The sequence below is a fragment of the Gossypium hirsutum genome, chromosome A05 (genome assembly GCF_007990345.1).
Source record: "Gossypium hirsutum isolate 1008001.06 chromosome A05, Gossypium_hirsutum_v2.1, whole genome shotgun sequence".
NCBI lineage: Eukaryota > Viridiplantae > Streptophyta > Magnoliopsida > Malvales > Malvaceae > Gossypium > Gossypium hirsutum.
Window position 1 is genome coordinate 25766050 of NC_053428.1, and position 72089 is coordinate 25838138.

The window sequence follows — 72089 nt, forward strand, 5'->3', positions numbered from 1 at the left end:
GGCAGTTCGTACCAGTGACTCAGGGGTTAGCTCAAAGTGAGTTTGTATACAGATGAGCTGATTACAAGAGGAAGGTTAGTGAAGTTTCTAGTGCTTGGAACAAGACTTATCGATTGAAGGGAGTGGCCATTAATCCTGCTACGACACCGGAATATATCGAGTGGAGGAGTAGAAGGATTAACGATAATGTCCCTATGACAAAAATAGAGGAAGTTCGACTAATGGAGAAATATCTACAAGTGATACCCTCGGAGCTTGATATCATGAAGCAAGAATTTAAGAGAAAGAATTTGAAACTCGAAAAGAAGATAGAAAAACTTGAGGAGGAGAATATGTACCTAAGTCTAGATGTCGACCTGCAAAAGAAGGAGATTGAAAAGGTTAGGAAAGAAAAGAGGAAGGTTGAGGAAGACCACGATGATTTAAAAGAAAAGTATAAGAAGGCACAAGTATCTTTGAAGCGAGTGGGGTTAGGAAGGTCTTTAGAACAGTGGCAGAAAGAAGTTCAAGAGGAAAAAGTTAGAGCCGAATACTGAGAGAAGAAGTGCCAAGAAATGCGGTCGCAAAATTTGGCATTAGAGAGAGAGAATAAAGGGTTGAAGACTAAGGTAACTGAGCTTGGAAGATCTCTTCGTTGGCACAAAAACCATGATCCTACGGTCGAGTTAGAAAAGCTAAAAAGTAAGGTTGAAGATTTGGAAGCGGCATTGCATGGTAGTGAACTTTGGATTGAGTAGTTCGATGCGCAAGAAGATTGTCTCAAAGAAAAGCTCCATCAAGTTAAAGGTCAAGTCAGAGATAAGGATTACATTATTGGGAGGCTATAGCCCAGATCCGAGAGGTTGCTGAATATGTTTGAGACTTATCAGTACGGGCTGATGCTTTGAGTATGATGCACGAGTCAGCGTCTAATAAAGGTCGAAAGTTAGCCCTTTTATTAGATAAAGTTAGAACTTTGGGCATTAGGGCAAAGGCGTATATGTAATCTATTTATATGTAAAGATATTCTTTTTCTAAATAAAGTTTTCTAAATGAGATTGAATCGAGATCGATACCTTTTTGCATTGACGCATTTGCATTACATTACATCAAAGAAAAGAAGATGTTGATTCGAAATTCGATTCCTAAATAGAATAGTTTGTCATAAGGAAACGAATTTCTTGATAAAGTGGATTATAGTGCCGTCGTCTGAATATCGTTCAAGTAAACACGACGAAAGAAAGCTGATAATCCACAGAGGAATACATGATGTAATTGCCAGAAATTCAAGCCAAAAAAGGTTATCCAAGAGCATGACGAGAGAAAGCCGGAAGTCCTCGAAGTAATACATGACTTGATTGCCAACGAAGATTATCCAAGAGCCAGCACTTTTTGATGAGTATCATGAAGATAAGCGAGCAAGAGATCGAGGCTCAGATTAAGGAACAATGAGCTAGCAAAGGCATCTTTTAGAGAATTTACAGGATTCGACCATGAAGAAAATATCAGCGTTTACTTGGACTATGAAGAGCAAGACCGCATATTTAATCTATTTTCATGTAAAGAAATCTATTTTCTAGAAAAGTTATTCTAATGGAATTGAATTCAAGATCAACATCTCCTTTTCTTTTGCATTCATGCATTTGCATTGCATCACATCACATGCATTGAAATCCATAAAAAAACCCTAATTAAGGTTAAAAAGAGAAAGAAAGAGAGAAGAGGGTCACGATTGAGCGAAAAGAAGACGCTCCCTTACATATCCTAGACTTTTGTATCAGGAGGGATAGCTTACCTGGAGATGAGGAAGGGACGGAGCAAGGAAGTTTTGAGGACATTCGCCCTTACGAGCCAGTGAGCTCTCTGAATAATTGGACTACTGAAGACCTTCCTGTAGTCTTTTGGAATTTTTCAGAGTAATTCCCGAAACATATCTATTACTCTAGGGCCTACGAGTAGTAAGATTACATTTGTGAAAATAAGCCTATGTTTATCTATTATTATTTAAATAAAACATAACTTTTTATCAATTTTAAACAACTATTGTTTCATTCTATCAACCAATACTCCTTTAAATTTTGACAATTCTTATTCTTTTATTCATAGCACATAAACAATCATTCTTAGATTCATTCATTCTATGTATATTCTTTCATACCCCCACAGGTCTCTAGATATCAATGATATGAGCACTGATATTGCCGCTCCTGATTTCTCTTACGAGCAAGACATGTGTTTAGAGGTATCTCAAGATTTTGAAGATGTTCAAGATTGTGACGTATTTCTCGATCTGTTAAGGATGGTAAAGCAGGAGGAGAAACGAATCATGCCACATGAGAAAGAGGCAATAGAGAATATAGCCCTAGAAGAAGGGAAGGAGTTGAAAATTGGAACACTGATTACCGAGGGCACAAGGCATAGTCTGGTTAAGTTGCTTCGAGGGTTCAAGGATGTCTTCGCCTGGTCATATCAGGACATGCCCGGATTGAGTACTGACATTGTAGTACATCGTCTTCCGATAAGGTAGGATTGTAAGCCAGTCCAACAGAAGTTGCGGAGAATGTGGCCAGACATTGTTCTAAAAATAAAAGATGAGGTTAATAAGCAGTTCGATGTAGGATTCTTACAAGAAGTGAAATACTCCGAATGGGTAGCTAACATTGTACCAGTTCCTAAGAAAGACGGGAAGGTACGAATGTGTGATGATTGCAGGGATTTAAATAAAGCTAGCCCCAAAGATAATTTCCCTCTGCCACACATAGACACTTTGGTGGACAACACAGCAAGATATTCGTTGTTTTCCTTTATGGATGGTTTCTCAGGATACAATCAAATAAAGATGCATCCAGAGGACATGGATAAAACCACCTTCATAACCTTATGGGGCACCTTTTGCTACAAAGTAATGCCGTTTGGACTAAAGAACGCAGGGGCAATATACCAACGGGCCATGGTAAACTTATTCCGACATTATGTATAAGGATATTGAGGTATACGTTGATGATATGATTGCCAAGTCGCATACAAAAAAAGAGCACATTGAGGTCTTGAGAAGATTGTTCTTGAGGTTGAGAAAATTTCAGTTGAAGCTCAATCCAGTAAAGTGTACCTTTGGAGCCAGATCGGGAAAGTTATTAGGCTTCGTAGTCAGTGAAAAGGGAATTGAGGTTGACTCAGACAAGGTCAGAGCCATACGAGAGTTACCTCTACCACATACTCAGAAGGAAGTTCGAGGATTCCTAGGAAGGTTGAATTACATCGCTCGGTTCATTTCAGAACTAACCGAAAAATGTGACCCTATCTTTCGCCTCTTCAGAAAGCACAATCAAGGTACTTTGGATGAGGAATGCCAGAATACTTTTGAAAAGGTCAAGCAGTATTTATTGAATGCTCCGGTATTATCTCCACCTAGCCTAGATAAGCCGTTAATACTGTACTTGTCAGTGTTCAGTAATTCTATGGGATGTGTGCTTGGCCAGCATGACGAGTCAGGGAAAAAGGAGAAGGCAATCTATTATCTCAGTAAGAAGTTCACTGACTGTGAGATGAGATATCCACCAATTGAAAAGTTGTGTTGTGCTCTGATTTGGACAACTCGGAGATAAAGACAGTACATGTTATACCATACCACTTGGCTCATCTCAAAGCTTGATCCATTTAAATACATGATGGAGTCAACGGCTCTGAATGGAATAATGGCGAGATGACAAATTTTGCTTTCAGAATTTGATATAATCTACATAAGTCAGAAGGCCATCAAAGGAAGTGCGGTAGCAGATTTCTTGGCCAGTAGGGCTCTAGAGGATTATGAGCCATTCAACTTTGATTTTCCAAATGAAGAGTTGATGTGTATAGCAACAGCCGAAGATTCTTCTTGAAAGCTCAATTTTGATGAGGCTTCTAATGCAGTCGGAAATGGAATTGGGGTAGTCTTGGTATCCCCAAATGACAATCACTACCCTTTCACGTGCAAGTTGGACTTTGATTGCACGAACAATATGGCTGAGTATGAAGCGTGCATCATAGGACTACAAGCAGCTATAGAGCGAGGTATAAAAACCCTAAAAGTATATGGAGATTCTGCGTTGGTAATTTATCAACTCAGAGGTGAATGGGAAACAAGGGACCCTAAATTGATCAATTATCGGAAGGTAGTTTTGGGGTTACTTGAGAAGTTTGATGACATCACCTTCAATTATCTCCCACGAGACGAAAATCAGATGGCAGATGCTTTAGCAACCTTGGCCTCAATGATTAAGGCGAATAAAGAAGAAGAGATAAGACCAATTCAAATGAGTGTCTACGAGGCTCCAGCACATTGTTGCAACATTGAGAAGGAAGAAGAGGATGATAACCCTTGGTATCAGGATATATTACAATATGTGAGGGATCGTAAATACCCTGAACAAGCCAATGAAAATGACAAACGAATGTTGAGAAGGCTAGTTTGCGACTATGTCTTAGACGGGGATATCCTGTACAAGAGAAGGAAAGACCAAGTACTTTTAAGATGTGTTGATGCCGTGGAAGCTAAGCTAATTTTAGAAGAAGTTCATGAAGGCGTATGCGGGACACATGCAAATGGGTTTATGATGGCTAGACAAATTATGAGATTTGGATATTATTGGTCTACCATGGAAGGGGATTGTATCAACTACGCCAAGAAATGTCATAAATGTCAGATTTATGGAGACAAGATACATGTACCACCTTCACCTCTACATGTTATGACTTCTCCATGGCCCTTTTCCATATGGGGCATGAATGTCATTGGACCAATATCACCGAAGGCTTCAAATAGACATCGGTTTATCTTCGCGGTCATTGACTACTTCACAAAATGGGTAGAGGCCACTTCTTACGCAAATGTTACTAAGTCGGCTGTGAGTCGATTTTTGAAGAAAGAGATCATTTGTCGGTATGGGATACCTGAAAGGATCATATCAGACAATGCATTGAACTTGAACAATAAAATGACAGCAGAAGTTTGCGACCAGTTCAAGATTAAGCATCACAATTCTTCCCCTTATCGTCCAAAAATGAATGGGGTAGTAGAAGCTGCCAACAAAAACATTAAGAAAATAGTGGGGAAAATGACTGAGATCTATAGAGATTGGCATGAGAAGTTACCGTTTGCACTCCTGATCTATCGAACATCTGTCAGAACCTCTACCGAGGCAACCCCATTCTCGTTAGTTTATGGGATGAAAGCAGTGTTACCTATTGAAGTAGAAATGCCTTCTCTTCAAATTTTGATTGAAATAAGGTTAGATGAAGCTGAATGGGTTCAATCCCGATATGACCAGTTGAACTTGATTGAGGAAAAGAGGCTAAGAGCCATTCGGCATGGTCAGATGTATCAGAAGCGAATGATGCGAGCTTATGACAAGAAAGTTCGACCTAGAGAGTTCCACGAGGATACCTTGTACTGAAAAATATTCTTCCTATTCAAAAGGATTTTAGGGGAAATGGATGCCGAATTGGGAAGGGCCGTATGTCGTGAAGAAAGCTTTCTCCGGCGGTGCATTGATCTTAATGGAAATGGATGGGAAAATTTTACCCAACCCAGTGAACTCAGACTCAGTTAAAAAATACTTTGTCTAAAGGAGAAGAGAATCCAAGGTGAAAACCCGCAAAGGGCACCTTGTGACCAAAGGGGTTTTGAGTTGAAAACCAGAAAAGGCAGCTCAAAATTTGAAGAGTACACAGTGATCTTGCTATATTTGAATGGCGAAGCACGTTAAATATTGGGGCATTAACAAAGTACTTTGGATCTTTTTAAACACATGTTGAACTCAATAATGACTTCTTGGAGCTGGTGTATATGCACTCAAGCAGCAATATCTTAAGCATCTTGTAACACCCCTATCCCGTAACCGTCGCCGGAATAGGACGAGACGTTACCAGAAATTAGGAATCAGATCAGAACAGTAAAGTTTTGAACCTTTTCTTAAATAAAAGATCATTTATTTATATAACTAATAGATACAAACAAAGATCGAAGTTAAAACTTATAAAAGTAAACTTCCATAAGATGCTATATTCGTATGGCTTATATACAATAGTCGAAATATCATTCTATTTATAGTCTATCCTATACATGCCATAAGCTAAGTCCAAATCACATGATTACTACAATAGTAGATGGTGTGACGAAGTGCTGACGATCCCCGAGCTAATAGTAAGAGTCAATGATCTACAAAAATAAACAGAGAAACATCACATTCAAAGTAAGTTTTCATAAGCTTAGTAAGTCTTAAGCAATTTAAACAGTTGAACTTAAAAACAAACCAAATGTTCGAAATCACATAACACTTTCTGAGTACAATACTATTTGGCTGATTATGCACAAACACATATCATTTTACTCCGTTTATACTCAAACTCATATAAACATAGTATTTACAAGCTTCCGGATTAACTTTAATTCTTTCAAATTTCACTAGTGTATCATTTCTTACCCACACTTACTTTCAACATTCATAGTTAAATAGCATATCGAAAACTATCTTGTAACTTTGCATAATAACTGAATGCACACATATACAAATATACAAATGAATTTACAACATCTTTTCATATGCTTCTCATTACACATTCTTAATTCCCATCAGACAATCTCACATATAATATATATATCACATACCTGAATCACTTAATGCGTAATACGAGTTCAATTTATCATCTTAGCATAGGATCTCGTAGTCATATACTTTATCAATTTCACTAACACTTGGCCTGCGAGGTATAAAACCCAAACATAACACCAGCACGAAGCCTACGGGACTTTAAACTCAGATATAATACCAGCACTAGGTCTGCGGGATTTAACCCAGATATAATACCAGCACGAAGCCTGCGGGATTTAACCCGGATATATTACCAGCACAAAGCCTGCGGGATTTAACCCGGATATAATTCCAGCATATAGCCTGCGGGTCTTTAAGCCCGGATATATTACCAGCACAAAGCCTGCGGGATTTAACCCGGATATAATTCCAGCATATAGCCTACGGGTCTTTAAGCTCGGATACAATCTCAGCACAATTTATTTTATATACTTTTTACTATCTTTGGCCTCATCAAATATCTAATAATACCCACTTTTCACAATTGGTCATTCGGCCCCATTATATACACATAAACATATGTACATTTCGCACTTGCCCATTCGGTCGCACCACATACACAAGCACATATATAAGATAATGCTTTTATCATTACTTGTTAATACATCATATACTTTGCTTTCATTTAAATAACCACTCAGCCATATTACATTTCTAAGTAACCATTCAGCCTCACTATACAAATAAGATAGCACACATTTTCATAAAGGCCCTTCAGATAACTTGCACACATTTAATATTAGTCATTTCGGCCTCACCACATATACATATCTTGTACATCAATTTCATCATATCAAAATCACTTATATATCATTTCCTAACGTCACAATTCAAAATTCACATATGGTTTTAATCAATATCTTATAAGCAACTCAAACAGTTTTATCAATGTTTACAACATAATCACAAATTCACTACAAGTTGTCTTCCTGAGCAACAGTCATTAAATTATTTGTAACTGGAGCTACCAAACTCCAAATCAAGTGCCGTAAATTTTCCCTGAAAATAGACTCATATATCTTTCATCCATAAAATTTTCAGAATTTTTGGTTTGGCCAATCAATATCAGATTTTTCTTAAAGTTTCCCCTGTTTCACTGTTTGACTAATCTGACCACTCTTCACTTCGAATCAAATTTCTCATTGTAAAGAATTCAAAATATGTTCTCGTTGATTTCATTTGAAACTAGAGTCATTAAGATTTAATTAAATAATTTTTTTAGCCTCTAACTCAACTCCAACAATTTATGGTGATTTTCTAAAGTCACGCTATTGCTGTTGTCCCAAGCAGATCTATTACAATTTACTCTTAAATTTCCAAAAGTTCAAACACTTAAGAACTTACTAAGATCTCAATTTCCCTTCTTCAATTTCCTAATGACATTAGTAGTTTCACTTACTTGTTAACATTAATCCACAATTCATCTCAAAATTCATTCAGTAATTTCATCACATAATTTATTAAAATACAATTTTCTTATATTGATTTCAAATACATTCAAGAATTTGAAGCATAATTTCATAGCCAAATGTAATCACTATTCAGCATTTACAAGAAATTCATAGTAATTTATTCGAGTCTTAACTCATGATACTTTCAGTTATTCCATCTTATCTTATGTATTCAAAATACCGTTCACACATATTAGTTCATAAGACATTTGGCTATCACACAAAGTCCTCACTAAATTCATACTCATTCTATTTACCATTACTTAACCGAAACACAGAGATCATATATCATTCTCTAAAACTCTTTTAGCATATACCTCATTTCCATGCACAATTCAATCGAGTAAGTTAGCCATTTTCGGCTCATATTATGAACATTACTAAGCATTCGAAAATATATATATTTATATATCACATATACTAAAACTTTATTCTATATTCATTTAATCTTTACACACATAAATTCAACTTAATCGTTTAAGAGCTTACCTCAAAAGTTATCGTACGGCTATATCGACTACACGACTACCTTCGTTTTTTTTTCCTCAATCCGAGTTTGTCCCCATAATCTCTTGATGCTTAATCAACAATTTTTAACTTCAAATTTGCAAACAGCAATGTCATCACTTTACATAACAGAAATTAAATTTCATTACTTAAACTATCCACGATAATCACCTTCCGAGCACCTTAATTTTCTTTAAGCTAAACCACCTCATAGTATACATATACACATTCGGCTAATTATAAAACAAATAAGCACTCATAACAGAATCATTAACTAAAATCACATTCGGTAATATGCTTAAATAATTTCAATATTTATTAACATCTAGAACTAATTTGCTTGGGGTGCCATGAATTATTCAAATCAGCTGAATATCATTGAATTTCTAAAATTATGCTTGTAACCACTTGGCCGAATTTCACATATCAAAGCCACTTAAATATATTATTCAAAGTATTTAACAACACTTAAAAATCCAAAACCATAAAACTCAATTCATATAACACCAAACTCAATGCTAAATCACCCTAGGCACATTCGGCACTAGCACAAGCACACACACATTTAACTTTTCTAAAATTTAACTTTTAACAAGCTCCCTATGCTTCCATGATAAAAACCGAATGCTTATCTTACCACCAACATAAATATTTAATTATCTCAAGCCTCTTTTAATCAATTTTATTCATAATAGCATGAACTCAACAATCCATTACTCATACAAAACAACATAACCGAAAATCCCTTCATGAACTAATCACTCACATGTAACATACTTTTCAAAAACAAGCTCATAAACATGTGAATTTTGGTATCAAATTGTCCATTGAACATTCGTTTACTATCTTCTATCCTCAACTCAAATTTCTTCACTCATTTTCACTAAGGTCGAATCTAAAATGCCTCATAAAAATTAAATTTATCAAGTGGGTTTCGCTAGAAAAAAAAAAGAGAAACACAAATTCATCAACAATTTACAAAACCACATCAAATTACCTTCAAATTTGCCTCCAATTGACCGAATGGTCCCCAAAACCATCCTTCACTCTTCTTCTTTTTATGAAATTCGGCTAGGTGAAGAAACAAAGATGAGTTCTTGTTTTCTTCCCCCATTCTTATTTTATTTTTATCAATAACTATATAATAATAAATATATCAATAAACTACTTAAAAAAATGTCAATTCATTATTATACATATAAAATATGCTTATTTTGCTCACCAAAACCATCATGGCCGTCCACTAACATTAAAAGTGGCAATTTGACATGCAAACCCACTTATTTGCATCATTCAATAATTAATCACTTAAAATAAGCCACACATATATTCAAAGCTTCTCACATAAGTCCTTTTTATTTAGAAACACATTCAAATTAACAAAAATCAAAGCATTCAAATTTCACACATGCATGATCACATATTTTAGACATAAAATATTATATTCAAATTTTTTTTCCTGCGACTCGGTTTAGCGGTCTCGAAACCACTTCCCGACTAGGGTCAGAATGATGCCACACATCTAACTTTTATCCTGTTTTCTATCTTTAGATTTTGTTCCTTACTAAAGATAGGCTTTCAGATTAATTTCCTTTGTATCATTTCCTTTTAATTCATTCAAATCCAATTATTCTTAAAGAGTTATTCATCTTCCATGTTGCATTGAAATAATGATAGATGAACTAAATATATTTACAAATGAAGTTTTGCGCATTACTCTAGAATTTCTAGATAATACAAGAAATTAAAACAAGACAATTGTTCGAGAAATTCACACATCCTCAGTGGGCCGTAGCATTAGAGGAAGGGTACAGGCCTACAGGTTGAACAAGAATAATGCTTTGAAAAGACAGATGAAGGAATGAGTGGTGACGTCTAGGATAGGGGTCATATTCACAAAATTCTGCATCATAACATGTTTAATTAGGAACATCCGACTCATTTCGATCATGGCATCCTAATTATCAAGCATAATCATTCTACAGGTTATCAAAGATGACGCACCTTAACCCCTAAGCAGTAGGGTAATAAGCCGCAGCATAGCAGATCTGGCTAAAGCAGATCCAAGATGGTTTGGCATCCTTGTGCTTACAAGGAGCAAATCGAAGACATAGCTGATTTGGCTTTCGCGTGCTTAAGCTAAAGCAAGTCTAAGATGATTTGGCATCTCTGTATTGTTAGAGAACAAGTCGAAGTCTGGTATCTCCATTTCGACGGAGAGTAGATACATAGTAGATCTGGCCTTCAGATGTTTATACTGAAGCAAGATCCAAGATGATTTGGCATCCTTGTGCTTACAAGGAGCAAATCGAAGACATAGCTGATTTGCCTTTCGCGTGCTTACGCTAAAGCAAGTCTAAGATGATTTGGCATCTCTGTATTGTCAGAGAACAAGTCGAAGTCTGGCATCTCCATTTCAACGGAGAGCAGATACATAGCAGATCTGGCCTTCAGATGTTTATACTGAAGCAAGATCCAAGATGATTTGGCATCCTTGTGCTTACAAGGAGCAAATCGAAGACATAGCTGATTTGGCTTTCGTGTGCTTACGTTAAAGCAAGTCTAAGATGATTTGGCATCTCTGTATTGTCAGAGAACAAGTCGAAGTCTGGCATCTCCATTTCGACGGATAGTAGATACATAGCAGATCTGGCCTTCAGATGTTTATACTGAAGCAAGATCCAAGATGATTTGGCATCCTTGTGCTTACAAGGAGCAAATTGAAGATATAGCTGATTTGGCTTTCGCGTGCTTACGCTAAAGCAAGTCTAAGATGATTTGGCATTTCTGTATTGTTAGAGAACAAGTCGAAGTCTGGCATCTCCATTCCGACAGAGAGTATATACATAGCAGATCTGGCCTTCAGATGTTTATACCGAAGCAAGATCCAAGATGATTTGGCATCCTTGTGCTTACAATAAACAAATCGAAGAAGCAGATTTGGCGTCTCTATGTTCGACGGGGAGCAGATTGAAGATATCAACATGACAGTCATGAGTTTGCAAGGAGTAGATTGACGAAGCAAATTTGGCGTCTCTGTATTAGACGAGGAGCAAATCGAAGATGATAGATTTGGCGTCTTTGTATTAGACGGGGAGCAGATCAAAGATAGCAGATATCGCTTTCCTGAGTTGCAGTGAAACAGATTGAAGCCGTCAAGAGGCCATTTAAAGAAGATCAAGGATCAAGAACTCAAGACTCGGTGAGCCCGGGCAAAATTAGTCTTTTTATAGTCTTTGCTCTATTCACGTTACACGACAACAAGCAAAGAGGGGCAGCTGTACAGCCCAAATTTTGCCCGGGCTAAAAAGCCCAACATCTAAAAACCCAACAGCCCAATCACCTAAACCCTAATGGCTCATTTATGAAATAAATAAAAAATAAAAAAAATCCAAATATCTTTACTCCAACCACCCCACTAAACCACCCCACTAAACCATCCCAACCACTCCACTTGCCTACAAAAAAATTAGTTGTAAAATTTGGCTATAAAAGCCATTCAAGACTATGTTAGAAAGGGATTTTTTTTTGGAAGGGAGTTTTTGGAAAGGCTAGTTTTTGGAGATTAATCAAAGATCAAAGCAAAAGAGGTTTCTTTGTCTATTCTCATTTTAAGTTCTTTGTTTGTTTATTGTTTATTGTTTTCCTTTCAATTTTATTTTATTTTTTATACGAAAGTAAAAATAAAAGTAAGAAGCTTACCCATATTTTCATTACCGAAAAAGTTTTTTTTTGAGGTCGGGCCGCCGTGTACGGTGACGCTGACGGCGGCCAGTGGAGGTCCGGTGACCGGAGCAAAGCCGGACCGATGGCCAGATTTAGAAGGGAGGGGGAGAGTGTTATTTTTAATATTGTTATTATTTTCTATTATTATTACTAATACCACTATTATCATCATTATTACTATTATATTATAATACCTTTTCATTATTATTACTATTGTGTTTTTACTATTATTATTATATTTTCTTTTTTTGTATTTACTTATACGTTATTATTTTTTATATTAACTAATTTAATAAATATATATTTTTAGCATATTTATTTTATTTACATATCATTACTTTTTTTATTATTATTTCATCATCTATTCTACTTATAATTTTTTAAGTAATTTCAAATATTTAGCTTATTCATTATTTCCCTTTCTTATTATTTGTTCGACTCATTTATCTTACCTTCTTATTTATCGTTACTATTCATATTTGTGTTTATGTTTATCTTGTTATAGTTATTGATTTTTATTTGTTATGCGTTCTTTATTATCTCGTTTCATCACGAATTTAGGTTTTATCTAACCCAATAATAATTCTTTCATAAAAATAAATATTCCGTATTTGATAATTCGAGACAATCATGCCCTAACTTACTGGGTCTCGACTTTTCTCATTTAATCTAAATACGGAATACTCTTTTAAATCGCAATACGAGTTTTGAATAATACTTATTTTCGAAAGTACGAGGTGTTGTGCCCTAACTTACTTGGTATAACACTTCGTTACCTCGAAGTAAGAATTTGTTTTAAAATAAAGGCAGTATTCGGTATTAGGAAATTCGAGAAAACGTGCCCTAACTTACTGGGTTTCGACTTTTCTTGTTTATCCTAAATAACCGAACAACCTTTTAAAAAAAATTAGAATATATGAATTTTAAATAAAGGCAAGCTCATTCTCAAAGTTTGAGATGTCGTGTCTTAACTTACTGGGCGTGACATTTTATTACTTCGAGATGAGAAAGTCTTTAACGTTTGTTTTAATCTATTCGGTCATTTTCAAATTAGCGTTTTTACGAAGAGGGATCGTATTTCAATGTCTTTCAAGCTTTCAATTTTCGACACTAAGATATTAATTAATCAACTAGGTACCAATTTTTGGGCGCTACGAGGGTGCTAATCCTTCCTCGTGCGTAACCGACTCTCGAACCTGTTTTCTTGATTTACGTGGACCAAAATCGTTGTTTAAATAAATCAAACCATTTATTAAAAACAACCACTTTTACAAGGTGATCCAATCACACCTAAAAAGATTGGTGGCGACTCCCATTTTCGTTTTTCTCCAAGTCGATACCCGTTTTTTATAAAAAAATGGTTACGACAAACGCCAAGATTAGATACTTTAATGGTAAAATTAAGAATAATGATAGATATGTGTTTGGATTCAAACGTGATTGTAATGGTGAGATTAGAAATAAAAATGATTATTAATAATATTAGATAAAATAATTTTAAAATTATTTATATATTTGAGATAATTAAATACTTTAATATATAATGATGTATCTTTGTTAAATAATTATATTATTAAATTTTTTAAGAAAATATATTATTAAATATTTTTTATTAATAAATAAATAACTTTAATACTTTTATAAAACATAACAGAATAAAAATATAATTATTCCAAAAATATTTTGATAAAAATAAATGAATAAAATTTAAATTTAAATGTTAATAAGATTGAAAATGACTATTATTTAAAACAAGTTAATTAACAATAAATATTATAATGAAATTATTAAAAATTACGATGGAAAAAATTATTATCGGTAAAAAAAATAAATCATAACATAACAAGTGAAATAGACAAATAAAAGATAAAATAAATTCTTAGCATTAAAAGGCTAATTATTATAAAATATAAAAACAAGGTTATAATAGACCAAAATTAAAAACTCACTAGCTTTGTAAGTTTTCACTGGACCAAAAAGATACATTAAAAAATTAAGAGTTTTGATGAGTTGAAGGGTTTTTTACTAAAATATTATAATATATATATACATCAAAATAGTATGTTTAAAATATTATGTACTAAAATGGTATATTTAGGGTGGTCATGCCTGGTGCACAGGTGGCACCACCCTATCATCTGACAGAATCTGTTAATAAAAATAAATAAATATTAGTTTTAAAAAATAAAAATTGTTAAAAAAAACAAAAATTGATGTTACACTGGTGGAGAGCACGTCAGAGGCGTCATCCACACCCCCAAATCTCTTCCTACTCTATTTAAATTTAATAAAATTTAAAGAAATTGTGAATATAAACGAAAACTTTTCAAATACAAAAACTACTATAATAAATTCTATAAAAATAATAGATCAAAGTTAAAAGCTTTTGACTAAAATCAAAATGTGACTAAAATCAAAATAATAGTAGTTTCTGTATTTGAAAAGTTTTTGTTTATATTAATGATTTCTTTAAATTTTATTAAATTTAAATAGAGCAAGAAGGGGTTTGGGGTTGTGGGTGCCGCCTATGGCATAGACTTCACTGGTGTTGCTTTTGCCAGAGGCTTCACCAGTGCCGCCTCTAACGTGCCCTCCATCAATGTCACATCAAATTTTTTTTTAATAATTTTTATGTTTTTAAACTAATATTTATATTTTTATTAACAGATTCTGTCATATGGTAGGGTGGTACTGCCTATGCACCAGGTGTAACCACCCTAAATGTACCATTTTGGTACATAATGTTTTAAACATACTATTTTGGTATATATATATATTATAATATTTTAGTAAAAAATCCTAAATTCAACGCACTGCACTATTGGTTATCCAAACAGCAGCTGAAGTACGTTTGGCACCAGCTAGGCTTTTAAGTGCACCTCACTAGAAGTAAAAGCCAAACTATAAAGAGTTTTAGAGTAAGTTTAGATGGGTTGTGTGCTTACTTATGGTTAGTGTAAAAATAGTGGTGATGAGACAGAAGAGAATTTAGGGGAGCTTGCAAGGGCCCTAGCCACTCTAAAATGAAAAATTGTCTTTTAGACAATTTTAAACTTTATAAATTAGTAAAAGTAAAATTATACTTTGGCCCCCTAAAATTATAAAAATTTGATTTAATCCTTTAAGAATTATAAAGATATAGACTATAAAAAATTAAAATTTCATTCCTAACAAATTGTTCTGGCTTCGCCCCTGTGATGAGATTAAATATTATAGTGTGAGACAAAAAGTAAATTAAACGCAACCCATCGCCTATTCAGATTCACCCTTAATCACGGTTACCAGTGAAAGTGACAAAAATCTAATTAAATAAGTTATTTTTCACAACAAATTTTTTTGGAACATCATTATAAATTGGGATTCATTCATTTTTATAAGCGACGTAAAAAAAGTGACATGTAGATACAATGATAAAAATATGGAATAATGATAAATTTAATTTTCAATATATTTTTTAGTTAAAATTGATCATTAATATTTTAAAATAAGCTAAATAGTGTTTTTTTTCCAACGAAAATTTCAACTAAAATATTAATTTTTAACTATGTTAGCATGACAATCCACATGACAGCCCATGTGTGATTCATATGGATATGGCACATTTGTCTTATCTGTTATGTCAACAAATAATTTAAATTTTATTAAAATATTTAAAATTTTAGCACAAACAACACGTGGATTGCCATGTGAGCTTTGATGTTTAAAAAATTAATGTTTTAGTTAACATTTCTATTAAAAAAAACCAAAAATTTATTTCTTTTTAAAAGATTAATGGTCAAATTTTACTCTTTTAAAAAGTTGAGAGTTAAATTTAACTAAAAAAAAAAGGGATCAAATTAACGATATATGTAAACATTAAGAGTTTAATTTATCATTACGCCTAAAAATATAACAATGTTATATAATGAAAGTTCTATTCAATGATAAAGTAGAAGTGTTTTTGCATTTTGAAAATTCATATTTGAATTTTATTGTATTTAAGTTCTATTTAAATTATTTAAATTATTAATTCAAATACATTTTTAAAATTATGTAATCAATTCATTATATAACCATTCAAATAACACTAAATATAATGGATACTATCTGATCAAAAAAATTATATATATAATGGATACTATTGTAATTATAACTAGTATGGTTTATCCATACTTCGCATTGGATTAATTATTTATTGTGTCAAATTATAGAGTTAAAATTTGAAGATTAAAATATACTCTAAATAAAGTTTTCAAAACAGGACTGATGGTCAAATTGGTCATACCATTGGTTTGTATGATGTAATTAAATCAATCATTAAAAATCATAAAAAAACCCCGGCTCAATCCATTTTTAGCCTGGTTTAATCGATTCATACCAGTTCACGACTCAATTAATCTAATGCCTCTCTTCGAACCGATATCCCTGTCAATCTGATTTGGTTCAAGCAACCATGATTCTAAGTTTCTACACTATGTACATTTGGAATTTAGTCCTTCAATAATTTAATCCCTTTACTTTTTGGATTTAAAAATTCGCTTTCAAATTATATATAACTATGTAACATTTTAATTGAAAAGTTAACTACATTAACTATTTGAATTAATCAATAACATTATAGAAAATATAAAAGACTGAATTGTGTTAAAAATTAAAGTATAAATATTAAATCTCAAATTTAAGTATATTAGAAGGACCCAAACTAAAAAAGAACAGAAAAGAGGCATGGTGTGTAACACCTCGATGCCGACTCCTCAGGTCTGAGGTACAATGTGTCACATTTGTTGCTGAAGCAATTGCAAATTATAACTTTCAACTCAGCAATCAATACACATTCAATTACAAGTAAATCATGCTTATTAGACAATATATAATCATTTCCGAGTCTTATACAAGCTTACGGAGGTTTGTTTGCTAAATCGAGATCAATATGAACCAAAATGTAAAGAATATAAAACTTTTTTAGTCGATGTCACAACTTCGACGTTTCCTCATCATGAAGTGACTCTCTGTTAAGGTTTGTCGTAACCTTGAAGTAACAACATCATTGCGAGAATCCTACTTTGTTCCTTGTCCTTGTCGTGACGTGACAACCTATTTCCATCAAAATTTAGCTTGCTTAAGGTAAAAAAATACCTAAAAATTTATGTATACACTTCTAGGCAACCAACTCACAACTTATCAATAAGTTAAAGTGATAAAATACCAAAATTATTAACTATCGAAACCAACTTCAATCCTATATACTCCAAACTAACCAAACACCATTTCAAGTCATTAGCAAAAGATCATATTTTATACAACATAAACCTTTGACACATTTAGCCAAAAGTCCCTAGGTACATGCCAAAAAACCAAAATGAACCACTTTATACAAACTTTGTTGGGTTGGAAACAATAATCTAGATGCTGACTTCAATTCCTAAGGCTTCAAGAAGAATCTAAACTTGCGCATGGAAAAAACAAATCGTACGCTGACCAATAAGGCTCAGTGGTACATTTATGATTCAATATATATATAACATGCATTAATAATGCAACTCAAGCTAAAACATACTTATATGCCCATAATAAATCTTAGTTTGTACAATTATGATTTAAGGTTGTTTTAATTGATTGCCTTTTCATGTTATTTGCCCATAATAAAACATACGTATAATAAATGCAAATAACACCTAAAACATTCGATTCTCAACCATGAAATCTTTCTAAAACTTTAACAATTTTACAATTTGGTACATGAGCTAGTTAAATCTAGCTCCCATGATTCAATTTCCATAAAAATCAAAGAAAAATGATTAAAAACTTACTTGAAATTAAGGTAAAAAACTTGGAAACACTACAATGGCGTCCTCCCCTTTGCTTCGAAATTTTGGATGGTTGGAGAATATGAAATTCAACTCTCCTTCCACTATATATATACTTGATTATAAGTTAATTAGTTTAATTTAATTATGTTTTAATTAATTTAAACTTCAATTACTTGAACTAATTAACATACCCATTAACATATAATTAAAATAGGTCTATTTTTTATTTTAGTCCTTTAGTTTATTGTTATTTAAGCCCCCAAGCCTTAATCTAATTGAAAATCTATAGCTGTTAAACTTTTACAATTTAGTCCCTAAGTCATAATTACTCACAATTTCGATTAAATCACTCAACCAAATTTCAAATTATCAATATGATAAATTTATTAAATATTTATGGGCTCAATTTATGAAAATGGGATCCCGAAATTACCTTTTTTGACACTATTAAAAATTAAGTCGTTATATGGTGGGTGTGCTCCGTATTAGCATGATGTATATATATTTGAAATTATATCACTATTTTAAAATCTCAAAAAAAGAAGAGAATTTTGCTGATTGGTAGATTCTTTTAAAAAGGGTTTTCTTTTAAAAAAATATTTAAAAAGGTTAAATGTGTAAAATTAGGGCTAATTTTCTTATGGGTTATTTACATAAATATTTAAATCTTTTAATATCATTAGAGAGTTTAATTTTTACGAAAGTGCTCAAGTAACTTTTTTTAAAGTACTTTTAATTCAGTTTATAATAAAAATTAGGTGAATATTGACATGCAATTGAATCATATAGTACTAAAAAATAATAATAATATAATTTAAAATCTAATATATAATATTCAAGAAGTCATTATTCCAAATAAAAAAAATTAATTATTATTTAACCACTTTAAAAAAATGTTTAGTTATTATCTCATCATTTTAAATTTTTACCTCATAAAAACACTTTTATAAAAATTAAGTTGTTATGCGATGATTTTAAAATATTTAATTTTTATGCTGTTAAAAAAATTAAGTTGTTTAAAAATATCATTGCATGAGATTTCATTGGCTCTTGGAGTCTGCGAGATAATAAAATAATATTATGAGAGGGAGGGCAATGGGGGTTTGAAATTGATTGAGGGAAACATATTTGTAATCACTGAATGGTCCCCCACCCACCCACGACGTGAAAACTTGAAGTGTCCCTATTGGATTAAGATGTTGGTTATCTTTTCAACAATACTGTGTAGTTTTTTCTTACCACGTGTCACCCAAACTTTGTCGTGTTTTTTAAAAAAAAAAAAGAAGAAGAAAGAAAGTGGAGAGAGTTCTAGCAATTATTACACTGACTTATTCTAAAAGTGACCCTTCATGCTTCACTTTCACTTGTAAGGATCTTATCCAGCTGCATAGGAGTGGTTGAATCTTGGCTCTTCAAGGATGGAGATACTCACCATGAAAATTTCGATTCAGGCTCCTTGCTGTAGTTCTATTACTTGTCTTCTCAAATTATCCATCACTCTTTAATTTTATTTGTTAGGTTTTATATATAAGTTTTTTTTAATTATATAAAAATAGGTTTAATTCATAAATTATATTTAAATAATATTAATTTTTTAATTTGGTATTTAAATTTTTTTTGTTACAAATGATATCTAAATTATTTTTTTTGCCAAATTGATATTTCTGTTTATGAAACCGTTAAATCTATTTTTTTTAAAACTTAACCTATAAATTGATACTTAAACTATTTATTTTTTTCTCATTTTAATACGTAATTTTTTTATTACAAGTGGTACCTCAACTATTCTTTTGTTATCTATTTTACACAAAAATATTATATTCATTAAAAAATTCCAACTAATAATACTTTGCCATGTCGTATAAACTTTAAAAGTATTTTTAATTCTTTTATTTTTTTCTTTTACATTATTTCTCTCTAATTTTTTTTCTATTTTTTCTTCTTCTTTTATATTGTATGACAATACCATCTATGCTCACGATTAATTTTGTTTTCGATCTTCATCGCCTACTTGCTCAACTTGGCGAGACCGAAAAAGTTATTCTATTGAGCATAACCAGTGTTTTTAGAACCAAATCGGAGATTGGACTTGAACTAGCTGACCCGCAAACCAATACAGGCTAATTGAAGCAAGCTAAAAAAAATTAAATCGATTTTCTCTATATTTAAATATTTTTTCTTTTTTCTTTTTTATGAATTTTTACTACTTTATTTGATCAAACTAGAAGAACCGATCAAACTTAGAATTATTGGCCTGATTGGTTAGGCTATTATAGTGAAGGTTGACTGAATATAAAAGAGAAAATAATACATTTTGTCTTTTTTACCACATGTCAATTTTTAATTCATTATTTTAAAAAAATAGACTTAACAATTTAGCTAATGATTAAACTACCAAAGGTACCAACTTGAAAAAAAAAGGTAGTTTTGGTATCACTTGTAACCTAAAAAGTATTTAGATACCAAAATGGGGAAAATGCATAGTTTAACTGCCAATTTATGAGTTAAGCTTCTTTTTTAAATGGATTTAGCAGTTTTACTAATGGATGTACCAACTTAGGAAAAAAAAGTTTACTACTACTTATGACCAAAAAAAAGTTTAGGTATCAAGATGAGAAAAATGAATAGTTTAAATATCAATTTGTGAGTTAAGTCATAAAAATATTTAAGATAAATTTTTATCATTTATTTCTTAAGCCATTTGGTGAAAATATAGTTGAAAACTTTATCAACCATTTTCAAATACTTACTGTATACTCAAAATCAATATGTTTTTATTTTATCCAAAAGTATTTGAGTTTATACCAAAGTGGTTTGAGGTGTTTAAAATGTTTTTAAGGTGTTGTAGAAATTAAGTCTCAAGACTCTTGAGACACAAAACTTTTTTAAGTCTTGAGACATAAGTCGCAGGGACACCTTTGTAACCGAAACTAGTGCTTCTAATGATTCTATATCACCTCAATGATCATAAACATCTACAAACTTATTCATTAGTATAAATATTCTTTAAGAATACTTAAAGATATATGAGAACGACATCCAAGATTAAAGATTAAGATAAAAATTTTCAAATCTCCATTCTTTCATTTTTATTGTAAATATTCGCTTAGAGATTGGTGTCAAAACTTTTACCATTAACATATATTTGCATTTAAAGCTGAAACTTGGAAACATCCACCTTCCTAGAGGTTGTTATTGTTCATTTTTCATTTCACCAATTGTAAATTGAGATAGTTTTAGTTGAACCATAAAAATCAAGAAGGATTCTAATTTAATCATAAAAGCTAGGGGAAAAGATTTTATCTAAGCTTTAAAAAAGATAGTGTAGTAAATATTATACTTTCTCCTTTGAAAGATATTGATCTTAGTAGTGAATTGGGAAATCTTTAGTGGTGAAAAGCTAAGCTAGTGAAGATAGATAATTGATACCGAAAACTATTTTCCCTGAATCTTATCATTTAGAATAGTTTTTAAAAAAATTTAAAATACTAATTCACCTCCTCTTGATATTTTTGAGCCTAATATTGAGCATCCTTTAGGTGGCAGCTTGCAGTCAATTTGCTTTCCAGTCCTGGGAGTTTTATCTTTTATTTTCTCATCGATGATGACTACATATTTGGTAAAATTCACACATTGGGCATGAATTCGTCTAACCAAAAACTTCCTCTAGTAAAGACTAATGAGTTGTTCCCAGATTTTTTAGGTGACAAGCTCAAAGATCAAGCTCTAGTCAATGCCCTTGATTGTTTTATCATGTGAAGTTATGCATCGTATTTTTTTCTTTTCTTCTCCTAGTTAAACTCTATTTTTAAATTTCCACTTAAACTCTGATTAATGTAGGTTATTTTAATATTAGTTTCTCATTTAAACTCTAATTAGTGTAGGTTATTTTAATATTATTTGACCTACAAATTTAGCCTATAAATAAACCTTTTTCTTTCCACCATAGAAAGATAAGTCATTACACATTTAGATATTAGCTTTTACAAGTTTTTAGAGGATTTTGTATTTACGTTTTAAGGGTTCTTATTTTGGGTTTCAGGGTTTAGTTTATCTTCATATTTTGTACTCTTCATTTTTGCCATTTTAGTGAAATTATCTTCGTCTGTAGTTTTTTATCCTTTTCGGATAGAGTTTTCCACGTAAAATATTTATGTTTAATCTTTTCAATTTCTTTGTTATTTTACTTGTTTGTTGCTTAAACCATATTTATCCCCAACAAGCTGGTATCAAAGCTAGTTTGATTTCTGTAATCAACTCGTTCAGAGATGGCAGTAACAATGTTTGATATTGATAAGTTCGATGGCATCACAAATTTCAATTTGTGACAATTTCAGATGACGACAATTTTGATTTAGAGCAATCTTGAGAAGGTCCTTACAGAGAAGAAGCCTGCAGACATGGATAAACCAAAATGAAATATGTTAGATAAAAAAAGCTCTATCCATGATTCAATTATGTCTAACAAATAAGGTGTTGCAGGAGGTTTTGATGGAGAAAACGACATTCACCTTATGGAAAAAGTTAGAAACCCTCTACGCGACAAAGTCTTTAGCTAACCGATTGATGTTAAAACAACTTCTATACAAGTTCTGCATAGACGAAAGTGAGCACCTTAGAGGTCACATTAGTCAATTTATTACTCTTTTGAATGATTTAAAAAATATTGAGGTTCAGATTTACGTTAAAGATCATATGTTATGCTATTATTGTGCTTTTTACCCCATTCATACAAGTCTTTTAGAAAGACCCTAATTTATGACATAGATAATCTCTTATTTGAGGATGTATAGGGTCATATGTTGAGCAAAGGAAAAATCTACAATGAGTTTAGTTTGGATAGCAAGTCAGATAGGTAAGCCTCAATTTTGGTAGCATCAATGAAGTAAGACTAGAGATATCGCTATTGTAAGAAGCTAGGTCACATCAAGACAGATTGTTATAAACTATTAAATAGAAAGACTGCTGAGAGCAATGAGGAAGATTTAGCTGGTGCTAATTTGACCAATGATACAGGTGATGATTTCTTTTTGGTGTCAACAAGTCAAAGCTCCGAGCTTACGTCTGAGTGAGTCTTGGATTTTAGGTGTTCTTTCCACATGAGTCCCAACAGGGACTGCTTCTCCAGATATAGTTTAGTTGAAGGTAAAGTTGTGCGTATGGGGAATGGTTCACCTAGTAAGTTAACTGATTTTGGTACTATTCAGATCAGGATGTATGATGGGACAATTAAGATACTATCAGATGTCAGACATGTGTCTAACTTAAAGAAAAATATCATCTCTTTAGAAATTTTACACTCGAAGGGTTGTAGAATTAACATCAAGTCAAGCGACATTAAGGTATCTCGTGGGGCTTTCATTTTGATAAAAGGTAAAAGGATTGACAGTCTTTATGTTTTGGAAGGACATCTATTGTCTGTTAAGGAGTCGAAGTCAACTCATTTGAAGCGGAGACAACTTATTCATATAAGGGAAAAAGATATGACTATTTCATATAAGAGATGTTTTCTTTTGGGCGCAAGTTTTAAAGATATAGGGCACTACGTTTGTGGAAATTAGACCCGGGTCAGTTTTGATTTGGTAGTGCACAAGTCAAAGACTAGAAGTCTTTTAGTTTCTAAGCACGACTTTGGCTAAGTTAATATCTTGCATAGTTCGAGATAAGCCCGTGGTATGCTTTAGCAAAGAAAGCGTTGTGCAAATACAAGTCAATGTAGAGATTTGTGAACTTATGACTTGTATTTTTCGGCTTTTCTTCTCCCAGTTAAATTCTGTTTTTAGTTTCCCACTTAAACTCTGATTAGTGTAGGTTATTTTAATATTAGTTTTGCACTTAAAATTTGATCAGTGGAGATTATTTTAATATTATTTGACGTACAAATTTAGCCTATAAGTAGGCCATTTTTCCACCCTAGAAAGATAACCCATTACATATTTAGACATTAGCTTTTACAAGTTTTCAGAGAATTTTGTGCTTACGTTTTGAGGTTTCTTATTTCAAGTTTAGTTTTATCTACATATTTTGTACTCTTTATTTTTACTGTTTTAGTGAAATTATTTTTGCTCATGATTTTTTATCCTATTCAAAGGGGGTTTTTCATGTAAAATATTTATGTTTAATCTTTTTTATTTCTTTGTTACTTTACTTGTTCATTGCTTAAACTGAGTTTATTCCGAACATATCATTATTTGCAAATTATTTTTAAGCCACAAAGTTAGAGCAGCATTAAAGAAACCATTTTTAAAAGTTGCAGTAACATTTTTATTCCAAATTAGTGCTGCTATTTTGCAATCTCTTAAAGCATGGAGAATTGACTCTTGTGTTTCACCACAAGTATGACATAATGAGTTGTCGGATACCCCTTACTTGCATCTTTCCACATTGATTAGAAGTTCTTTATGGTTAGCAAGCCAAAGAAAATTCCCAACTCTTTGTGTCTTTCGTGATGCCAAACTTCTCGCCATCTATCCTCTTTCAATCCCCTATCATTTACGATTATATCACCATTATAATACAAGATATCCATAATTACCTTTTGTTAATTAAAATTAATAATTTTAGCTTAGTTGGTTATATATAGAGATAGGCATAGTATAAAAAAATAATTTTAAAATATAAAATATTATTTTAAAATTTATTTCAAAGCATTTTAATTAAAAGTAAAATTTATGTATGAATATTACAAATAAAATTAACTTTGACATTTATTCCAAAAAATAAAAGAACTAACTTTGACATTGCATGGTAACATACTAGTTATTTGATAACATGAAGTTAAATAACTAAAGAAGTAATTTTCTTTTAATTTAACGGTTTTTTTCAGTTTTTTTAAATAAAGTATTTTAAGTCTAGATCAAGCTTTTGAGAAAGAGATTCATGGTTGAATTGATAATCGGTTCAATTGATTTTATCGGTTTGGACAATTTGATTAAATAAATTATTAAAATAATAATAAAAATGTTAAAAGTAGATCCAACTAATTTTTTAGTGTAATCGAACCTATCGACACCAGTTCTTGATTTAACCTACCTAAAGCCTTTCTTTAACTTATGCCCAACCGGTTCAAATAACCATGATTTAGATTTTATTATTGAGTGGATGTTTTTTAGAATGTGATGCGTATTTAATTTTTAGATTAGAATTTAACTTTTTTTAATTAAATTAATGTTGATTTAATTCATATTAATTTAATTGGATATAATCTTTATCTCTGCTTTACGATTCATATTTAGAGTTCATAGTTATCCCTCCTAACAATGTCATCCCCAAGATTCAAATTTAAGTTCTCTTATTAAGAGTACAATGTTCTTTACTATTGCATTCAATTGTAATTGATAATTTAACCACAAATGATAATACACGAAAAATTCAATATAATATATATAGGCAAGATTAAGTACAATAATACGATATATTGCTAGATTGCGGTATCTGCTTACAGTCCTCAACAACAAAAGCACTCCCATGGAATGCAAGCCAAGGAAGGCACCACTCTTTTTTTTTTTGTCAAAATCAGGATATCTATTGTAGAATAATAAAAGAAAACTTCTCAAGTTTATTGGATGCTAACGTATTGTTATATACAAGCAAGGAAAGAAAGTAACAGAAAGTAACAGAAAAATAACTACTAACTGACTAACAAGAAATTAATTTAAAACTATATGACTAATAGCCCCCCTCAAGCTGGAGAGTGAATGGGAACCAGTCCCAGCTTGGACAAAAGAAGCTGGAAGGGAACAGCAGCCAGAGCTTTGGTGAAGATGTCAGCAAGCTGGTCTTTGGAAGAGCAAGGAAGTAATTTGACAACACCGGACAACACTTTTTCACGAACAAGATGACAGTCGATCTCAATATGTTTAGTACGTTCATGAAACGTAGGGTTTGCAGCAATTTGGAAAGCAGAATTGTTGTCGCAAAACAAAGCAGTAGGCCCAGAAATGGACAGATGCAAATCAGACAGAAGAAATCGAAGCCACTGAATTTCACAAACAGTAGATGTAAGAGCCCTATATTCTGCTTCTGTAGAAGAGCGAGACACGGTGCTTTGCTTCTTGGCTTTCCAACTAACAAGGGAATCTCCATAAAATAGGCAGTAACCAGTCACAGAACGACGTGTGAGAGGACAACCAGCCCAATCAGAGTCACTAAATGCCTTCAGTGTAGGCGAAGAAGAAGCAGAAAAGAAAATACCAAAGTCAATGCATCCTTTCAGGTAGCGAAGAATGCGATGGGCAGCTTGAAGGTGAGTGACTGTAGGTCGGTCCAAGAATTGACTTAACTGTTGAACAGCAAAAGCAAGATCAGGTCTAGTAGAAACCAAATACAATAGGCGTCCAATAAGTTTTCTGAAAATAGTGTTATCAGGAAGCAATTCGTCAGAAGCATTGCGAGGGATTTTAGTAACCATAGGAGTTGGAACAGGCCTGCAATCTGAGAAACCAAAATCAGCCAATAGATCGAGAGCATATTTTTGCTGGCAAAGATGAATACCAGCAGAACTACGAGCAACTTCAAGGCCAAGAAAATACTTGAGATCCCCCAAGTCTTTGATGCTAAAGGCAGAATGCAAGAAGGCTTTTACCCGTGTGATTTCTTCCAAAGAATTACCAGCTAGAATAACATCATCAACATAAACCAATAAGGCAGTGAAAGAAGTGTCATCCTTTTTAACAAACAATGAGAAATCTGAAGTAGATTGAACATAACCAATAGAAGTGAGAGCTGTTGTGAGTTTAGCAAACCATTGGCGACTTGCTTGCTTTAGGCCATATAACGACTTTTGCAATTTACAGACCTTATGTGGAGTAGAGGAAGCAAAACCAGGGGGCAAAACCATATAAACTTCTTCAATCAAATCTCCATGCAAAAACGCATTATTGACATCAAACTGGTGCAAAAACCAGTTCTTGGAAGCAGCAATAGCAAGCAGTAAACGAACAGTAGTAAGCTTGGCGACAGGGGAAAAAGTATCAAAATAATCGACTCCCTCGGTTTGTGTAAATCCCTTGGCAACCAAGCGAGCCTTGTAACGCTCAATAGAACCATCAGCTCGATATTTCACTCGATAGACCCATTTACAGCCAATGGTAGTCTTGCCTGGAGGTAAATCCGTAATGATCCAAGTGTTATTTTGTTCAAGAGCAGAAATTTCAGCTTGCATTGCTTTTTGCCAATGAGGAATTTTACTAGCTTGTAAATATGTAGTTGGTATAGAAGAGGCATTAAGAGCAAGGGTAAAGGGTGTAGAGTATTGACAATGATTGGTAGCAGCATTGCTTAAAAAACAGTGATATTGGTCTAAATATGATGGTGGTTTCCTAAGGCGAGGTGGCCTAGAGGGTTGCGAGGGTACGGGAGGTGAAACCTGTGGTTGAAGTGGCAAATCATAAGTAATGGAGGGGTCAAAGGTTAATTGTGGGATGGAGAAGGAAGAAGATGGTTGAGAGGAAAAAGGAAAAACATACTCCTGAAAATGAACGTTTCTTGAGACAAAAATGACATGAGTTGACAGATCAAAAAGAATGTAACCTTTGACATGTGGTGGGAATCCAAGAAAAACACACTCACGAGCTCGAGGATCAAATTTGTGGCGATGAGCAGTAAGGGTGATTGCAAAATAAAGACAGCCAAAAACCCGTAGGTGCTGAAAAGATGGTTTAGTTTGGTATAAATGGTCAAAAGGAGTGAGGTTAGCTAAAAGAGGTGTTGGGGTGCGGTTGATAAGAAAAACTGAATGAAGAACAGCATGTCCCCAAAAATGCTTAGGTAAACCAGCATGAAATAATAGAGCTCGTGAGACATTGAGAATATGTTGGTGCTTACGTTCAACAAGACCGTTTGTTGCGGGGTTTCAACACAAGAGGTTTGATGAATAACGCCTTTGGAAGCATAAAAAGCTGGAATGGCAAACTCACTGCCATTATCAGTTCGAATAACTTTAATTTTGGATGAAAATTGAGTTTCAACAAGGGTAAAAAAATTCTGAATATGGGTACGAACTTCAGATTTTGTTCTTAATAAGATAATCCAAGTAAACCGACTGAAATCATCAACAATAGTAAGAAAGTAACGATGACCAGTAATAGAAAAAATATCGGTTGAGCCCCAAATATCCATATGAACAAGGGCAAATTTTTCATTGGATACAGAAGTGCTTACAGGAAAGGATATTTTCTTTTGTTTTGCCAAATGACAAGCTTTACAAGGTGCATTAGGTGATATGGACAAGGAAGGTATGTAAGGAGAAAGTAGCTTCAATCTGGAGTCAGAAAGATGACCGAGACGAGGATGCCAAAGGGAACATGACGTGTTGGTAGCTGATAAGGCAATTGGTGTGGTAATAGAGAGAGTTTGAGCTGGTGAGTCCAAAATATAGAGACCATGTAGAACTTTAGCTGTACCAATCATCGTCAAAGATGGAAGGGCCTGTAAAGAGCAATAAGTTTTGTGAAAAGTAAAAGAGCAAGGTAGTGTAGCAGTGAGTTTGGTTACAGATAAAAGATTGAAAGTAAATTGGGGAACATAAAGAACATTAGTAATGTATAGGCTATTACTAAAAATGACTGTACCAGAAATTCGAGCACAAACTTTGGTACCATTTGGAAGATTAATATATACTGGTTTAATGGAATGAAAAGAGGCAAAAAAAGATAAAGAGTGTGTAATGTGATCAGTTGCACCAGTATCAATGATCCAATGGTGGGGTTGAAAAGAAAAGAGGTTACCTGAAGATACAGAAGGCTGTAAAGGTAAAGAAGAGGCGGTATTGGTAACATGAGTAGGGGAGGTAGAAGATGGAAGCAATGTAAGGAGCTGCTGTAACTGATCTTGTGTCAAAGTAACAGGAGAATCAGGTGGCAAAATAGCAACAGACTGTGAAGCGTCCAAAGATGGTGCCTCACCATCAGTAAGTACTGCGTGTGCACGAGAAGTCCGACCACGAGACTTGTAACCAGGTGGATAACCATGCTTCTCATAGCATGTATCAACAGTATGCCTGGATTTGCCACAAAAGGTGCACTGCCGTGAGTCAGAAGCCGATTTCGGCTGAGATTTCCTTGAAGAAGGATGTTGGCGCAATGTGTTACTGACAAACAGTTGGGAAGAGCCAGCAGCAAGTAGGTGACGTTCTTGTTGAATAACCAAAGAAAACGCTTTGTTGATCGTAGGCAACGGATCAATGAGCATGATTTGAGAACGAACAGCAGCAAAACGATCATGGAGACCTTTAAGGAATCGAATCACATAATCATTATCATGATACTTTTGAAGAGTAGCAAAAACACCACAAGAGCAAGATGTGGGACAAGAACAAACTGGAATTGGTCTAAAATTCATCAATTCATCCCAGAGGATCTTTAACTCAGTAAAATAATCAGTGACTGAGCGATCTTCTTGTTTGAATGAATTGATTTCTTCTTGAAGATCAGAAATGCGGAAAACATCTCCCTGAGAAAAACGTTCCCGGAGATCGCGCCAAACATCAGAAGCAAAATCAAGCCAAAGAACACTGTTCATGATCGAAGGTGAGATAGAATGGTGCAACCAAGAAAGCACCATAGTATTACATCGTTCCCAAGCTGAGTAAAGAGGGTCTGTTCGAAGCGGAACTGTGATGGTGCCATTAACAAACTGGAGCTTGTTCTTGGATAAAAGTGCCATTGTCATAGCTCGAGACCAAGAATGATAATTCGAGCTTGATAGGACGGGAGAAACAAGAACCAAAGCTGGGTTTTCATTTGGATGAAGATAGTATGGACTAGAAGGCAGCATAGTATCATGAAATGCCATTGGAAGAAAAGGGAATCAAGAATGCAGATTATGGAGAAAGCAAAAAATAACGTCTGATACCATGTAGAATAATAAAAGAAAACTTCTCAAGTTTATTGGATGCTAACGTATTGTTATATACAAGCAAGGAAAGAAAGTAACAGAAAGTAACAGAAAAATAACTACTAACTGACTAACAAGAAATTAATTTAAAACTATATGACTAATATCTATCGTCACTTTCAATGGTTAATTCTCTCATTACGGATGCTCTCCGAAGAAGTAAATTGCTACCCGTAAAAAATGTTTCCACCACCTTTCCTCTTCTTAAAAGTAAAGCATAATACTTTATTACCCAAATGCCCTCACCTTTTCTCCAAATTCACGTGTAAAACCTGTGTAACGCATCAGGGACGTAATGGTCAATCAATATGCCCTACGCCTCCAGTTTTTTTCCTCATGACTTTACTTTTCCTATTTTAACCCTACCGAAAATTTTAATCAAATCGGTCGTCCTTGTCTTCTTAAACGGAATTTCCACTCGTTTCAATTTAATGTACAGCTCGTTAAAGCCAGCCTGAAATCTGAAATCCTAACTTGTTTTCAGGGTTTTCTATTTTTTTTATTTTAGTATTTATCAGTCATTGAATCTGAATCAAAATCAAATTCGTAACAATATGGAAGTTAAATGTTTTGTTCAATTCGATTGATCCCTATATAAATTCAACTGTTTCGAAGCCTTGAATTGCTAAAATTCGGTTGCTGGTTATCAAATGGCGGATCAACAAGAAGAAGAAGACCTGAGAATGGCTCTACGGATGAGCATGCAGAATTCGCCGCCAGAGCCTAAACGGAGCAAGCCCAGAGACACTGCCATCTTACCGGCGACGACAACGCCGGAGGAGAGCCGCCAGTTGCAGCGCGAGCTCATGGCAGCCGCAGCTGAGAAACGGATGCTGGCTGCCGCTAAAAGCGCTCCGCCTTCTAGTTCTCAGTCCAAAAACGAAAGAAGTGGAGATTTCGAAATGAAAGAGGCAGAAAAGAAAGCCAAAGAAGTTAATTTAGGGAATGAATTGTCAGACAAAGAAGCTCATCAGTTATTTGCTATGGTGTTTGGAACTGGCGTTTCAAAGGATATACTTGCTCAGTGGAGCAATCAGGGTATAAGGTAAAGTATATTATTTTACTATTACTTTAAAATTTTAATTTGTTTTTTTGATTAAGTTCACTGCTCGTAGATTGGGAGTTACTTAAGGATTTAAAATTGATGGCTCAATTGAATTTTCCTTAAATACGGTGGTTAAAGATTTTGATCCCAAGATAAATTGGCGGCCTAAATTGCAATTTGAATTTGTTACACTAGAATCAAACTACTTTTTCTATATAATGGAATATTACATGCTATGGACGGTTTTCTACATATCAGACTTCGAAGGAAATTTTTAATTATTTGGTTAATTTTTGTACTTCATTTTGGTATGCTTAATGTATTTGGTGGAAAGTTTCGTCTTAGTTTATGAGGTAAACACTTTTTACCTGGAATAAAACCAATATTAGGAGTCTGAATGTTTTCTTTATTGGTATATGCAAACAATCCGTAATGCTTTTCAAATGAATTGCTGGAACAATCAACACTTGCTACTATGCACATGTTTATCTCACAGCAAACTTATTAGAAATGGTTAGGATGATTAAGGTTAACGACTAGGGTTTCTTAATGAAAAACTCTGTTGAAGTTGACTAATAATTAAAATTTGTTGTTGCATGGGGTTAAGAATTGATGAAGAAATATGAGATTTAGAAAGCCACATTGGAGCCATCCTGGTACTGTGGACAATAGCCACGAATAGTGTTGTGGACAATGTTTAGCAGTTCAGGAGCAGAGTTTCATGGACAGCACATTTCAGTTAGGTTCAAGTCTACAAGGGTTCAATCAAAGTCTGGAAATTAGAGAATAAGATGAATCCAGGCTTTACACAGACTTTTCCGGCATGATTCTTAAGTTTCCATAGGCCTTTCATGCTCAAGGTGCTAAATATCTGCCATACTTGTTCTATATTAATTGGAAGAAGTTACCTCTTACATGTTAATTTATTAAGTGAAAGCCTTGAACCAAAAGTGACTAAGCATCTTGGACTTAAGAGTGTACAAAATCTTGGATCTTGACGTCTTACAGTGTATGTTATCCAAGTATGAAATCCAGAAGTAGACCCTTCTTTGGACTGTGTTATGACATGGTTAAGTCTCGGTTTGCTATGACTATGTTCAAGTTGAATCACCTATTGTCAATTGATTTTAAGTTGGATACTTGACATAAATTCCCTTTCCTTCTACCTTTAATAATCCTAGAAATTAACCCCTGAAATTCTGTTCAACCTAGCCATCAACTCATTAAAAAGCCCAACCACACTGCAGTAGTTCATACCTTGATGAACATAAATCCTGGATCCACTATGTTCACATGATGGTGATTTGATTGGTGGCCTAACTGGTAAAAGGCATGAAAAGGGTTAGTAAATCTTAAACTGAAAGATCTTAGAGATGATGGCAATTGTGAGTAGGTTTATCTACTTATAAATCCACCATGTGCATCTTCCTATTATCGGAATGCTAGCAGGCTATGATCATTTGCAATTCTTTGTGCTAAATCATCTTAATGTATTATGATTGCATGTTCTGAACCTGGCCTGGAAATTTCTGGTAATTCTTATATTTGCTTATTGCCTAATACATGCCTAAATATTATGCAGATTTAGCCCTGATCCAGAAACATCTATGGGCCTAGTGCAGCATGAAGGTGGGCCCTGTGGTGTCTTAGCAACGATACAAGTAATTCCTTTATTTCTCAGTGTGTGTGAGTTTCATCTACCAGGCAGCTTGTGAATTGTCAATTGGTGTGCCATCTGAAGTTCCTAATGCTTTCAACAATTATTTGATTTATTTTGCAAAACCAGAATTTATGTAATTGCCGTTTTTTTTTTCTTTCTCTGAGTGGGCTAATATTATGCACTGACCTTAGAAAAATTTTATTCTCTGGATTGCTTGTTCCATGCTTTTTAGTTATTGAATAGAATTATTATATTATTGAATGGATATTCAAATATGAGGAATATTGGATCCATTTAAAACATAGCTGTTAAATTGACTTAAACTTGTTATTTTCACCAGTGATGGCTTAAACTTATTATTTTTGCCTATGATGCACTTATTTAAAATATACCTTAGAAATATTATTTCCACCAGTGATGCACTGTACTTATTTACTTATTTTCTGCAACTTTTTTGGGATGTTCATTTTTAAGAGAACTTCAATTGATACATGCTGAGTTGATGACCTTATGACTACATTCTTTAGCATGGCCACCTTATTTAACCTAGTTTGATTTCTGTTCTGATGTTTGTCACTTGATAAACATTCAATGCCGCTTCTGCTGACAATGTTTCGTCTCTGTACAGGCATTTGTTCTTAAACATCTTCTTTTCTTTCCTGATGAATTGGGTAAAGTTGTAGCAAACATGCCACAGAATTTGAATTCCAGGAGATCCAAAAGTCAATATGTTGCGTCAAATAATTTTTCTGCTTTTACTGAAGATGCAAAAGCAAGGTAATTAAATTTTACTGCTAACTTGTATGATCTATTTCTAAACTGCGTAAGGACAGGTGTTCTTAACTCACATTTGTGTTTCAAAGTTTTCTAGCATATGGTTCATGATAAGAAAGGATTAAACACATGAGCACTTTTATTTGCAATTTTATCCAACAGTGTAACTCCTTTTCCTGCCTATGGTTGCCTTCGTATTTGTTTTATTAATCATCTAATTATCTCCCATGTCTCAGTGTTCGTTCTAATGATTGCTTTTATGAATGATAGAATCTGTACTGCTAAAATTGTTGTTTGGTCAAGAAATTGGGAAAAGTTAAAATGCCTGCTCTCGTTAGGCAAAGTCGGGTGGATTGTGCAATTTCTCATTTGTAGGCGTCTTTCCTGAGGTGCATTGTTGTTTGTGTGGACTGCTAGTGGTATATATTTTGCATTATTTCTGTAATAATCAGTTTGGAAGGAATATTTGCTTTCTTATTCAAGTTTTGCAGCTGTTTCATAAGTCATAACCTTTTCTTTTTCCTGTTATCTATTTCATTGAATTTTTTGTTTCTGTACACAGAGCCCTGGTTAAAAGTATGAGTGAGATGTTATTTTTATGTGGAAATAACAAAAGGGCTGTGATTGCAACTTTAAGTGTTATTTCCAATGGCATTGAAGGATCTGAAGGCAGTTCAAAGGATGTGGTTAGTGGAATTGTGTTGACCTAAATTCTTAAGAAATTGCCGCTATGCCCTTTTCTGTATTATTGCATGCTGATTATTGTTTGTGTTTGTCAGATCATTGCACAAGCACTTGAAGGTCTTTCAATTGAGTCTGCTTCTGATTTGCAGAAAGTTCTGAGAGTAGACAGATACACATCACCTACAAGTGCCTTTAAGAGGCTTGAAGCAATGATTCCCATTTTTCAAAGTCGCATGGGAGCGCTGCTATTCCTTATCTCGGCATTACTTTCTCGAGGACTGGTGAGTTTGTTGGCTTGAAAACTCCTTATCTTCATCAATATTTCTGATAGTTCGGAATTCAAAAGGGTGAATGTACCTGAGAGGTCCCTCTACTATTAAATGGATCAATTTAGTCCTTGTACTATAACAAAGAATCATATAAGGCCAAATTGAAGTAGAGCTAACATTTACTCTTTAAGAAATATCGTTTAAAGTTCAACAGAGTTAATATGTTTAAAATTCTTATGGTTCTGTAAATGAAATCTTTTGTTTTGAACTACACTGCAATTGAAAAAAAATTTCAAGACATCTTTTACACAGTAAATGTCAGCTCTGTTAGAATTTGGACTTGTTTGATTCCTTTTATTTGTGTAGGGACTAAATTGAACCATTTAATAATAGAGGGAATAATTTGATCCAGTCCCTATAATACAGGGACTTCCCAAGTACTTTAACCCAAGAGGAAGCATATACCTCTATGTCCAAAGTTAAGATTTTGTTTGCATGGGGATGTAATTTTATCTGTGCTTCCTTATTTCTTTAGGACTGTGTTCAAGCTGACCGTGATGATCCCAGCCAACCCCTGGTAACTGCACCATTTGGCCATGCTTCTCAGGTATGTAAATTTGCCTATATCCATTGACGGGATGGGGGTTTAATATCTCCAAATTGGTAGTGCTGTCCTTGATGCATTCTTCCATTGTAATTGCATCTTATACAAAATTATTTCAGGAAATTGTGAACTTATTGCTCTGCGGGCAAGCTGTTCCAAATGTATTTGATGGGAGGATGGATTTAGGTGGTGGTATGTTTTTGAAGGGCATATCTACAAGTGTGGAGGTTGGGTTCCTCACCCTTCTGGAATCCCTTAATTTCTGTAAGGTTGGTCAAAATCTAAAATGCCCGAGATGGCCGATATGGGTTGTTGGAAGTGAGTCCCATTATACTGTCCTGTTTGCTCTGGATACAGCTGTTCAAGATGAGAATGAATTGGAAGAAAGAGAATCACAGATCCGGAAAGCTTTTGATGCCCAAGATCAGAGTGGAGGTGGTGGGTTTATTAGCGTGGAAGCTTTCCATCAAGTGCTGAGGGAGACAAGTATCCGACTTCCATCTGAGAAACTTGATAGCCTCTGCAACTCAGGCTTCATAGTATGGAGTGAGTTCTGGCAGGTTATTTTGGATTTAGACAAGAACTTGGGAGGTCTTAAGGATTCAACTGGACAGATGGGTAGAAAGATATTTGATCTTTACCATTTTAATGGGATTGCAAAATCAGATTTGAATGGCAGCCAAGCAACAGCCGAAGGTGAGACTCCGGTACAACGACCCAGGCTTACGAAATTGAGGGTTTCAGTACCCCCAAGGTGGACCCCTGAGGAATTTATGGCTGATGCTGCGGTTGCCCCTGGTAATGCAGGGAGTGAATCAAGTCAGAAAGACGCAGAAGTAGCTAAACCAGAACAACCTCACCAGCATGCACCATTGGCAGACTGCATTAGAACACGCTGGCCTCGTGCTGTTTGTAATTGGATCGGGGACCCTCCTAGTATAGTGTGAATGTATCATCTCAGGGATTCTTACCGTATTGTTCCTGCTGCTGAGAAACACGCTGGAACGGAAAGGTGGCAAGATAGTGGTAAACCTGGTTGATTGCAAACGAGGCAAGTTATTTTCCTGGTTTCTGTCTCTTCAGGTTCTGTTGTGTATTTTCTGTAATCATTGACATTCTACTTCAATTTTCATGTGTTAATTGTTAAACACTGAGGGGGAAAAAAAGGATGATCTCATCTCTTACGTCGATCAAATGGGCATTCAAGGGTTTTTTAGATAACTAACCCAAAAAAAATTAAAAAAATTATGAAAATGACCCTAATACTAGATTATTTAAAAAAATGACCTAGTTTTTACAGTGTCAAAGGGTGCCTCCACTTCTCATGGCGGCACCACCTCAAAAAGTGACTAATTATTACTTTATAATTACAAAAATAATAGGATGAAAAAATTTATTTTTTTGTGTCACCACTTCTCAAGGCAAAACCTGTATAAAATTTTCATATTTTTTTTTGTGTATTTTCAGAGTTAATTAAAAAATATTTTTTATTATTTTTGGTGCCACCTCTTTTAATGGAGGCAGTAAATTGGATTAAAATTTTTTTTCTGGTCTCCTTTCATGGAATGACTAATATCTGTAAAAATGGAAAACCTTTCTCCCTTATGACTACTTGAGATATAAGCCCCTATCTCTTTTACTGTTACATGGGGTATTTCGATATGGATTATTAATCACGTAACCATTACAAATAAAAACTTTTAACTGTGTAACTATTATCTTAAAAATGACATTATATTTTACGCGTTGTTATACATATAATGGACATGACGAAACAATTTTTTTCTGTTAAAGAACATAATAATAAACATCTCTTTCTTTCAACATAACACATTTTTTTTCTTTTAACCTAACAAGAAAAAAATTATGACCTTGTGTTGAGGTTGGGAGTATAGTAGGGACTAGGAAAAAGAAGATTTTAAACTGTTCTGGAAACATAATGTGAAGTGGTGGCATAAAAAAATTTTAAAATTAATATTGGTACTGCCACATCTCAAGTAATTATTAGGAAATTTTTTTTTACAGATATTGGTCACTTCATGAAAAAATGACACTAGAAATTTTTTTTAATAAAATAATAGAAAATATATTATTTTTAATTGACTTTAAAAATATATAGAAAAATATGAAAAATTTATACGGGTGCAGCTTTAGGAAGTGGTGACATTAAATTTTTTTTATCCTATTATTTCTGTAATTATAAAGCAATGATTAGATCACTTTTTGGAAGTGGTGCCATTGTGAGAAGTGGAGACACCCTTTAACACCGTAAAAGCTAGGTTATTTTTCTAAATAATTTAGTACTAATCTAAAGTAACCCGGCATTCAAGGTCTGCGTTTGCTGTTAGTAGGAAAGCATATTAGCATGCAAATGTTACGATCTCTTTTTCTTTTTTTTTTCTCCTCCACTGCAATTTTGTCCCCCTCTGAAGCTCTTCACTTTGATTCACTTGATAAAAAGTATTGTACTAATTGTTTCTTTTTTTAAAAAAAAGAAAAGTATTTAATAATAAATTTGCCCTCCAAATATAACTAGAAAGGGTATAATTTGGATGCCGATTCACATATTAACCTGAAAAGGCAAGATTTGGAAAAATGCTTATTTTGCTAACTCGCCTTTAAAATCATTATTTTAACACTAATATATATAAGTTACATATATGTAACATTAATAAATCGTATTTATATTTTAAATATGTGATTAAAATAATGCAAGACGAAGCAGCATAGAGCAATCCTTATACCGCCTCCATTGCGGCGTTGCATTCTCCATATATTTTAAAATATATAAACATTAAGGTGTTGGCGATTATTTGGGTAATGGTTAAAACCATGGGATGATTCAACCAGAACAGCGCAGATCAATCATCAAACTTGAAATGAAGTATAATCTACGGTCAAAACCATTTCATTCTTTCAGCTCCAGTACCATTCATGGCAAGTTAGCTTGCCTGATAAAAGCCAAGAATTTCATGTCCAAATGGTTCACATTTGAAACTTAAGCAGACAATGAAAAGAGTTGTGTTCCATTATTCCCTTTTGTCTGAAATAGTAGATCATACAAAAATATTCCATCAATGATCTAAAAATGTGCAAATGTTCCATCAATATGTAGTAATTATCTTTTAGAGGATCAATGATACTACAGCATCAACAGCATAGTGTAGGAAATTTGATGAAAGGATTCATCGTGTGATTCATTCCCATAAAAAGTGACTAGAAACTTCGATCTCATAATCAAGCAGTCCGTAGAGGTGGAGAAACCAATATAACTCCATCTCCCCTAACAAAGAGAAATGGAACCGTGCGCTTTGTAGTCTGAAAAGAGGGAAAACGGGGTTATCATCCAAAAACATGAAACAATAACCATAAATCAGAAAGAAAATTTCCAGCTTAATAGGAGAAGTTCATGTTTGCTTCCACTCTATATCCAGATTCTTGCATTACCAAGATAAAATGAGCTCATTCTGTTCGTCACTAAACAAACACCTTTAAGGTTGTATTAGTAAGGAATCATAGCTAAAAACTAATTATAACAAGCCAGTATGATTGTGGTTTGAGTCGTGAATAAGCAGTCATTCTTCTAACTTTAAATGAAAAGTTAAAACAACTCTGAAAATGCTAACACCTAATAAGAAAAATGCATCTGTTCTTCATGGCAAATAAAGGGAGTAAATTACTTGTGAGTTGTGACAATTACAGCCAAAACTTACTACTAAACTTGCCTATTACCTCTAGTTCAAACATTAACTATTAGAACAAATAACAATCGTAGAAAAGTAATAAGATAACCTACCCGAACAATCTCTTCATAGGTTTCATCATCTATTTCAACCGTTGTAACAACCTCTTCAACATCACCTAGAATCATATTCAAATGCTGATCATAAGCCTGCAAGCCACATTAGAGAAGAACTAGGCATCAAAATAAGAGCTACAAGCTTCTAAATGTTAAGGCCAATTATATTTCCAAGTAATAAGGATATAATTCCTAATTACTCTTATTAAGCAAGAAAAAACTCTTCTCGAAGAATCAAAGGGATCTAGAAATTAAGAACATAGATTATTGTCATAGAGTAGATGAACCATCCAATAGACAAACTAATAATGCCCTCTCAAGCTCTTCACCAACAGGAAAGGATGATCTAGAAATTTTACGAATCAAACAAAAAGTTGCATCATTGCAGCACATCAATTGGACGACAGACAACAAGTCGTACAATTTGGGGGGAAAGATAACGAAGATTTCAATTCATCCAGTTTAGGCATATTAAGTATATTCATGCAATTGGTAGCATTTCGCATATGAGCATAGAAGTCGCAATATCCTAGGGTTAGCCAATACTATCTGAATTAGCATACCCTAAATAAATGAAAACAAACTAAGAAAGGGAGCCCTAGAAAGGAATCACTCAAGATTTTGATTCATCCTGTTTAGGCATAATTAAGCATACACATTGAACTGATAGCATTGCGTGTATCAAGGGCTAGCTGATACTATCTGAAGTAGAATATCCTAAATTTAAAAAAAAAAAGGAAGAAAAAACCCAAATTAAGGAACCCTAAAATGGAATTGGAAGACGGAACATTAAAAGTAAAAGAGGTGGAAAAGGGGAACCCTAGAGTTAGAGGTATCTAGAAAAGGGGAAAAAGGAAACGAACATGGAGCTTGCCACGGAGCTCACGGTCAGAGCGGAGCTTGACGTAAATACGCTCGTCGAGGCTGAGCCTTATCAAATCCAAAGGCTCCTTCACCGCGCTCTCTTCCTCGCTTGCCATTCTTTTCGCTCCCTCTTTGTTCTTTCCGTCTCAACAGTGAAGAATTGGGTTTTAAGCCTTTTAGGTTGCAATTGAAACTGATTGATTATACTACTAATACAATTATGGTAAAAACGCTTCTCCGGTCTTTCTCAATTTTGATTTTGAACAAATTGATCCTTATAAAAAAATCGAAATAATTTAATCTCTATCAAATTTGAAAGTTAGCAACTAAGGACAATAATCTTAACCTTAGTGTTTTCCATCAATTTTACACAGATTTGACTGGTGTAATAACAAATTAGCTCTTATAATTTACACATTCTATCAATTTAGTCATGATTTAACAAATTTAGCCCGTAATATTTTTATAAAATATAAATGATAGGGCTAAATTTATTGAATTTTTAGAATCAAGACTAAATTAATAAAATATGTAAATATTAAATGTTAAATTTGTTATTATATAAATCAAAATTATGTACAATTGACAAAAGATATTAACTATGTGATTAATTGTCCTTGATGCTCACTTTAAAAATTGACATAGATTAAAAGATTTTAAATTTTTAAGAAATACTAATTTTTTCAATTTCAAAATTGAAAGACACTGAACACATAATGAAAAAGAAAAAGAACATGAGTTAATAAATTGATATAAGGTAAATTATAATATAATTTTATAAAATGTTATCCTTTTAGTCGCATTTCACTCGTGATATTAAATTTATTTCTATAAAATTTTAATTTAATTATTCACATTTCACTTGTGATATTAAATAACTAAATAACTCTATTAATTTATTTCTAGATTAATAATAATTCATTACACCCAAAATATCATGGTTTTTAATATAAGGCATTCAAAAATAAAATTTAATAAATAATAAATCATATCAAATAACAAAATTATATAATACATAAAAAATTAACATATTTAAAATTAATTTAAATTGTGAGTAAAAATAAGTTTAAATATGCAAATACCTGTGATTAAAAATATTAGATGCACTCAAATTACATTTTAACTCGTATTGTTATCTTTCTATAGCACGTTAAAATGTCGTCATATTAGGTAAAAATTAATTATCGAAATGTCAAAATGTTGGTAAAAAAATCAACTTTAAAAATATAGTTATAAAATATTTATTTGACGATTGACTCATTGAGTCATAATTAATGTGGTAATTAATTTTTTTTATAACTTTGATCAATATTGAGTTAGTATTGAATTGATTTGTGATACCAACTCAATTAACAACATTATCAATATTAGATTTTGTCACAACCATGATGTGGGTGAAAATAATGATATTAAAATTATATTTAAAAAATAAAAATTCAAGTTATAGGTTAAATGGTAAAGTGTTTATAATTAAACATTCTTTTAGGTTTGACTTCAATCTTTAGACAATATTGCATTTTTAGTTGTTTTATTTAAACATTTCATAAAATAGTAAAAGACGAAGACACCATTAAATTAATATTAAATTCTTTATTAAAAAATAACTTTTAAGTAATTTTCTAATTGAGTTAGTCTCGAGTTGACTTATGACATCAACTTAATAAAACACTTTATATAAGCAAGTATAAGTTCAAATACAAATAATGTGGATCAAAAAATTTATGTAATAATATTAAAATGTAAAAAAAAATTAAAATAAAGACTTGATTGAAGTGTTAAGTTGAGGTATTATAAATGCTAGTAGTATTGGTTTAAAACTTTAAATTACTGTATCCAAAAATTGAATTGGTTTTATTAAAAATATGAAAGGACAAAAGTATCATCGTAATAATATAATTTATTTTAAGTATGAAAGATTGTTTTGTAGTTTTTTAACTGATTAATGTCTGATTGATATTTGACACTAAATCAAATATTTAACCATTAATAATGCCCTTAACTGAGTTTAATGTTGTCAACTTACACATTTCAATTAAAATCGTATTTAGTTCTTTTTTTTTATAAAATTGTTACACGAAGTTTTTACTTTGTCAACGTATCATAATCTAATATTATTATATATTATCATTTCATAGTCTAAAAACCTTAGAAGGAGGCGGTGTATGAAATAATCATGCATCAAAATGTGGTTGAGTCGTGCCTAATCCTTTCATCCCCACATCTGTTTATGCAATTTTAGGGGTTGCACCAATCCCATGCTTTGAATGTGCCTAATATTCCCCTTAAGAATGCACGCTCCCACACCACTCTGGTGCATTTAGGAATGTTCCCCCCACAAAGATGGTCCAACATGACACATATATGTTAATTGTTTATCATTATGATCCTGACTTTAGGTGAAATTAATGGTGGAACAGCGTACAACTGTGGGAGTTTAACACTATGATGGTGGCCCATCCCATGGCAGTAGAGATGTAAATGGGAGAAGGTTGTTGGATATCTGCTATTTTCTTCTACTTGTTTTTTTTCAACTTATCCATCCCCACATCAAACACCTCTGCCCCACTCTCTGTTTTGCTATAAACTACATCTCGGTTGTTAAATGGTCTTTTCATGCTTGAACTTTCACATTGCCTTGCATTTTCATTCAACCTCTCTATCTATGTTTACCCACTATAATAAATACAAGTTTTACACATTAATTAATGGTTCATATTATGTGTAATAGCCAATAGGATGTTGAAATTTATGAGTTGGATGGACACTGAGAGATCTCATTGACTTGGTTTCAGTGATCCTAAATCTCCCACGTACTTGGGAATTTATTTCCTGCCGTACCATGACTGTATATAATAAATTAATTAAGGCTCTGATTAATGAATTCACATAAAAATTAAATAAAATTTTTAATTTTTCTATAAGTTTATATTATGTGAAGTAAGTCATCTTTTACTTTTTATTTATTTGCGTAAGTGAAAAATGTTTTGTGGGTTTGTTTTGAAATTTATCATTAACTATTATTATAATTGTTGCATATTGTTTTACCTATTTTTATATTTTTTTCAAATAAAAATTATATTTTGCTTTATTATATAATTCCAATTTTTTATATCATTTAAAAATTAATTAAAAATTAAACACGTAAATTAACATGCATTGCATCTAACATTAGAAACTAGCATATATAAAATCAAGAGCGATAAACTTTTATTCCATTATGAATCTTGTGATACACGTTTACTTGGAGGATTCCCAAGACACCATAGCTCTAGCAAACGTAAAAACATATCCTCATGTGGATATTATATCTTTACTATAGAATGTTCAATTTACATCATTATATCGCTCTGATATTGCAACGTATCTTGTATAGTGGAGTTCATAATTTATCGTGTATCTCAAATATTTGAATGCCCTTCTTATTTCTTTCTATGATTCTATCCGAAATTATTAGTAAATTTGCTTAAGTGTTGTACAATTCATAATGTACATTAAGCTTCCTATTATTCTAGAATATTGCAATTAGTGTATTGTTGTTCCAATAGGGTCGGAAGCGTGTAAATTATTGTACTAAAAAATCACACAAAGTTCAATTCCCAGGGAAGAGAGGTGGATCACATGGATCTCTTAAATACCAAGTCTTTCCTTAGACAGAATATCCCTTCTATAGTAATTTAATGGCACAATTAAATACTACTATTATACCCTCAAATATTGAAAGAAAAATAGGACAAGAAAGAACACAAGAGTTTTAACGAGGTTCGGTAAATTATACCTACGTCCTCGGGCACTAACACCAGATGATAACTTTACTATCTTCAAAGTATTACAAACAAATAAAATTCCTTAAGAATTCTCAAATGAGAGAAGAGAGAAAACTAAGAGAGAAAGATTGGTTGGGATGATTGAAATGAGAAATGAGAAGGCCTATTTATAGTTGAGGTTCAAGGACCAAACAATAAATAGCCCATTATCTCAAGGACCAAAAAAAAATTATCCCTTGCCACTTTTCCAAAGTTGGTGGTTGTCATTATTGATTGTCTCCCATTAATGTTAATGGCAACCATTATTAATTGTCTTCCATTAATGTTAACAATCTCCACCTTGAAGATTTGATTAGGATAATCACATCTTCACACACTTCCTTCAACTCCCCAAATTCGATAAAGCTATCTTTTGTAGTGCCTACAAATGCGCTCTCGAGCGCCATACACCTGAAGGTGCTCAAATTCTCAGGATGTTAATCCAGTTCAAACAATGATTAAACTTGATTGTTGTTATCACCTTGGTCATCATATCTGCGGGATTATCTGCTGTCGGAATCTTCTGAAGTAGAATTTTTCCTTTTTCAAAGACTTCCCGCACAAAGTGATATCTTACGTCGATATGCTTGGTTCTTGAATGATAGACTTGATTTTTCGCTAAATGAATAGCGCTCTGACTGTCACAATATAAACTTATGTGACTTTGAACAACTCCTAAGTCTTTCAACAATCCATTAAGCCAAATAACCTCCTTAACAGCTTCTGTAACTGCCATATATTCTGCCTCTGTAGTAGACACAGCTACTGTAGACTGTAAGGTAGACTTTCAACTTACTGGGGCTTTCGCAAGAGTAAACAGATACCCCGTAGTTGAACGACGTTTATCTAAATCACCAGCAAAGTCGGAATCAACATATCCAACTACAAACTGACCAAGTGCTTCATCCTGTTCAAAAATTAAACCAACATCTACGGTTTTTCGACGATACCGTAGAATCCATTTCACAGCTTGCCAATGTCCTTTTCCAGGATCATGCATATACCTGCTCACAACTCCAACAGCTTGTGAAATGTCAGGCCTCGTACACACCATCGCATACATCAAACTCCCAACTGCATTAGCATATGGGACTTTCGCCATATATTCTCTTTCATCTTTAGTCTTCGGAGATAATTAAGCACTAAGTTTCAAATGAGAAGCAAGTGGGGTACTTACATGTTTTGTGTTTTCATTTACACCAAAACATTGTAATACATTTTTCAGATATTGCTTCTGATTTAAACAGAGCTTGCCTCTCGGTCTATCTCTACTTATCTCAATGCCGAGAATCTTCTTGGCCTCACCTAGATCTTTCATCTCGAACTCTTGATTCAACTGAGCCTTCAGCTTATCTATCTCATTTTGGCTCTTCGAAGCGATTAACATATCATCAACATACAAGAGTAGATAAATGAAAGATCCGTCATGCAGCTTCTGCAAATATACACAATTGTCATATTTGCTTCTTGTGTACTTCTGCCTTCTCATAAAGCTATCAAATCGCTTGTACCACTGCCTCGGGGATTGCTTCAATCCATATAGCGATTTGTTAAGCTTACAAACCCAATTTCTACCACCAGCATCTGTGTATCCTTCTGGCTGAGTCATATAGATCTCCTCTTCTAACTCACCATGCAAGAAAGCCGTCTTAACATCAAGTTGAGCTAGCTCCAAATTCAACTGTGCTACCAAGGCCAACAAAATTCTAATGGAGGAATGCTTCACAACAGGGGAAAATACATCATTGTAGTCAATTCTCTCCTTCTGAGCGTAGCCTTTAGCTACCAATCTTGCCTTGTAGCGAATATCCTTCTTGCTAGGAGATCCATCTTTCTTTGCGAATACCCACTTGCATCCGATTGCCCTTTTACCTTTCGGTAATTGCGCCAACTCCCAAGTATTGTTCTTCCGGAGAGACTGCATTTCTTCATCCATGGCGCTTTTCCATTTATCACTTTCTAAGCTTTGCATTACTTCTTGATAAGTGATAGGAATATCATCAACAACGGGAAGGGCGTAGGCCACCATATCAGTAAATCGAGCAGGTTTACGAATTTCTCTCCGTGGCCTTGCAACTGCAACTGGTTCTGGTGTACTTAGTGGTTCTTGGGTCAGAACCTCTTCAACCTCTAATTCCTCCATTGTGGCTGGAGAATTAGACTTATTAACTGGGCAAATCCCCATCTGCTCAAACTCCACCTGTTTTGGAGTACACTCCACCTGCTGTGGAGTATTGCTCGTCTGAATATCTTTATCTGCTACCTTTTTCAATGTGGCAGATTCATCAAAGGTAACATCTCTGCTACAGATCATTTTCTTTGTGCTTAAGCACCAAAGACGAAATCCCTTCACTCCAGAAGTGATTCCCATAAAGAGAGCTTTCTTTGCCCTCGGATCTAACTTTGACTCCTTCACATGGTAATATGCAGTAGTTCCAAACACATGTAAGGAATCATAATCTGTAGCCGGTTTTCCAGACCATACCTCCATAGGAGTTTTTCTTTCTAATGCAGATGATGGCAAACGATTAACAAGATGACCAGCGTATGTCACAGCCTCAGCCCAAAATTGCTTGCCCAACCCAGCATTGGACAACATACATCAAACTTTCTCCAGCAATGTTCGATTCATACGCTCTGCCAATCCATTCTGCTGTGGTGTATCCCTAACTGTGAAATGTCGAACAATACCATACTCTTGGCACACATCGAAGAACGGATCACTTTTATATTCCCCTCCATTGTCCGTCCTAAGCCGCTTGATTTTCTTGCCAGTCTGGTTTTCGATCATAGTTTTCCATTTAAGAAAAACTCTAAGCACTTCATCCTTAGTTCTTATGGTATACACCCAAACTCTTCTCGAAAAGTCATCAATAAAAGTAACAAAGTAGTGTTTTCCTCCCAATGAAGGTGTCTTGGAAGGCCCCCACACATCTGAGTGAACATATTCCAAAATACCTTTTGTATTATGGATAGCAGTACCGAATTTCACTCTCTTTTGCTTTCCCAGAACACAATGCTCGTAAAATTTTAATTTGCAAGCCTTTGCACCTTTCAACAATCCTTGCTTTGCCAGAATTTGCAAGGATTTTTCGCTGGCATGTCCCAACTTCATATGCCACAACTGTATTGAGTCCAATTCTTTGTTGCCGGAAGCTGCAGCGACTACTCCAATAACTGTACTACCTTGGTAGTAATACAAGTTATTTTTCCTGATGCCCTTCAATATCACAAGTGCGCCAGATGTCACTTTCAAAACCCCATCTCTCATAGTAACAACTGAACCATTGGATTCCAAGGCTCCCAATGAGATGAGATTTTTCTTCAAACTGGGCACGTACCGAACATCAGTCAGAACTCTGGTTGATCCATCTTTATTCTTTAATTGGATTGAACCTATCCCAACAGTTTTACAGACATTGTCATTGCCCATATAAACAACTCCTCCATTTAGTTCTACTAAATCAGAGAACCACTCCCGGTTAGGGGACATATGATAGGTACAACCCGAATCCAATATCCACTCATCTGAATGGAACGACGATGATGATGCAACCAGTGATAGTTCAGAGTCACTAGTATCATGCTTAGCAACACAAGCATCTACAGCAGCTTTTCCCTTATTCTTCAGCTTTGGACAATTTTTCTTCCAGTGGCCTTTCTCATGAAAAAAAGCATATTCATCTTTCCCGAGTCTGGACTTTGACTTTGATCTCCCCTTTTGAGTTTTCTTCCGAGTGTATGAACGACCTCGGACTACTAAAGCTTCTATATCTCTGATTGAGTTTTTCTGTTTGTCCTTCTTTCTCTGTTCATAACTGTATAAGGCCGCACAGACTTCGCTCAGAGATATATCACTCCTGCCATGAAGTAGAGTAGTTTCTAGGAACTCAAACTCTTCAGGAAGTGACCCCAACAGCATCAAAGCCAAATCTTCATCTTTGAATGTCTCATCCATATTCACCAAATCAGTGACTAACTGATTAAATTTGGTGATGTGATCATTCATTGTGGTACTTGGGACGTATGTGAAGCGAAACAGTCTTTTCTTCAAGTGGAGCTTATTTTGACTGTTTTTCTTCAAAAATTTTTCTTCAAGTGCCACCCACAACTTATTTGCAGAAGTCTCCTTTGAAAAAGCATACCTCTGCTCTCGAGAAAGGCATGATCGAATTGTGCCACATGCCAACTGATTGATCGCCTTCCAATCTTTCTCCTGTACATCATCTGGTTTCTCTTCATCAATGGCAATGTCTAGACCCTGCTGAAAAAGGGCATCTAGAACCTCACTTTGCCACATACCAAAATGGCCCGTGCCATCAAAGATCTCCACGGCCAATCTTGCATTTGCAATTGTCGGTCTTATCCACATGGACGATGTTGAAGCTCCTACACCGACCGTTTTCTCCATAATCTTTCAATATACCTAAGGAAATCTTTTCTGATGTGGAAGATCAATTTAAACTGCAACCACAGAGCATACTACGATTAACCTTCGGCTCTGATACCACTTGTTGTTCCAATAGGGTCGGAAGCGTGTAAATTATTGTACTAAAAAATCACACAAAGTTCAATTCCCAGGGAAGAGAGGTGGATCACATGGATCTCTTAAATACCAAGTCTTTCTTTAGACAGAATATCCCTTCTATAGTAATTTAATGGCACAATTAAATACTACTATTATACCCTCAAATATTGAAAGAAAAATAGGACAAGAAAGAACACAAGAGTTTTAACGAGGTTCGGTAAATTATACCTACGTCCTCGGGCACTAACACCAGATGATAACTTTACTATCTTCAAAGTATTACAAACAAATAGAATTCCTTAAGAATTCTCAAATGAGAGAATAGAGAAAACTAAGAGAGAAAGATTGGTTGGGATGATTGAAATGAGAAATGAGAAGGCCTATTTATAGTTGAGGTTCAAGGACCAAACAATAAATAGCCCATTATCTCAAGGACCAAAAAAAAATTATCCCTTGCCACTTTTCCAAAATTGGTGGTTGTCATTATTGATTGTCTCCCATTAATGTTAATGGCAACCATTATTAATTGTCTTCCATTAATGTTAACATGTATTCCTTCACCTTTATTATTTGATAGATGTAAACTTAAGTCCATTGGTATTTTGCAATATTATTGTGATCTTCACAAAAATTTCGAAGAAATTTTTTCAACATGGTGAGATTGAGACAACGCTAGTCCATCAAGTATCTTCAAAACGTGCAACATTTGCAACACCCAAGTCTTTCATGCCAGACCTTTTAATTAACATATTCTTTCTAGACTTGATCATGTTATCAGCTATACAATGACTTAACAAATTTACACACTTTATGTTTTTTTTTCCTTTTATAATAAACTCGTTGGATTTGTTGTATGGAAACCTCTTAATCAAGGTTACCATTTAGGAAAATTGAATTTATATCCATTTGATGTATTTCTAACTTGTTATAATTGCAATCAAGGGCGGAGCCAATGGGGCTGGTAGGGGCCCCGCTTGCCCCCAAAATAGAAATTTTCACCTTTAATTTTTTTATAATTTTAAAAATTTTAAATTAGTATATGGTAACATTACACTTTACCCTCCCAAGAATGAAAAAAAAATTAATTTAATCTTTTAAAAATTATAAATATATTATTATAATGGTGAAATTTAACTTTTTGCTATCATAAAAATTATAACATTATTTCGACCCCCCTCAAAAAATTTTCTTGCTCCGCCCCTGATTCCAATGGTTTTTAATGTCCATGAATGTGTGGTGAATAGAAAAGAGAAATTTATGAAAATCAAACCTTAAAATTGTTGGTATGTGGGAACAAAAAATAAACTTATGAGAAATTAATGAAGGTTTCAATGTGTATAATCATGTCTTTTTTTTTTAAGTTTTATTCGCCCTCACCTATATTTTAATGTGCAAAAGAGTTACAATCAAATAAACCTTGAGAATACAATAAAAGTTCAATGTTTAAATGCATTTTGCAATGAGCACTAAATGGCGTACAACAATATCTTTTATAGAATAATCTACTAATATTAGAATTTAAAAAAAATGACATTTGTTTTTGAATTCTTTGAAATCAGTTTTTGGTATGTCATGCAGATGAAATTTGTCTTCTATTTATAGAAATTTTCGTATATCTTTTTATAGAGACATAACTAAACAATAGATGCTTATGTGGATATTCACATCCATTTACAATCACATAATTAATCATTTGATATTACTTAAATAAGGTAACATAACTTTTTGTACAAACACATAACTTATCACTTTTAAACAATGACAACTTTTGATTAATAACCAAATGTTACTTACAACTTTTTCATTTGTAATTATTCAAATATATTCAAAATATAAATAAAAAAATTAAAAGATAAGTTTAAAAAAGAAAATTTGGGGGTAGTGCTCATAATTGTATAGTAGTGCTATGGTGGTATCTTTCAAACACTGTTTTTTGCTTTTAGATTTAACAAAATTAATGATGAGACTAATAATGCACCATGAACAATAAATCTGAATCATGAATTTGTCGACTTTCACCACTTTATTTCTTTTTCATTATCCATAGTTTAAAAAGAGCACAGTTCTATTTTGAAATATATATATATATATATGAAGATAAAAGCATAGTTTTATCATTCTGCTTTACAATTTAAAAATATATATCAAAAGTTGTATACATACATAAATCAGTTTCATTTATATGACTCGTGCATTGTAATATAGAGAAATGCATAATCCAAACCTTTTTCTTTTATATATTAATTCATCATATAAAATATTTAAATAAATTAAAAATAAAAATATTATGAATTATTATATTTCTCATTATATTATACGTCGATAATAATAGTAGGAATAATCACAAAGCAATAAGAAATAAAAACAAGAATGCATAGATTTTATGTGAAAAACTCTTATCGAGAAAAACTATGGATAGAAAATGAAAAATTTACTAATGTTGAAAATACAACGATACAAGAAGTTCGACCCTCGATCTTTCACTTCCATAGATCCCTAATTTTATCTCGAACTTTTCAAGTCGAGATTCAAATCACACGGCTTTAACCGTTGTAGCTAAATATCAGACTTTGTAATTGATCTAAAAAATGCAAAGATATATATGTATGAAAATGGAAGAAAATAATTGACTATGTATAATAAAGAACCCAAACATACATTATTATATATATAACACTAAATAAATAGGGACAAATGGATATGCATGATTTTGAAATTATAAAGGGTGTAAGACAAACTAGATTTAATGAATAAGATTTAAATTTATATCTGGCCATCTTTATCAAATTTGACTTATAAAAATTAATTTTTATTCAAAAAAAAATATGATAAATAAAACTATGCATATGGTTGTAATCGGAGTCACGCAATAGTTCATATTATTATTAGCACACCTCATAGATAAGATAACCCTATACCTAATAATATAATATCTACTAATTTTCTCAAATTATATTCTATTTTACCCTCAAGATGTTGGTTATTTTTCTATCCTGCAAATTGTTACATTGCGTAACCAAATCTCTATCCTTTTATCCAAACAAATGTCTAAACAAAAAAAAGGTATAATGTCTAATTGAGTCCTTAACATTTATATTTCTTTTAATCAATTTGATCTTTATTTTTTTTAGTTAAATTTGACCTTCAACCTTTTAAAATAACTTGAATTTAACTATTAATTTTTTAAAAGAGTCAAATAACTAAAATATTAAATTTTTTATGAATTATACTCCATGCTATTTTTTATGAATTTTTTTATTTTTTTAAATATTTTTAGATCATTTGTTGACATAGCATATAAAACAAAAAGTGACATGTCAACATAACGTACACGTGAACTACCATATTGATTGCAATGTTTTAGTCATATTTTTTTTAAAAAAAAGTGATTTAATTTTTTCAAAAGGCTGATAAATAAATTTAGTTAAAAAAAAGTAAAATATAAAGCTGGAGAAATGTTATTGTTGGTAGTCTCCCTAATTTCTTCCTCATGGTAACATGTCTATCAAACACATGGGGCCAATGCTCTTTCTTTCTTGCTCAATTTGGGCTTTTTTAGTGCTCTCATTGGCTCCTTTGGGGTCATCTGATATGTCAAAATATATGTTCTCTAAACAAAATTCTTATATTTTAAAATATATAAATGAGTCATTTTTTATGAGGATTTATATTATGAAGAAAAAAAAAGGTGAGTGCTGTTTTGCTAGGTTGTAATTTAAAAAAAAATTAAAAATGTTATTTGTAATTTAACAATTAACACCATGTACATCAATTATGTGAATTAAATTGTTGAATTAAAATTTTAATATTATATAAATGTAAAAAAGGAAAGTGAGATAAAAAGTAAAGAGCATTTAAAAAAATATGCATCTACCATTTCTAGAAAAGAGAAAAAAGAGAGAAGAGTAGGACAACAAGTAGATATAATTTTACTTTTAACAAAATTAAATTATTGTTACTCATAATTTTATGACAAGATTTTTTTATTTTTTATTTTTTTTTATTTCTCAATGTATAATTGGGGAAGGGGATGGGGTTATTTGGGATTGAATCCAAGCTCTCGTGTTTACAACATAATTCTCTTATCATTGTATAAAAATAAGTAGAACAGTAACTATAAATGCAAATAATATATGTTTGAATAATTGTAATTAAAATAAAATGTTATAAAGCACAATATATTGATAACAAGGATATCTACATACCTAAATTAAAACAATTTTTTTAAAAAATAGTTCACACATGACTATACCATGAAGTGAATGGTTTTTTTTTAAAGGTGAAAATTTGCAGTATAATATTTTTTTGAGAAATAATTACATTTAGTGGGAAAAAATGTGAATAATTTTTTTAATGGTGAGAAATTATAGTGGGTAATTCAATTTTTCTAAAATATAGTTTAATTAAGAATTTGAAATTTAATTGGGTTAGGAGAGTGACTAATTAAAAAAACAAATAAATGAATTTTATAAAATTTTAAAATGATATAATAATTTTTTATATTTTTGAATTTAATAGATTTGATTTTTTTAGTATTTTTTACCAATTGAGTTGATAAATGTATTTTTTTTTTTACATTACAAATTGGAAGAGTGATGTCATTATCTAAATCAATATTTTAAAAGCCAAGTCGTAAGTCTAACGCAAAAATTAAAATATATTCTAAAAGAAATTATAAACTGATTCAATTAATTTGATAGTCAACTTTTTATTTTAATTTTAATTTTTTATCAATTTCAAGTGATTTACTTATAAGTTAATTCAATTTTTAATTTGTCCAAACTGATATAAGCACAATTTTTCAATTCTAACAACACTGCCCTAAACTTTAAGCTACCAACACAACTTCCAACATTAGTTGGTTTGTATTTTAGAAGAAAAAAAAAACAAAGTAGCTTAAAACATTGTAAAAAAGAATTAGATGCAAATAAAGCCCAAGGTATATTCCAAAGACATTACAAAAGAAAAAAAGAAAAGGGGGGAAAAGCCTTATAATCATTTACCATTTTGTTTTAATATTTATTATTATTATTATTATTATTCTGTTAAATTAGGGTCATTGATACCTCAAACACTTGCTTTCATGTTCTAATTATACTTAAAATGAACATAAATGGCTGCTGCAACCATATATATGTTAAGCTTTTAATTTAAGTGAGTTGGGGCACATGGATTTGTGATTGGTGATTGCTTCTATCCTAATTTTTTTTTTAATAATTTTATTATAAGTTTTGATGATATTTATTTTTCTATACAATATTTAAAATTATTTATAGTCTCTCTTTAACACATAAATAAAAAGATAATGCGCTTCAGTATATTCAAACTTACGTCCTCTTACATTGACAACTATATATATACCAATTGAATTAAAACTTAATCGACTATAAATACAAAGAGTTTTAAGAATAAATAAATAACATAAAATATTGAAGAAGAGTATTTTTTACAAAACAAACATTATAAATAGAAAAAACAACAGAAGCAATAGGATAACTATTGTAGCTGTCATAATTGTTTGAAAAGTCATTGTAAGCATTTTATTTTTAGCCCATGCTGATGAGTCACATTCAAGTGATTGCCTCATTACCTTTATTTTTTTTATATAATTTTATTTTTATTTAAAAAAAGAAAGATTAAAAGATACATATTGCACTGGATGGTTGCTTTTTACAGCAGTCGCCAACTAGTAGCAAGTGGATATGTTTATACCTTGTTCCTTTTTTCTTTTTCACATTACAGCCCATAACTATATAGTCTAGTGGCATATAATTTTAAGCACTCAAAAATATTTATTCAACCAACTAATATTCTCAATCTCATACATATATAATAATTCCCAACAAGAAAGGAAAACGCAACTTGATATGATCATATCTATATTTATAGTTTTTATATAATTTAACATTCTTTATTATATTTTCTATTAAATTTTTAGATATGTAGGACGAAAATTGTCAACTTGTAAAAAAGAAGAGAGAAAAAAAAATGAGAATCAAAGAAGGTGGATGTGTTTGGGGTTGAGCTGGTGGGGAGATAAATGTAGAGATGAAACCACATGGTAGACAGCATATATATATATATAAGTGTACATAATTCACATGATATGCCCACCCATCATCCCCATGTGAAAGTAAAACCTTTTTGTCTCTATGTTTATTGTAACTTTTCTTTATGGTCCACCAAATATGTATTTATTTACACCCTATACACAATATATACATATAATGTATGTGTGTGTGTGTGTGTATGCATGTATGGATATAAACGAAAGTCAGCTAGTCACCCTCACTATTTGCTCATTTAATGTCTCCACACACATGCTTTTTCATTTTCTTTTATAAAAATGATCTTCAACCTAACAAATTACAATTTCGAACCTCTATATAAGTTTATTTTTGTTGAAAAAGAATAACTATAATATATATATGCATATTCAAAAGATTTGGGACAGAGAATTAATAATTATATGATAATACAAATATGAGTAGGGTAGTAAATTAATCGAGCTTCAATGGATTTGTTTATTTATTTTTAACCGTATTTGTTCATAAATATTAAATGAATTATTGGGGATTCAAAAAAATTAATTACAATACAAAATTTTAAGCTTCAACCTTATTTTATGTTTGTTCGTAAACATAAATGAATTACTCATACATTACTTGTATATTTATTTTGTTTAATAAACGTATTTCAAAATGTTGATAAAAGATTAATCACATGCTTTGTAGATAAATTTTTTTATTTCATTGCAAACAAAATGAAAAAAAAAACCCAAAAGTATAAAAAAAATCACACTGTATTCTTTTATTATTAAATTTATTTAGAAATTTTTTAAGGATTTATTTTGAGTGTTATATTAAAAAATGTATTAGTAATAAAAATAAAAGATGGCGAGAGAGAAATTGAAGTTTGAAGCATCTCAGGCCGTAAATAATGCAAGTGGGTTGATGAATAGTAGGGGAGAAACTATCGCTTTCCAACCCAACTCAACACTTTCTTCTAATTTAGTCATTAGTGTATAAATATTAATATTTTACTCTTTAAAATAGTACTGAAATATATTTTACTTTAAATTTTTCATCAATAAATAAATTCTGAAAATATTTAGATTAAATAGTTATTTGTAATTAAATTAATGTACTATAACAATTTGGTGAGAAATTATATTTAATTAAATAATTTTCAACGTTAAATTATGCTATTCTTTAATTCTTTTAATATAACAATGAATTTTATAAATAATTAATAAAAATAAATTATAGTTACTTATATTTTGACATAAACTTTGCATTTTTGAATTAAACCATATATATATATATTCAAATCTAAAACTATAAAAGCATAAAATACAACTTTTTCTTCATCCTATTCCTATCAAAATGAATAAAAATAAAATTAAATAAAAAAACATGATTGTTAATTTCCAATATTGAAATAGTTTGACCTTTAAATATAAACAAACAATAATTTTTCAAAGGAAGTCAAAGTATCGACAGTAAGTCAAATTATCTATATCATATATATTATAAGGTCTAAGATTAATGTTGATGGAGATAGTTTAGAATGACAACTTTTAATACTCTAAACAAATATTACTATATTGTCAAAAATTTTTAATTTAATTTTAAATAAAATTAAATTTAAGTTTAATATTTATTTAAAAGAAAACACGTCTAAAGAAAAAAAAATTACAATTTAAAACAGTTCTACTTAAAACGGTTTACAAAACTATTCTTTAATGAAATTCAAAATGGTACAAGTTATTCAATTAAAAAACTATATTTGTTTTCTTAAAATTTATTTTTTTAATTGTTGATAACTAATCTTTTTATATTTTTTTTATAAAATTCCTTAGGTGAAATTTGAAAATATTTAATTATAATTTTAAAGTTCGAAATTTGGGTTAGAATTTTTTTTTTTTTACGTTAGATTTACGCATAAAAGTTGTTATAATTTTTTTTTCATAAGGAGATATAAGTCAAAAAGTTGATGACCTTAAATTTAAATTTTTTTAACTTTGAAATTTGATAAATATAGATAAATAAATAAGGATTATATAAATTAGTATAAAGTGTATTTTATAGTATTTTAAGCCATTAATAATATACGAATTTATAAAATTAACCCATAAAAACTATTATTATATTTAAAAAAATATATTAGAACAATTTAGATAAAAAAATAAATAAATAAAGATAAGACCTAATAACAAGAAAATAATTTAAAACAACAAAGTAAAACATGTACACAATCAAACTATTTATAGTTGAAATGAATAATTTTAATTTTGAAATAAATTATAATATATTTTTAATTACTTAATTATTGGATGATAAATGTAAATAATGAAGTTTGATTTTAAATTTAAATTATGTAAATGGATTGTTTTGAATATTTAATCATTAGAAAACTAATATTTATAACAACCATGCATTCAATATTATGGTTTTTATAATATATTCAATTGTACTCATTGGAGAACATTATTTAAGATAATATAAGTATATAATAATTATTCTTAAAATAATTAAAATAAATAAAATTTAATAAATAAATAGATTATTAATTTAAAATATAATTTCTTTTAAAAATGTCATAATTCTTTTATAACTTGCAGTCCATTATATATATATATATATTAATGTTTTCTTCAATATTTTCTTGTTTTGAGATATTCTAAGCCATGTATCAGTACGGGTCACTCCTACTTCAAAATTTTGGCTACTAACTTCACAACTACCAGTACTTCGAGTAACAGTACTGATACTTACTATGAGATCCAATACACTACCTTATACCGGATATCCAAATTTTAGGCAAAAACTGCAACATGCCTACTCCAAAAACATACGTAAGTTCAAACCAATGCTAGAAAAATTGACATACCAGAACGTATCTATAACAAGGGTCCAGCATGTAGAAATATCAGTTTAGAAACGCGCTTCTTTTCACAATGCAAATTTAAAATTTTTCTAAAATTGAGTTTTTTTTTGTTATTTATAACAATAAACTTTACAAAATTATTACTTATGTTTTCGACTTAGCGGCCTTAGTCGTTTCTCAAATTTCAACCAACACGATCTTATCAGTCATTATCGAACCCTCGATTTGCTTAGAGAGTGGACTCTAACATCACAAACCGATTCACATAATGAAAATTTTTATTTTTCTAATGGAGAAATTTAAATCTCTTTATGGGCTAGAAATCTAACTTTAAGTTCTCACGAAAATAGAATTTATTTATGAATAATAAATCTCACTATTTCAGGTAGAGTAACTATGCTCAATATATGATATATTTTGACCTAACCCATAGTCCCTACTTACAGGGAAAAATTACAAGAGTTCTACTTGAATAAGAAGAGACAAAATAATAATATTTTAATAAAAACTCTCAATCCCATTGATGGGTGGCACATCCCTTTGGGAACCTTAAGAATGCCACCCATCTTGTATTAAATGACTCATTGTGCTTATTCATATACTGAATACAATTATATGTTTTATTTGGTCTTTAAACCAACCCATATAATTTACTCAACATAATAAACAATTTTCTATTCCCGACATATTATTTACCTACTTAATTAAATTAATTAATTAACTCAATTAAATTATTTTCTCAACTTAATTCTACTTTTATTGAAGTCATGACGACTTTACCATACTAGAATACTCATTAATTTAATTTTCATTTTGAACTTCAATTATTTAATTATAATCAATTAAATAATAATTAAATTAAATTAAATGAATTATTAAGTCATCTCTTTCTTATGCGAGAAAACGCATTCATTACAGATAGTGATTCATGCAATTTATTTCTCTATTTGTTATTTTTATTTATTCAATGTATAGATCCAAATGCAATTTGTATAGCATGGTGTTGAGCTAGTGAAGAGACCTACTGGACATATATAATTATAACTTAAATAATTTATAATTAAGCTCTAGCTCTTTATCTATTAATTACAACATTATTTAATTATGGAGTCAATCCACTAAAAGTACCATGTTGAACGCTCTCTTATTATATATCATTCCAAAAATAACTTATAGTTATGTTTGTCCGATAGCCTTATCATTAGTGTGTTACTCTATCTTTTTGAGTTAAATTTATTCACCCAATATAATCTTATTTTATCTTATGGTAACCATTTGCATCTTTCTTCCATGAAAAAATCTATTACTAACATATAGTAATAAAATCATTCGTCATTTTTTCCAACAACCATCCAATGCTGATGAGAGGCTACCATTTATTCTTTATTGAGTTATAAATTCCATTGTTGTAAGCAAAACCATGTCATACATAAATCGTATACTCAACGTAACAACTTTTGACTCTATTATCAATTGAACTCAAGTTTTTAATATATCAAACTTGCGATTAAGGTAAGTCACATCATAAACGTCACAAGTGATTACATCCATAAACGAATATAAGATAAATGAGTTTGGATAAAAAATTAGGCCTGTTTAAAATATGGGTCGAAATCGGGCTCGAACATTCAAAGCTCAAGCTGAATGCTTGGCCCGAGCTCCTCTTTTAGTTTCTAATATATAACATTATGTAATTTATAACCGTACAAAAATAAAATCTATAGTAATATATAATACTATAATATCAATATTAAAAATTGTTAAGATGCTTATATAAAATTTTAATATCATTTACAAATACGGACAGATTTGGATAAAATTTTAGTCCTATATTTCAAACCAAACTGGAGTTGGATAAATATAAAATTTGTTAAGATCATTTTTTAAGTACAACTCAACCCATGAACACTTTGACCTCTACACTTAAATTTTACATTCCAGCAAATTTAACTAAAGAAGACAATGTAATATATTGGAAAGGGCCTTGACGACCCTAAAATGGGGAATCCTACTCTTGGCTTTTTGAAAACTTATAAAATTTTAAATTAATATGTAGTAAAATTATATTTTAATTTTAAAATAATAAAAATTTAATTTAATTTTTAAAAAAATATAAAGATATAAACTAATAAAATAATAAAATTATATTATAACTCTCATAAAAATATAAAAAACTTAATTTAACAATGGAAAATTTTGCTTTTAACTTACTCTGATTTACATTCTTATAATTTTATTACAAAATATAATCTTTAAAAATAAAGTAAACCTCTGTTGGTAATAAATAAAAAGAAAAACAAAAAACAAATAAACGCTGATTTTTTATGGTAATTGTCAAACTAACATTTTCCTTTTTGGCGAAATTGGTTAACCTAACTTCAAAATCTAGTTTATTTAGAAAGAAAAAGAAAAATGATGTGATTTACCATTAATGAAAATTTTAGATTCTACAAACAAACAGTAAACTTACACGTATTCATTATCTTTCAAAACAATTAAAAATTTAAGTTTAAAGGCAATAAATAGATAAAAATTAGATATTTAGAATATAAATTGATTTTTAAAAGATAATATATATTAATAAAATTAAAATAAAATTTTGGTTAATTGATAAATTTTAAAAAATTTCGATGCAATTAGTATGTATCCAAACTTCAAATCCCATCATATGTATATTCTTATTATTATTTTTAATTAAAAAGACTAAAGTACTATTAAATAATTTAATTTAAAATACAAATAAAAGATTACTTTTATAATTTTTTTAATCGAAACACTAACTTAATTAGAGATAGGAAGTATTTACTTAAAAATATTAAATTACAAAAGAGTCCTTTTATGTGTGATATTGATGTGACTTGGGCACCTAATCATGATTTACTTCGTCATGTGAATGTTAAACTCTGATTATTTGTGCATTGAATGGCGTATTGATTGAATGGCCCCACTATTATTGCATTATTATATACCTTCCACAATTCTAATTCTCTTTTTAACCTCTACCAATAATTGAGTTACTGAATTTGATGGCAATGCCATTTTTCATCCACTATTTTTTTAATATAATATTTTATGTAATTAAAAAAATCGTATTTTAATGTTTTATAATAAGTAGAAGGTTGTGTTAACTAAAAGGTCATTTTAAAATGTTTTTTTTAACTAATTAAAATGTGTGTTTCCACCATTAAATTTGGTAAAAAAAATTAAAACCTGTTTCACTAACAATAATTAACATTTTTTAAAGGTTTATATTCATCTTTTCACCAACATTTCTTGGCGATTTCTTATAAGCCTTTTAGATTTGACCCAAAAGTTTTATGCTTTTCCATTATATTTTTATATTCTACAAGTAAATCTATCAAAAAAAAAATCTAATTTTATAAATGTGTTTTTAGTAGAATATAATTATATATATTTTTAAAAAATATTAAATTTATGTTTGGATGAGGAATTTAGATGGGAAATATTTTCAGAATTTTAAAAAAATAAATTTACGTAAAAATAATTTCAAATTTTTAAGAAATTTCAAGAACGAATTTGAGTAACTCAAATTCCTTGTTTATCAACATTTCTTATAATCTTACTTTTATTTAATACACATGACCCTACTGCAAAATTAAAAAAAAAAACTTAAAATAATACCATTTAATTTAATTCTAATACATATTTAAAATATTTGTATATTTTTATAAATCTAATGATATTCATATTTCATTTTGCATATTTTTATAGTTTTTATTTTTAAAACCACTATTTGTCTTTTGTATTTATTGTTTAATTGAAGAATTTCTAGTAACTTAATTTTTATTCTAAAACGATAATTTAATGAATCTTATCAATTTTAAAATTTTCTATCAGAACACATCTTGAAAGTAACAATTCTTCACAGTTTTCAACCCCTACTAGATTTGGAGAGTGTACCCGATTCAAGTCAAGTTTGAGCAATGATTTTTCCTACTTAATAATATTTAAAATGTTTTTATTTAAATTTAATTATAAAAATGTATCTTAATATAAAATATATTTTTAATATTTTATTTATTTAAATAGTGAAATAGGTCATCTAAATTCGCTACACCAAACCGAGATCAAGCTCACACTTGAATTTTTAAAAAAATCAAGTCACAAATTAGCCTATAAATATTTCTACTAAACACTTTAATTACACTCAATTCAATTAAATTCACTAATTGCATTAATTACCTAGAATAATTAAACTCAAAATTCACTATTTATTCAAATTAAAACAAAAATAAATTGATAAAACTTCAATTGCCACTTTTGATAATAGTTTCTAATTCATTGCGATTAGATAACACTCCGTTCTCTTTTGATTTATTTATTTATAATATTAATTTCATTATAAGTTTTTATTATATATGTTCTTTTTAATATAATACTTAAAATTTATTCATATTTTCTCTTCAACTCTTAAATAGGAAGATAATGTGTTTCAGCACACTTGAATCCATATTCCCTTACACTAACAACAATATAAATATATTTTTTTCTATGAGAATATATATGAACTAATAATTCACAAATAATTTATGTAGGATGGGCCTTTTAAAGTTCTCCATATTACAATCTTATCATGTTAAAGCTTTATTGGGCATAAAACTAATTATTTTTTTTCTTGTAGAGCTTAAGTAAAAAAATTGAGAAATCTTATTCTTAAAATAAAATTAGAAAATAGCAGTCAACAACTCATTCTCCAGATGCCAAGTGCAATGATAAAAAGGGCGATAGAATTTAAATAAGAAGCAATAAATAAGGGGTTAATTTAGAAGTGTTGATGTTGGTTAAATAAAAATGGATTCAATTTACTGGTATTTTAAATATTATAAAAATAAGAAATAATTAAAAAAAAAGAATAATAGATAAAGAAACAAGTTAATTGAAACACGTTGATATGGATAGGTAGCCGTGCGAGTCACGTCCCACACTAATTGTATGGTACAAGTCACCTCTGTTAAGACAAAGTGAGTGAAACACTCCAATTGACCCAACCAAGTGAAATGGTCCCCCACAATTTTCACAATAAAAATTAAAATTTGATTTTACGGCATAAATGGAATTGTAGCCATGAAAATGGTTTATAATATAATAATAATTACGGTAGGTTGCAACCTAACAGAAAATGGGCACCAATTTACTACAATTCATAAATGGGTTGGCCCCTAATAACATGACCCTACACCATCTAACCAGTTTAATTCAACCATGGATCCCACTGCAATTTGCAAATGTCTTTTTGTTACATTATCTTAAGTCTTTTATACACCAATATATATATATATATTTCTATTCTCAAGATTTTAATTTGTTTACCACAGTCCCATCCAGCAATTTCAAATTCTCAATAATAATTTATTTTCTTTTTAATCTTTTTTTGTTAAATAAGTTAAATATGCGGTTTTTTTAATTGGTTAAATATGTTTTTTTTTAATTTAATAAAATAAGTTAATTTTGGAGGAACAGTATGTGAAATTGCTTTCAACTGAATGTACTTTCTTGTTAATTATGCAAAAAATATGTTTAGCTGAATGTGTTTTCACACTTTATATCTAAAAACAATCTATTTTCTTATATTTCAAAAAAAATTAATTTATTTTACTAATTAACTTTTTTTTTCAAGCATATTCAATTAATTTAACCATTTATTTGATTGTTTTATGAAATCCATTTATTATGCTAGTATTATAAAATTATAGAAAAAAAGTTAATTTGATTTGACGGGATGGGTAAAACATGTAATCTTTTTCTTTCAACTGTTATTTTTAAATTCTTTAAATTAAACAGTATCTTGTATGGCTGAAGTTTTAAAAATCTTTAAAATTTTATGTTAGAGTCTCATGCGAATTTTTAGTTAAAGATTCAAGTTTTAAATGTATTTTATTATATATTTTATGTTCAGAGTTTGTAGTTGTCTCTTTTAATAATGTCGTCTTCAATGTTTAAACTAAAGTTTTTTTATTAAGAATGCAATGTGTCTTGCCGTTGCACCCAATCATTTATTGATAATTTTGAATGTATTTTGGACTTTTGAAAATTTGAAAGGCTAATGTGTATTATTTTGTATTGTAATTAAGATTGTATTATGTTTCTTTAAAAAAGTTGTAATTTTTTAAAATTTTCATAGTTTTTTTAAATCAATTTCAATGCAAAATAACTCGATTACTAATTACTTATAATAAATTTGGGGAGAATTAGGGTGCTATCGGTTCAATTTAGTTGAGTTTTTTGAATTTTTTGAACAGTTTATTATAATTCAGTTTGACTCTTGATTTTTTCATATTAATTTTTTTGTTTTAAAATTTTAGATTTATTTATGGCTTTTTAAATATTATTTGATAAAATTTCAAAACATTTTCATAAATATTTCTAGAAAATAATAATCTTTCAAAAACTTTTAAATTATTTTCACTATCGTAAATATGAAAATTTTATTTTTATATCATAAAATATTAAAATTAATTATATAATAAATAAAAATATAAATTGTTTGGGTTTCACATTTTAAAATTAGCATTTCATAAACAGTTCAAACACATTAGTTCAAGTTGATTTTTGGTTTTTCGAATTTTCCTGTTTAGCCTTAAGAAGAACCAATGTGTTAAAGATAAATTGAAACTCGAATCTCGAACCTTAACTATGTGATGAAGGGTTGATTAAATTGATTATAAAATTGTTAGTTGTTTTAAGGCTACAATGTTAATAAAATAAATTAAAAGATTTTAAAAATTGAAAAGTTGAAGAGAGTTAATTGTAAAGAAAATTATTCACCCAAGTCCCAAAGTAGAAATTTTGTAATGATAAATAATATATATATACATATATATTTGGCTTTGAGAACTATGTGGTTCAATGATTAAAGTTACGGATGAAATTTAATGGGATCCATGTTAGGGGTATTTTAGGGATTTCAGTAAAAATGTTGCCAAACGTCATTGAAATTATGGAAAATCCCCAAAAACAGGAAACTTCAATTTGAATGATTTCCTTATTCAAACCAAGCGGAAATGAATGAAATTAAAGCTAAATAAATTTTTATTTTTATTTTAAATGAAAAAGAAAGTAAAAAAAAAAGTTGAAGAAAACGGGCCGGCTTTTAGCTAAATAAAGGAAGACAGACAAAAAACAACTAATTATCACCATCGTCTGTTTGTGCAGCTGTTAGATAAAACTTTGGAATTTATTTATTTATTTAATTTCTCTAATTATTACATAATACCATCTCTCTAATTATGAGATATGGAAGCAAAATGATAATAATTTCATATATGTATTTAGAATTTTATTATATTTATGAAATTTTATATATATACGGATCCTCATTTCTAAAAAAACCCAAACATTTTTTTATTTACAGATTGCCTTTTTTAATAAATAAAAATTTAAGATTCCACAAAAAAAAACTTTTAATTGAAAAAAAAAGAAAAAAAAATCTTGAGCTTGACAAGCAGATCCCACAAAGCAAAATAAATTAATAAATTCACCCATATATACAAACCCGTCTCTTCTTTGAAAAGAAAAAAAAAATTTCACCACCCTTTTTTTTTTTCTCTCTGTTCATAGATAGGATCATAGGAATAGAGACATACAAAGTTGAAATATATATATATTTTCAGATTTATTTTATTTAAATTTTTTATTTTTTCCCCCTTTCTTCATTGAAAGCTGCAAGTAAATTGTAAGCTCTTGCGAAGGCGGGGCCAAACAAGGAGAAAGAAAAAGAAGAAGTTGTCGTATCTGCAAAATCATATATGCTGGGTGGTGGTGGTGACACAACTGCTAGTGTTCTTGAAAGCGGCGGCGGTGGCACTGATGGGAACGTTACTACTACTGCTGGTGGTGGTGGTGCCGTCACCATGGGTAGAAGCGGCGGAGCTCGTGATGGAGGAAGCAGTGAAGGCGGTGGTGTAGCAGCCAACAACATGTTTGGTTCCAACGGGAATAATAATAACAATTCGGGTGATGAGGATAGAGTTAGGGTTGATGAAGGTGACCGTTGTTTCGGGGGCAACCGATGGCCGAGGCAAGAGACTTTGGCACTCTTGAAGATAAGGTCCGATATGGATGTTACTTTCCGTGACGCTAGCGTGAAAGGTCCATTGTGGGAAGAGGTTTCCAGGTGATGATTCTTGTTTTTCCTTTTGAAAAATTGAGTTGAATGAATGGAGATCTGTGCTTTGGAATTAGAGTGCCAGAAATATATTCTGTCAGTTCATCTTTGTTTGAAAATTTGATAGCTGGAAAATGAAAATTTGAAGTCGAGAGAGAATTTCAGCATCTTTCAAGGGGAATTCAATGTCCATATGATTAAGATATTTGGAGACTATTGGGGGGTGTTATCATTTCTGGCATTTGCTTTTCCCAATATTTTCACAGGGAATCTTAAGCTGAACTTTGCTCATAAATTTTCACTCCATGTCTCTCTCCCCCTTTTCCCTTTGCTCATTGAGCTTTAATTTAATTGCGATTTCAGTCACGTCATATTCGATTTCTAATATTTGTCTTCAATTTCAATCATCTTTTTTTTTCTTCACCTTTCTCATATTTTTACTTGTATTAAAATTTCATTGTCTGAAAAATATATGAAATTCAGTTTATTTTATGTGAGAAAAGCATCGTTTGGGTTGCTGAATTGAAGATAGGTTAAATATAGTTATTGTATCTACTGACTGGTTGTGTTGATATCAGGAAACTAGCAGAGCTTGGGTATCATCGAAGTGCTAAGAAATGCAAGGAGAAATTCGAGAACGTTTTCAAGTATCACAAGAGAACCAAAGATGTCCGAACGGGTAAATCAGATGGCAAGACTTATCGTTTCTCCGATCAACTACTAGCCCTCGAAACTCATCCTTCCTTTCAGTCCCCCCCAGCAATGGCAGCCGTGGCGGCGCCCACATCACCGCCGCAAGCTCAGCCTCAGGCGACAATGCCAGCTCCGAGTCTGCCTAATGTCACTGTTCCATCAGCAGCAGCCCTCCCCAGTTTGCCTCAAAACATTGTACCAGCAAATATAAACCCTACACCCACACTCCCTTCTTTTCCTAATGTTTCGGCAGATCAAATGTCGAATTCGACATCCTCATCGACCTCATCGGATTTGGAACTGGAAGGTCGGAGGAAGAGGAAACGGAAATGGAAGGGTTTCTTCGAGAGGTTGATGAGGGAGGTGGTTCATGAGCAGGAGGAGATGCAGAAGAAATTCTTGGAAGCATTGGAGAAACGTGAGCAGGAAAGAATGGCCCGTGAAGAAGCTTGGAGGATGCAAGAAATGGCAAGAATAAATAGAGAGCGTGAATTATTAGCCCAAGAAAGGTCAGTAGCAGCTGCCAAGGATGCTGCACTAAAGTCGTTGTTGCAAAAATTATCTGAACAGAAAAATCCAGGACAGCCGCAAAGTAATCCACCGCGGCAACCACAACCGACTGTGTCAGTAGTGGCGGCAGCAGCGACGCCAGCAGCAGTATCAGCAGCATTGTCAGTGCCTACTCAACAGCCGCCTCCACCACTAGTACCGCAGCAACCAATGCTGAATTTAGAGGTGGCGTCAAAGTCGGATAATGGCGACCATAGTTGCACACCAAGCTCTTCAAGATGGCCTAAAGTTGAGGTTCAAGCATTGATTGAGCTGAGGACTAGGCTTGACGCTAAATACCATGATAATGGTCCTAAAGGACCATTGTGGGAGGAGATATCAGCTGCAATGAAAAAGCTTGGTTACAATCGCAATGCTAAAAGATGCAAAGAGAAATGGGAGAACATAAACAAGTACTTCAAGAAGGTAAAAGATAACCACAAGAAAAGGCCCGAGGATTCCAAAACATGTCCCTACTTTCACCAACTTGATGCTTTATATAGAGAAAAGAACAAACATGACAGCTCCTCCACTCAATTCAAACCCCAGAACTCAGTCCCATTAATGGTACGCCCAGAGCAGCAATGGCCCCCTCTTCCTCCTTCCGACCCCGACCATCAACACCGCCGCGACCCCGAAGACTTGGAAAGCTATCAAAATCATCAGGACGAAGACGGCAATGACGAAGATGAAGATGAAGATGAAGATGAAGTTGAAGGGGGTGAGTATGAAATTGTAGCCAGCAAACCAGTGTCAATGGGCACATGTGAGTGATGGGTGTCATGCTGGGTTGGAGTGGAAGCATTTGAATTGAATTTTTAAAGGTGAGTACACAATATTAGTGGGGGTGTAGCATATGGTCAGTGGAATTTTATATGTTCATTTTCATTATATTTATTTTTTGGGGCTAGATAAAATAAGTTTAAGAGGAGGTGTAGATGAGAAGAGAGAGAGAGAGAGGGGTTCAAAATCTCATTCCGCATAATAAGAACAAGTAATAAACAGGGAAAACGAAAGAGACCTGCGCTGTATTTTTTGTTTTTGTGTCCATAGTAGCTGTAAATGTTAGAAATGGTAATTATTTCTAGCATGTTTGTTATATTCTTGTTTCTTTATTGTCTTTTTCACCCATCTCAATTGACAAAAGACTCCCATTGTGCTAGCTTAGGCTCCTCCTCATGTGAGGGAAAAAAAAAACCATATAAGTGGGTTTTAATGCAAATGGTGGTGTTGCTGAGAAGAAGATGAGGTGAGTCTGAATAATGAACAAATAAGCATAGACAAGGGGCAGAATCAAAGCCATTTTTGCAGTCTTTTGACAGAAATTCACATGTAGTCATGATGGGACCTCTTTCCACTTGAAAAGGAATCTTCTAAGTTTGTTAATCCAAAGACCTAAAGAATTCTGAGTATTGATTAAGTACTGTTACCAGTCTGAGTTTCATCGCCAGATTCTTGATCAATTACTAATATTTTCTTTTTCTTTTTTTGAGACCTGTGACATTATTTTATATACAGAATAGAGTTAACCTTCTTTCACTTAAATATTTTTTTTCATAGTTTCAGGTTTTCTGGTTGTTCAGTAAAAATTCATGATGTCAGAACCAAAAGCTAGGAGCAAAACAAAAATCATGGTTACCTCTCTTGGTTTATGCTTTGGGAAAGAACAGACCTGAGATTTTAGAAACTTATAATTCATCATTATATATCCCTTCAAACTTCATGATTTTGTTTGTTTCAAAATAATTAAAAGAATAACTTTGTTTGTTTCAAATTTCAAATTTTTATATTTCAGGATAAATTTAAATTTTTAATTCATTTTTTGGGTAGAAAAAAGAAAAAGGAAAAGAAAAGGAAAGATTGTATAGGCGAATGTCTATGCATGATATGTCCAATTGAAAGAAGAGGATGACCACTCAAAATTTGTGGGCATGAATCACCCCAATTTTAATGTGGGATACAAGATTTTGGATTGCCAACAAAATGGGCAAAAGCAAAGAGGAAAAATGGACCATGACCCAAATATTAGTTAAAGAGTGGGAATTCATGAAATGTAGGATGAAAATTTAGATTTGCACAATAAATGAGGAGACAATGGATTAAATTTGTGGAAAATGAATATAGTTAGTAGAAATGAATATAATGGCAATGAGGAAAGTCAACAACAAAGGCTTGCATTAATAATTATCTCATACATTATTATTAGTATTATTGAAGATGATTTAGAAGATTCCCCTTGTAGGACCCTATTAGGGTTAGGTTTACTCATGTTAGGGAAGGGTCCCTCTTTCAAAGGCTATTAACCATTTTCACTTCTCTAGGCCTCTTAATAACTTATCTCATTATTTTTTATGAGCTATCTCATTTAATTAATCCTAATTTAAAATTTGGTTAATTCCATAAGTTGAATCAAACTTTAATGGTTTGATTGCTTCCATCTGTTGCATAAAATTAAAACTGACTTAATACTTATAAATTAGTAAAATTTGGAAAAGAATCGAGGAAATGAATCAATTGTAAAACATGTTAGAATTTTTATTATGACTCACATTTATAAGATGATAGCTATCGTGAAATCCAGCATATGACCTGTATTCTAAAATTATTGAAATTGAATTACATTGGTACCTCATATTGATTGGACAAAAAATCAGTCAATACACTGATTTAAACTGGTAAAGACCGTTGAATCGTTTTTTAATAATTTATTTAATTAAATTAAACTGAAAATTGGTAGTCAATAATAAAGATAAAATCTTGATTTTAAATGAAAAAGGAAAAAAAATCACTGGAATTAAAATTCAAAAAAGATTGGGTGGTAGACATTTTATATTAATAAGATATAATAAGTGATAAATCTATTGTTTAAAGCATTCACTTTTTATGAATCCAAGGGTTAATAATATTTTAATTCTCATAACTCTCTCACTATAATTGTCATTATATTTATTGTCCAAATTTTTTTAAAAAATTTTAATTCATCCATCATTTAATCAACAGGTCAATTGAACCGATGATTTGACCAATTCCATTTTCGATCTTAATTAATATTTAATATAAATCCTATCTCCCTCGTTGAATAAATAAAAGTAAGTATATTGTTTTTAAAAAATTACAATTTTATATGAATTAGTGCAATCTAAAATGCTAACATGGAGGTTTTTTTTTTTTATACAAAAGAAGTTAGAAATGGTTGCATACACTCTAATGCAGATATTTAATTGAGCTTTTGATGATACTAATTAACTGAATTAAGTAAAAAATAATTAACCCTTTTTTGTAGTAATGTTTTGCAGGAGGAGGATAAAAGTGAAAGGAAAGGGCAAGGTAATTAGATGACTGAAGAATTAAGGAGAAATTAAGAAATAAGTAATTGTCACTTTTTTCCTTAAAAATATTAAATTAAAATAGTGAAATGTGGCAATTATTCAGTTGTCACTCCAAAACAAGACACTAAAAGCCACGTCTTCCATTTACACATTTGCAGCAATTATAACGGAAAGAAAGATACAGCACTAACTTCTTTTTATTATTTTATTTCTTTTGAAATAAGTTAAAGAAAATAAAAATTCTATTCCACTATGAACAGAAAGAAGAATACAATCATACAAAGAACTAATTCTGTGCAAACTCCCCACTCTATACCCTTTTCCACACTTTTTAACATATTTATTTTGCAATCAAATAATAAATTATAACAGAAAAAAACATTTAACCCCACAATAAAATTACACCCCATGTGCATGGCTGTTAATCCATGTCATCCCCACTACTTGTTGCTGAATTTATCAGAATCTGACTCGCTTTTCCCCTCTTCAGACCAACAAAATTTTGTTACTTCTCAGTCAAAGACAAATTTCTTGTTTTTGAGGATAAGCTATGGTGTGTGTATGTGTGTGTTTTTCTTTCTTCTTCTTCCTTTTTTTTTTTTTACCAAAGTAAAAATATAGTATAGTAGTAAAACCACCTTGTCAGTGTCCGAGTTGATGTCATCTTTGATTAGAAGCTTCCCTTTGTTGTCTCACTCGCCGCCACTGCCAATTGGAGCAGTTTTTGCTACTAACTCGAAATCGTTCCCTTCATATTCGTCTTCAGTATCCCCTTCTTCTTCTTCTTCTTCTTCTTCTTCTTCTTCTTCTTCTTCTTCTTGGATGTGATTGTTGTTGTGACCCACATTGCCTTTGTCAGCTTCTTCTTCCATCATCACCACCGTCTCGGCCTGGTGGTTGTTTGCTTGCCGTGGAGGAGGCCATTGTTGTTCGGGCAGTACCATTAGTGGCACCGTGGCCCTGCTGTCGGGCTTGACACCGTAAGGTGATGAAGAGGCGAGGGAGTTGCCGTTTTTGCTTATTTTGTCTTTGTAGATGGCATCCAGCTGGTGAAAATATGGGCATGTCTTGGAATCTTCGGGACGTGTCTTGTTGTTTTCTTTTACTTTCTTGAAGTATTTGTTAATGTTTTCCCATTTCTCTTTGCATCTCTTTGCGCTCCGATTATATCCCAGATTTCTCATGGCGGCTGAGATCTCTTCCCACAGGGGACCCTTTGGTCCATTGTCTTGGTACTTAATGTCAAGATTAGTTCTAAGCTTTATAAGAGCCTCAACTTCAACTTTTGGCCATCTTGAAGGGCTCGGTGAAAGCGAAACTGAAACCGCACTATTCCCTCCATTACTCATTTCCGAGGTATCAAAATTCAAAGCTTGAGTTGGCGGCGGGTGTGTCTTTGGCTGCGGAACCTGCACAGGAGGAGGAGGAGGAGGAGGAAGAGACGTCGATAACGGAGCTAACATCGGCTGCGCCGGAGGAGGTGGCTGTGGCTGAGGCTGAGGATTGCCTTGCACCGTGTTGGGTTGCTGTCCCGATACCTTTTGCAAGAATGCAAACACCGCAGCATCTTTGGCAGCAGCCTTGGATCTTTCTTGGACTAAAAGCTCATGTTCTTTGTTTATCCTTGCCATTTCTTGCACCCTCCAAGCTTCTTCACGAGCCAACCTTTGTTGTTCGCATCTCTCTATGGTTTGCAAGAACTTGTTCTGCAACTCCTCTTGTTTCTCAATCACCTCCTTGGTCAACCTCCTGAAAAACTCCTTCCATTTCCTCTTCTTCCCACTGCTTCCTTGGTACGAATCATCATTGGACGTGGTCGAAGAAGAGGTGGAAGTGGAGAAAAGATTGGATGAAATATTAATGAAACAAGGATTAATGGAATGGAGAGGAGGAACCGGTTGGGTAGACAAGGTAGGGTTGATGGAAGGTACAGTAGCATGGGATTGAGGTACATTGGTAGGGTTCATGACAGAAGCGGATGTTGGGGTTGGAGTTTGAGGTTTAGGAGGTGACAGTGGTTGAAGTGAATGAAGGTTTTGAAAGGCTTCTAATTCATCAAAGAAACGATAAGTCTTGGTCTTGCCATCAGCTTTGCTGGTTCTGCCATCTTTGGTTCTCTTGTGATACTTGTAAACATTCTCGAATTTCTCTTTGCATTTCTTAGCACTTCGATGATAACCAAGCTCAGCTAGTTTCCTGGTATAAAAACAGCTTTATTGCTATTTTAAAATCTATCTCAAATTCGGCAATACGGAATAGAATATAGTTTAAAAAGCACTCTGCGACATTAATAAACCTTCAAACTAAAACACCAAGAACAACTTAGAAAGTAAGGAACAAAGGAAAGGTAAAAAAGAAAAAACCTAAGCAAACTAAGGTCACATGGGAAACTCACAAGCCATGTTGGAAGTATATGTAGACATTTATTAGGCCTTATTGTTAACCTCTTTACTGAAATGGACAAAAGCTAAAATAAACCATCCCTCAGAAAAAAACCC

At 31.9% G+C, this 72089-nt stretch overlaps 5 protein-coding genes across 5 annotated transcripts in view; 2 read left to right on the top strand and 3 right to left on the bottom strand.

Annotated features, from left to right (window-relative positions):
* Positions 1-28143: 28143 nt before the first annotated feature.
* On the bottom strand, positions 28144-30075 carry LOC121229528 (uncharacterized). The gene is made up of 2 exons (XM_041114127.1): positions 28809-30075; positions 28144-28509 (listed from the first exon to the last, which is right to left on the bottom strand). The coding sequence occupies exons 1-2, from the start codon at positions 29872-29874 to the stop codon at positions 28475-28477; spliced, it is 1101 nt and encodes a 366-aa protein (XP_040970061.1). The 5' UTR covers positions 29875-30075; the 3' UTR covers positions 28144-28474.
* A 242-nt stretch (positions 30076-30317) lies between these two features.
* On the top strand, positions 30318-36227 carry LOC121229529 (ubiquitin carboxyl-terminal hydrolase MINDY-3). The gene is made up of 7 exons (XM_041114128.1): positions 30318-31021; positions 32604-32682; positions 33310-33458; positions 34018-34141; positions 34235-34420; positions 34944-35015; positions 35132-36227. The coding sequence occupies exons 1-7, from the start codon at positions 30627-30629 to the stop codon at positions 35957-35959; spliced, it is 1833 nt and encodes a 610-aa protein (XP_040970062.1). The 5' UTR covers positions 30318-30626; the 3' UTR covers positions 35960-36227.
* Positions 36228-38017: 1790 nt separating this feature from the next.
* Positions 38018-40012, bottom strand: LOC107914111 (sm-like protein LSM3B). Its single transcript, XM_016842866.2, has 3 exons — positions 39675-40012; positions 38809-38904; positions 38018-38330 (listed from the first exon to the last, which is right to left on the bottom strand). Exons 1-3 carry the CDS (start codon positions 39789-39791, stop codon positions 38250-38252), a joined length of 294 nt encoding a protein of 97 aa, XP_016698355.1. The 5' UTR covers positions 39792-40012; the 3' UTR covers positions 38018-38249.
* Positions 40013-64247: 24235 nt separating this feature from the next.
* LOC121229531 (trihelix transcription factor DF1) lies at positions 64248-67361 on the top strand. Its single transcript, XM_041114129.1, has 2 exons — positions 64248-65029; positions 65599-67361. The coding sequence occupies exons 1-2, from the start codon at positions 64662-64664 to the stop codon at positions 67034-67036; spliced, it is 1806 nt and encodes a 601-aa protein (XP_040970063.1). The 5' UTR covers positions 64248-64661; the 3' UTR covers positions 67037-67361.
* A 2409-nt stretch (positions 67362-69770) lies between these two features.
* LOC121229532 (trihelix transcription factor DF1) overlaps positions 69771-72089 on the bottom strand; it is a 3340-nt gene continuing 1021 nt past the window's right edge. Inside the window, exon 2 of the mRNA XM_041114130.1 lies at positions 69771-71787. Within this exon, the coding sequence (XP_040970064.1) occupies positions 70284-71787 (1504 nt within the window). The 3' untranslated portion in view covers positions 69771-70283. The remainder of the gene's footprint in view (positions 71788-72089) is intronic.

Excerpts from the sequence above, each read along its gene's own strand:
- LOC121229528 (XM_041114127.1), bottom strand. The coding sequence starts at position 29,874 with ATGGCATTTCATGATACTATGCTGCCTTCTAGTCCATACTATCTTCAT. Across the intron at positions 28,510-28,808 it reads ACAGCCTTCTGTATCTTCAG|GCCCTTCCATCTTTGACGAT; the intron begins GTAACCTCTTTT and ends TGCTCTTTACAG.
- LOC121229529 (XM_041114128.1), top strand. The coding sequence starts at position 30,627 with ATGGCGGATCAACAAGAAGAAGAAGACCTGAGAATGGCTCTACGGATG. Across the intron at positions 33,459-34,017 it reads ACTGAAGATGCAAAAGCAAG|AGCCCTGGTTAAAAGTATGA; the intron begins GTAATTAAATTT and ends TTCTGTACACAG. Across the intron at positions 34,421-34,943 it reads CATTACTTTCTCGAGGACTG|GACTGTGTTCAAGCTGACCG; the intron begins GTGAGTTTGTTG and ends TTATTTCTTTAG.
- LOC107914111 (XM_016842866.2), bottom strand. The coding sequence starts at position 39,791 with ATGGCAAGCGAGGAAGAGAGCGCGGTGAAGGAGCCTTTGGATTTGATA. Across the intron at positions 38,905-39,674 it reads AGCTCCGTGGCAAGCTCCAT|GCTTATGATCAGCATTTGAA; the intron begins GTTCGTTTCCTT and ends TGTGGCTTGCAG. Across the intron at positions 38,331-38,808 it reads CCTATGAAGAGATTGTTCGG|ACTACAAAGCGCACGGTTCC; the intron begins GTAGGTTATCTT and ends CCCTCTTTTCAG.
- LOC121229531 (XM_041114129.1), top strand. The coding sequence starts at position 64,662 with ATGCTGGGTGGTGGTGGTGACACAACTGCTAGTGTTCTTGAAAGCGGC. Across the intron at positions 65,030-65,598 it reads TTGTGGGAAGAGGTTTCCAG|GAAACTAGCAGAGCTTGGGT; the intron begins GTGATGATTCTT and ends TGTTGATATCAG.